At 39.0% G+C, this 54052-nt stretch overlaps 1 protein-coding gene across 2 annotated transcripts; it reads left to right on the forward strand.

Annotated features, from left to right (window-relative positions):
- Positions 1-1834: 1834 nt before the first annotated feature.
- FGL1 (fibrinogen like 1) lies at positions 1835-29508 on the forward strand. Of its 2 annotated transcripts, none has more exons than XM_073902358.1 (8): positions 1835-1962; positions 12339-12418; positions 14705-14930; positions 20714-20873; positions 21125-21222; positions 25080-25168; positions 25584-25771; positions 29082-29508. In XM_073902358.1, exons 2-8 carry the CDS (start codon positions 12356-12358, stop codon positions 29239-29241), a joined length of 984 nt encoding a protein of 327 aa, XP_073758459.1. In that variant the 5' UTR covers positions 1835-1962; positions 12339-12355; the 3' UTR covers positions 29242-29508. The 2 variants fall into 2 exon arrangements, with proteins under 2 accessions (XP_073758459.1, XP_025741949.1); XM_025886164.2 differs by having other exon boundaries at positions 1838-1962; positions 14750-14930.
- The last annotated feature ends 24544 nt before the right edge of the window (positions 29509-54052 follow it).

The following is a 54052-nucleotide window of genomic DNA, read 5'->3' on the forward strand; positions in this document are numbered from 1 at the left end:
TCTGGCATGTACGTGTGCCACATGTGAGAGCCGTCATTATGGCTGTTGCTGTCCCTTCTCTGAGGAAGCGAGCACAGGGCTTATTAAATGCCTGACTGGGGAGAAAGCAAAAGGAATACAAGGAAGAAAAAATAGGTTTGTATTTCAAAATATTTCATTTTACCACCGAGGTAATTATCAAATCAGCCAAATAATCCCATAGTTTTGTTTTTGACATTTAATACCAGCAGCTTGAATTCTCTATAATTGTGAATGTATAATTTCCACTCCCATGTGTGTAAATCACTTTGTCAGGGAGGAAGACGTTTCCCTCCAACCCTTCTATGTTCTTTGACTAGTCTAATAATTAAATTCATAGAAGACACATGAGCAGGAGAGAAACAAATTTTGTGTGTATGAGACCCAAAGACAGAGACCCCAAAGGCAGTTAGGCAGTTGAAGCTTATATGCCATAATGAGCTAAGGAGAAGCAGGTAATGGTTTGGGGCTTCAAAGGGGAGGATGGGAAGTCACAGGAAGATGAGTAGGGCAAACGTTTGATAAACAAATGTTTGCCATGCCATGCAGGTATGTCTTTCTTTTCTTTTAAAAAGATTTTATTTATTTATTTGAGAGAGAGAATGCGTGCACAAGTCGTGGGGGGGGTGGCCGTGGAGGAGGGGCAGAGGGAGGGAGAAGCAGACACCCAGCTGAGCAGGGCGCCTGGGATCATGACCTGAGCTGAAGGCAGATGCTTAATCGACTGAGCTACCGAGGTGCCTCCAGATATGTCTTTCTGACAAAAAGTTGTCTTTGGCATTAGCTCCCTCCTGGTACAGACCCTCCATCTAAATTCTTTTAAGCGGTTAAAGGGAAGGTAAACAGCTCTTATTGAGTCTGTTGAGCCTTGATTGTCTTCAGCTCAAAATAATCCACACATCAAAGTGGCATATTTGGGGGACATGTATTCTGCTTCCCCCTCAACTTCAACCTGTCTTTCTTTCCAGTAAATCATCAGGATTAGCTTTTCCTTCATAAATTTAAAATTTCTGAGTGAATGGCAGGAAAATGTTTAATGGGAAGGTCAAACACTGGCAGTACTTGAGTGCAGAAAAGAGCAAACAACAGAAAGAAAACACAACTTCCGTATTTTACTGGAATCTGAGTTAATAAATAGAGATCACAGAACAAATAGCAAACAAAAGCTTCAATTACATCAGAACGAAAAAAGAAACGATGAACCTGGATTTCCAGTCTGAAACTGTTACTCAACCAATGGAGCTAACAAGTCAAGTGTTACACATCCGAAAATCCTCTAGAGTTTAAAACAAAAGGAACAGCTCGTTCAGGGTGTAATTGATGCGTACAGATAAATTTCGTAATTTTGCACCTCAGGGAATTTTTGTTTTTCTTAAAGATTAACTAAACTGACCATTTCATCTTGGCAATTATTAGCTTGCCACATTTTTTATAACTAAGAAAAATTAGGCTTCTCTCCATATTGTAGTTGAAATGACATTTTAACCCATATCTTTATAGTAAACTTTATTATCATTAGTACTATAAAACAAACCTTCGACTGAGCTTTGGTTTTACTTAGTCTTCAAGTGAGCATTACTAAAGTTCAAGTACAAAAATTCTCCAGATGAGCACGAAAGTAAGAGTTAAAAAAAATCAGAGATGTATTTTCATGAAGATACATTATTAGATATTTCATAAAAATTCATACAAATAGGAGAAAAAAAGAAAAATATCTGAATACTGTGATTTGTCATTCAATCTCCGTTTTTAGCTTTCCTTCCAGTTAAACTGATTTCCTCATTTATTTGTTTCCGGATTAAAGCCAGAATCAACATTGTCCCTCTTTCTAATCAAATAAGAGAAGCAATTACAAATTCTGGATGCAGTTAGAGGATCCTGAGAGGCAGAGTGGCAGGACCTAGTCTGAGCTGTGTCTCTGACTCATTTTTGACTTCAGGCAAGGTATTTAACATCTCTGTACTTTTGACATAATTGTAATAATGCTAATAGATATCATAGGTATGATATTAAGCATAACTCAGGAAACAACCATGAACTCTTAGGAGAAGTCAGGTTAACTAGAGAGAAGACCACCTCTGCAACGTAGAAAATAAACTTAGAATTATATCTCCTTTCCACTCCTAGCACATTTTGAATGAATTGGATGGGAATTTGATGTAAATAATAGGATTTGCACTTTTAATATACAAGATAGAAAATAAAATGGACAATGTTAAAAAATTTCCATTTCAGAAGTAAAATCTTCAGAAATGCTTTTCTTTATTTCTATCTTTTAGGAATCAAATTTATTTAGCTTTTTCAGGCTTTCACTGAGTGTAAACGCTTAAGATAAATAACAAAGATATTGTTATATTCCATTTTCAGAAAAATCATAAAAAATTTGGAAGAAAATGCCTAAAAGGAGTCTCTAAGTCTGTGTTTATGGGTATATTTTTAAGTAACTGTCTTACATTAATGGTGTAGTCCATTCGTGAATGCTAACTTACTAAACGTGCTTCTTTCAATAGCTCTTTCTTCTTATTTCTTTTATATTGTATTCTTTCATGATAGCTTGCTTAAAACACCATTTTTAAAAATTTTTACATTAACATGTATTTTTGTTTTGTAATTGTTTTTCAAAAAGTTATATACCATCTGTACAACTTTTCAGTTTAAAACTTAATATTTTTGCCTTTAAGTTTAATTCTCTATCAACTAACTTAAAAAACTTTTTAGTGGGGAAGAAATTGGACTTAAGAGACTTAGAATAATTTATATCAAGTAATACAGTACACCCAAGTATAGCCATTTGAAAACTATTTTAGTTTTACAAAAATTGAAAGCTTTGAAACAGCCTAAAGCAAAAACATTATAAAAGAAATACAACTGTATGGTAAGAATTAAATAATCTGATACCACTTTATCATAAGCCAGATTTGCAAAATAATAATGGTTTACTATGATGAATAATAGAGACCAGACTTTCAAAGCATTTGAAAAGCCCAATACCTAAACATTTCTTCGACATTATAGAAGATGCTTAGAATTACAGTTGCAGTGGGTGGGTGGTTGCCTGTGGGGTTTAAGCCATGATTTCAGCTCAGGTCATGATCTCAGAGTCCTGGGATGGAGGCCTGTGCCAGGCTCTCGGCTCAGCATGGAGTCTGCTTAAGATTTTCTCTTTCCCTCTCCCTCTTCCTCTGTTCCTCCCCCGCACTCCTCCTTGTGTGTGCACTCTCTCCCCCAACCTCTCGAATACATGAATAAATCTTAAAAAAAAAAAAAGGAATTACAATTGGTCACTGAGGAATTTTAGGTGACTTGAGATATTCTCAGGAATTATTCTGAAGATTATCAAATTAATATAATGACTTTAAAATATATATTTATAATGACATTTTGAAATGCCTTGTTATTGAAGGAGCTGCCAGACTAGAGGCTCCCTCCTTTCTCTGGGAAAGATCAGATTTGATTATTTTAATGGCAATGAGATGGAAATTTCAGGACACCAGGAGACAGAGCCTGCCAAAACATTTCATTGGCCCTTTATTTTCTACCAAGTCTCATGTAAAGCACTATGTATACGTGTTATATAATCTCCCAGCATGTCCCAGAGCTCTTTCTTTTTTTTTTTTTAAAGATTTTATTTATTTATTTGAGAGAGAGAGAATGAGAGAGAGCACGAGAGGGAAGAGGGTCAGAGGGAGAAGCAGACTCCCTGCCGAGCAGGGAGCCTGATGCGGGACTCGATTCCGGGACTCCAGGATCATGACCTGAGCCGAAGGCAGTCGCTTAACCAACTGAGCCACCCAGGCGCCCTCCTAGAGCTCTTTCAACATACGCTGTCTCTTAGACAAGAGCCAGAATCAGACATAGATGTAAGACCATAATTTGTTTTACAGCTCCTTAACGTTTTAAGCTAGTTTATTCATTTCTGAAATAAAGTACTTGACCCCACAAATACAGAAGGGAAATTGATGAACCAAAGAAAATATACTAATTTCAACAGACAGCATAAAAGCAAAGTCGAGAAGGCACAAAAATTTCATGACTTTGAATTCTTGACTCCCAAATATTTCATCTGATAGCTGGAAGTGGATTAAAACCATGAAGATCTGGTTACTATCACATAAGAAAAATGAGATGTTATTTTTACTACTGGAACAAAAAGGGAAAAATCCCAATCAATAATCCAGCAAAATATATTGGTTTTTTTTCAGTCAGAAGAACAATTTGAATCAGAGTCACAAATAAATGGTACTATATCATACTGTTATACTCATCTCCCAGATTAATGTGAATATACTTAGTGAAAGTTTATTTTATTCCTTTAGCTAAATAATTTTCCCCTCTCTGAGCCTTGTTTCCTGAAGTGTTGATGATGTTTGGATGATCTCACTTCCTTTTATTATAGTTTGACCATGTGTACTAGACTCACGGGATAATGCTTCCTACTTCCAAAATCTCTTTATGTGTTTTTAAAAAACATTTTTAATTTTCTATCTCCATTTTCTTTTGCTTGCTTTTAATAAAACAAATATTCTTGCTTCTTATTTCCTGTAACATTAAAAAACTTCACGTTTATGACTCTGCCATTAATTACATGTTAAGAAATTTCCATCATGTGGAGGGGTAATTTTTACTTTGTATGACTTGAACTCTATGACAAATTTAAAAGTTAAATGACAAATAACCATAAAGGTACAAATGAGATTTTTAAAAAGTAGCAGCAGAGCTATTGTAATTCTGCTTGGGAAATATATTTATTACCAACTGAAAAGTATGAGTCAAACTTATAATTTATTATGAGATAGGTATGATAATAGTTGTAGCCCATTAAGATAGCTTAATTTTAAATGTTAGGTTTTAAGTTTTTCATTATTTATTTTCTCTTGGGATTTTATAAATTAAAATATCTCTTTAAAACCAATATAAGCTAGCACACACCACATGTCATATTTGCAAATCAATACAAACTTTACAAAAGCCATAGTTTATTAAATATTCTCAGTCATTGCTGAAGGAGGGGAGATGATGAAGGGAATCTGATAGGGACAATCTAATAAATTCAACAGACAAAAAGAATTTGGTGTTGGGCGCCTGGGTGGCTCAGTTGGTCAAGCATCTGCCTTCAGCTCCGGTCATGATCCCAGGGTCCCAGGGATCATGTCCCACGTCAGGCTCCCTGCTCACCGGGGAGTCTGCTTTTTCCTCTCCTGCTACCCCTCCCCTTGCTTGTGCTCTCTCTGTTGCTCTCTCTCTCTCTCTCAAATAAATAAAATCTTAAAAAAAAAAAGAATTTTATCTCTAATATACAACTGTAAAATTGTAACAGATGCTGGGAAGTTCTAAAATTCTAACTTCGATTCATAAATTTTCTTCTCATCAATTCACCAAATATTTTGTTGAGTACCTGAACCAAGTTGAATTGTGCCCCATAAAGTGATACATTCAATGCTAACTCCCATTACCTGTAAATGTAACCTTATTTGGAAATAGGGTCTTTGTAGATGGAATCAAGTTAAAATAAGGTCATATTGAATTAGGATGAGCCCCAATCCAATGGGTTGGTGTCCTTGTATGAAGAGGGAAATTAGGCACAGGGACACGCAGAGGGAAGACAGCCATGTGAACGTGCAAGCTGAGAGTAGAGTGTTGCAGACGCACGCCAAGGGATGCCAGTGATGGCTGGCAGCCACCAGATGCTAGAAAAGGCAAGGAAGAATTCTTTCTAGAGGCTTATAGAGAAAGCATAGTTATAGTGATTCCTTAATTTCACACTCCTATCCCCCAGAAATGTGACAGGATCAACTTCTGTTGCTTTAAGCCGCCCCCGGTGTGGTAATTTATAACAACAGCTGTATGAAACGGATACAGTACCTAACTATCTACCAAGCACAATGATATAGCAGAAATAAAAAGGATCAAGTCCTTCATTTCATGGCACTTATGTAACATAAACATATATAGGGGCGCCTGGGTGGCTCAGTCATTAAGCATCTGCCTTCAGCTCAGGTCATGATCGCAGGGTCCTGGGATCTAGCCCCACATTGGGCTCCCTGCTCAGCAGGAAGCCTGCTTCTCCCCCTCCCACTGCCCCTGCTTGTGTTCCCTCTCTCGCTGTGTCTCTCTCTGTCAAATAAATAAATAAAATCTTAAAAAATATATATATAAAATATTTCATTATATTTGAATATATTTTTTGATTTCCTTAATAACTAGCTGTTCCTTTCTTAATATATTAGGTTGAACTGTAAGAAACGGCATATGTTTGAATGGTTTTGACCTACCAAAATGGCAATTTCATATACCTCAAATTAATACACATACTACATCTCTAGGCATTTGATTACTCTAGGTACTTTGTATGAGGGGAAACATACAACATTTGTCCTTTTGTGTCTGGCTTGTTTCACTTGGCATAAGGTCTTCAAGGTTAATATTTCATTGTGTGTATATATCTCATTCTGATGATCCATTCATCTGTGGATGGACATTTGGATTGTTGTTCACACACTTTTTGTCTGTTGGTAATAATGCCGCTATAAACATTGGTGTACAAATAACTGTTCCTATCCCTATTTTCAATTATATCTGTTTTTTACAGTGTGGAGTTTTATTTTTCTTTTTAAAATGAGAATTTTAAACAAATATTTATTTATATAAGTAATCTCTACACCCAATGTGGGGCTCGAACTCATGACCCCGAAGTCAAGAGTCACATACTCTTCTGAATGAGCCAGCCGGGCAACCCTCAAATTAGAATTTTTTTTTTTTAAAGATTTTATTTATTTATTTGAGAGAGCGAGAACGAGAGAGAGAGAGCACATGAGATGGGGGAGGGTCAGAGGGAGAAGCAGACTCCCTGCTGAGCAGGGAGCCCGATGTGGGACTCGATCCCGGGACTCCAGGATCATGACCTGAGCCGAAGGCAGTCGCTTAACCAACTGAGCCACCCAGGCGCCCTCAAATTAGAATTTTTTAAATCATAATTTTTTTTAAAGAAACAATAGAAATTTATTTCTGACCGTTGTGGGGTGGGAAGTCAAGATAAGTATGCCAGTATGGTTGGGTTTTGGTGAGAACCCTCTTCCAGGTTGCACACAGCCATTTTCTCCACTTATCTTTATTAATTTTTTTAATTTATTTTTATTATGATGTACTATATGTTGGCTAACTGAATATAATTAAATCATAATTTTATCACAATTTTATATAGTACTGAAAAATATGTTAACTGAGAGAATTAGCAGTAGTGTTAAAGTCTAGGGACAGTTGCCTCTTCTATTTTGCAAAAAGGTAACTCAGAAGATGGGCAATGTAGCAGAAAACACTGCCCTTGAAGTATTTATGATTCAAGTACAGAAATACTACATATATTTTATAAACAACAAAGACAAGCTCAAGTCTTGCAAAGAGAGCTTTTCCTTTTTGATGACCTTGAGAGAGCACCACTCACCATCTCAGCTTTTCTTAGGAAAGATCAGTCTTGTTTCCGATGAATTATTAGGGAGAGAATCTTAAGCAGACTTGACACCCAGTGCGGTGCCATATGGGGCTCAATATCACCACCCTGAGACCATGACCTGACCCGAAATCAAGAGTCGAACACTTAACCAGCTGAGCTATCCAGGCACCCCAATATAAGCTAATATTTTAAATGTAATTCAATATATTTAATATAAGCTATATATAAAAGCATCTAGTGTACATAGCACCTGGCATTAAGCAGGCACCCCATGTTTGAATTTTAAATGGTTACTAAGATCACAGAGTAAAATATCCATTTTCCTAAACTAAGTTGCTATAAATGATATCACATGAATGTATGAAAGGATGACTCACTGAAGAAACTAGATCTCCAAGTGCTTAGGAGAGCTTTTCTGCAATGAGTTATTTAATGTGTTCTTGTATTTTGTCTGACTTCTTTGCCCATTTAGCTGTGTGATTTACACAGCACTCCACTTCTTTTTCTACATTTTGGTTATTTTGTTTACAATGTTAGATGAAAGGATTAAGTTATAACAGGTAAATTATACATCTTCATGGTAAATTGATTGCTATTGTTTCTCTCCGTCTCTGTCTTTTTTTAATTTGAGAGAGAAAATGAACAGGGGGCAGGGAGTGGAGAGGGTAGAGGGAGACAGAATCTTTTTTTTTTAATGTTTAATTTATTTCTCCATTAGAGGCAGAGAGAGAGGCAGAAGCAGGCTCCCCACCTAGCAGGGAGCCCGATGCAGGACTCGATCCCAGGACCCTGGGATCATGACCTGAGCCGAAGGCAGACGCTTAACCATCTGAGCCACCCGAGAGAGACAGAATCTTAAGCAGGCTCCACACTCGGTGCAGAGCTGGATGCAGGGCTTGATCTCATGACCCTGAGATCATGACCTGAGCCGAAATCAAGAGTTGGATGCTTAACTGACTGAGCCACCCAGACACCGCTTTAAGTGTTTCTCTTTAGACTGTTAGGTAAATGCAGATACAGAAAGAAACTTAATATATACCTCCCTTCAGAGACAACTCCTTTGAAAGAAACGCGCAAAATTTAAGCCTATACCTCTCTTGTGTGCACGAATGAGGCTTGCCAACTGGTGGGCTTCTTTGGAGAAGGATCAGGCAAGAACAAGGCGTTTCTGTTGGAGAATCACCCAATGTAAGCCTCTGATGATCTTTTCTGCGAGCCTATTCATTCCTCCAGAGAGGAATCCCATGCTCTCTGGCCTGGAAAGTGGTGGGAGGAGTAGAGAGAGGGCTGCCTGGCTGCCAGGACAGAAGTATCCTAGTGGGATGTGTGTGTGTGTGTGTGTGTGTGTGTGTAGGTGGGTGTGTGTTTCAACTGTAGAACAAAGTACTCTCCCCTGACCTCCCTTGTGCCTGTGGTCATGCTACCCAGAGCCTCTTTGGTTCAACCTTAGTGGAAAGTAAGCCTTGTTGTCTGATGGGGTGAGAGAAACAGTATTCATGGGCTGCTCAAGGTTTCGGTGAGAATCTGAGTGTCAGCCCATTGCCTCCAACCCTGCCTTTGAAGCCAGCTGATGCCTTCAGCCCTGCACCCAGCCGGGGCATTGCAGGGCAACTTAGTCTGCTTCTTGTGATGGTCCCCTTTGCTGCTGCTGGTTCCCCAGTTTTAGCAGCTCTGCCAGCTCCCCAACATGCTTCTTTTACATTCTACAAATATGTTGACATTGCATGCCAGGTGTGTTCTCCCCTCCCTTTCTCTTTGACCTTGTCAATTCATGTCTTCTCCATTTTTCTTTACTCCTTTTCTAGTGGGGTTTTGTGAGAAAGAGAAAATAAATGCACGTGTTCAATCCAAACAAAAGCCTCGACCCCCTTCCTAATGCTTACTTTCAAAAATACACTTAGCCCATTGTTTTCCCCTTGACCAGGATAAACATAGAGAAGGAAGGAGGAAGTATTACCACTGCAAACAGACTAGTTTTATGGCAAGGAAAGGACATTTTCCCCTCTGAGAAAGAATTTTCCTTCCCCGGGGAAAATTTTCTTCAGATACAACTAACCTTTTATCGGCATCGCTGTAACAAATTAGATAGATGCTGGGGATACAACAATTAGCAAGGTGGGACCTTTGCCTTCAAAAATCTTATTCTAAGCAGTTAGAGAAAGACATGCAAAAAACTGACCACTTGATAATTCTATTGCTTGGCCCAGTGCCTGGAACAGAGCAGGCATCCAAACAATGTTTATTGAGTGGATAACTGCTATTTTGGTCTGTAAATATAGTATGGGGGGGGGGTCACAGTGGAGGAAGTAATTAATTTTGTCTTGAGGGGTGGTCTGGGAAAGTTCAGTTTTTATATGTAATTACATATGGTTTCACGTCTACTTAATTTATATTGTCCTTAATTTCCATTTTCATAGTTATTTTCATTTCTTGCTTGAAACGCTGCCTCGCCGAGGCCGCCATGTTGATTCTTCCACAGCGTGTAGCACAGTGCTGAGCAGATAGCTGATAATCAGTAAAGGCTTGCTAACGTGGCCGTTCCCTCGGTTTGCCTCTGCTTCAATGCAGCTGTCTCCTCTCCTGACAGATTCACCTGATGTTCCTTTGGAGAAGTGCATGACTCAGGAACAAATGAGTCACAGCCATGTTCATGAGTGAGGCCGATGTTTACAGGAGAAGGCCAAGCAGGAGGGCCCCCATTTGTCCGTGCAGCCTGTTTCCCTGTGTGTTTCAGTCATATGTGGATCACGAGGCAGGCCGTGTGGAGTTCAGGTTAAGGGCATGGGCTGTCAAGGTGGAAAGCCCTCAGCTCAATTGCTGGGTCTTCCATAAACCAGCTGTGTGATCTTAGGGAAATGACTTAACCTCTCTGATCTATTCATTTGTAGGATGAGGATAATAGTACTTGCCTTAGTTATTTGAGAATTAAAGTAGATGCTTATAAAATACACAGCACAGTTCTAGACTCGTAGTAAACAAATAAAAGTCAGTCAAGTAAAATTATATAGTTATATGTAGCAGACTCTTTATTACTCTCTGTAATGCATAAATTTCACATACTCTAAAAACTCACATTCTATTTCACAGTACTTCCCAAGGTGGCCATGTACGGTATTTGTCACTGAATTTAAGTGTCTTTCCCATTCTGTAACTGTTTTTGTTGGCCTCAGAAGGACTGAGAACTAACTACTTTGTTATAATAGACTTAAAAATTTTTGTATATTAAGTCCTTAAATCATTGCTTCCCAAACTTTGCTGAACATTGGAATCAACAATGTTTTAAAAATTCCATGTACCTGGGCCCCTGGGTGGCTCAGTTGGTTAAGCGACTGCCTTCGGCTCAGGTCATGATCCTGGAGTCCCGGGATCGAGTCCCACATCGGGCTCCCTGCTCGGCGGGGAGTCTGCTTCTCCCTCTGACCCTCTTCCCTCTCGTGCTCTCTATCTCTCATTCTCTCTCTCTCTCTCAAATAAGTAAATAAAATCTTTAAAAAAAACATTTATAAAAATTGAGAAAGAGATACCTGAAAAGACCTAGTGGTCACAGGTTCTATGAGAATAAAAATAGGCTAACAAATAATTCAGTTGATTCCAGTTCTTTTCTGGAAACCATAGGTATAAAATTTGTTTGAAGATTATGCAAATAGTCTGCTCTTCTAGGCCTCTTAGCTTCTAAAATTTATGAAAAATCATCTCTGGCAGCACACAGAAGTTATCTGAGGATGAAAAAAATTTTTCATCAAGACTCATTACTTCAAGAGTGATTTCATTTTATTTTATTTTGAGAGAAAGAGAGCATGTGCACAAGCAGGGCAGGAGGGTAGGGGGGAGCGTTGAGGGGAGGGGAGGGAAAGAGAGACTCTCCAGCAGGCTCCACACTCAGCGCAGAACCCAAACATGGGGCCTGATCTCACGACCCTGAGATCGTGACCTGAGCTGAAATCAAGAGTCAGACTCTTAACCGACTGAGCCACCCAGGCGCCCCTCAGGAGTGATTTTAAAAACAATCTTAAGGGCGCCTGAGTGGCTCAGATGGTTAAGCGTCTGCCTTCCGCTCAGGTCATGATCCCAGGGTCCTGGGATCGAGTCCCGCATCGGGCTCCCTGCTCTGCAGGAGGCCTGCTTCTCCCTCTGCCTCTCTCTCTCTCTCTCTGTCTTTCATGAATAAATAAATAAAATCTTTAAAAATAATAATAAAAAAATAAAAATAATCTTAAGAAGTGGGAAAGTGAGTTTTCCTCTACGACTTTAAACAGAGCTTAAAGATTTATATCACCTTGGTAGCTTGCCTATCCATTAAGACATCAAGAAAAACAATGCATATCACATCCTATAGTTGTCATTTTTTTCTTTCTTCTTTTAAAAATAAAAGCAGTCTTCCATATACAAAATGAGTTATTGTTCTTTAGGCACTTATCCTATGACAGGGTATCTAAAAGCATTAGGTCAAAATTGCCACAGTCCTGTCAAGTAGAAATTATGATTTCCATTTACAAATCAGGAGCATTTTAGTAGGTTGCCTGAGGGCACACAACTGGGAAGTGGCTCAGCCAAAACATGGAGCCAGGTCTTTGTTTTTACAGAGCCTTTGCTTTGTCTGCACAAGCAGCACATTACCATTAGGACACTCAAGGAGAGGCAGAGTTCCTTTATTTCTGCAATTGAACAGGTTCAATCCTACTTAAGGTAACAGAGAGCATCATTCTGTGTGAGGGAAGCATGGGAAAATCCAGGAGAATTTCCTTGAAGACCTTCAGACTAGAGATGGAGCTGCATCCAACATCCTGGATCACGTTGAACCTGAACTCAACACTCATCTCGTGAAAAATTCACAGTAAAGAAGTTTATGAAATTTCTTTTGTTCTTGTAGTTGTTTCAGTGGGAAAAATGGCAAAGATGTTCAGTTTCATACTTGTCACCACCATTCTGGTAATGTGCAGGGAAAGCTGGGTAAGCTCATTTATTTATGTATTTATAATACCTGCTTTGACCTGAATTTTCTTTTATTTTGCAGAAAACCTTTAGTAATTTGTTGCTGAAAAAAATAACTAAGGGAAAAATATGAAAAAGGTTTGTGGAAGCACCTGCCATATAATAGGCACTTACAAGTGATGCAATTTTTCCTTCTCAAAGTAAAAACTAGTCTTCACAATAAATAAGTAAAATCTTTTCGAATTTACTGGGGGCTATTTGGGTAGTTAAATAATGTTAGAAACTTAAAACTATCCATGGTAATTAAAATTGACCTAGGGGCTTTCCCAATATTGAGTTTTCCAGTATTGAACACTGTTAGTGTAAACTGAACAAATAATTTGAAAGTAATTACAATGAACTCATGCCTTCCTCCATTCATAAATAAATAAAAGGGAGAAAGTACTCATTTATTCAAAGTTCTGGGACAGTGGAAACTCCTAAATTTTAAATAAGCTCACTAAAACTGTGCATGTGGTCTCATAATGATTGAAGATACTTGCCCTGTACTTTCAGCTATTTTTAAATCGCACGCTGCAATTTATATTTAACTATATTTAACACTATATTTAACTATATTTAACACTATCACAACCAATTTCCACCTATTAGAAAGGAGCACAGGATTCCAGACACCATGAAATGTTCTTGCTGTTCATTTTTCAGACTGGTGGGAATCAGAGAGCTAAGCAAATAATTCAGAGTAGAAAAACCAAGGAGTGTCGAGGAGAGAGCACCAAGAGCAAATAAGAAATGGTCCTCGAGCAATAGCCAGGGGAGACTCAGTGACTCGGTCTTGGAAATAGGAGAAGACCTGGACCACCACTTCCCCATTCTCTTGCTATGGGACTTCCAGTTTGGTGGCTGAATTTCTGTGTTCACAGTACAGGTCTTCATAGGAAGGGAGTGTAGCTCTTTGTCCCAAATAGGGTGTCTATCTGTGCTGTTCTGACCACCTAGCAGAGGGCCTGGAATGTAGCAGGTCCTCCTATTTATGGAATGAATATAAGGCAGTACATAAAGATAGGAACCGAAAGGCAATTGTAAATTGAGAAATCTGTCTGATGGCTGTTTTAGGAAATGATGTGTATAAAGTAGTAGTGTAAAGCAATCACTCATGAAAATTCAGAATTTCTCAGAAGTGAACATTTACACTTATCATGGGAGATCATGACGTAATTTGCAAATACAGATGTCAAGGTAAAAGTGGAAAAATGGCAAAAATGAGTCTTTTGTCCTTTTTTTCCCCAACTCTACTTCCAGTAACTAGTACTCAAAGCCTTTATTGAAGCTTCTAGTCTCAATACCTCTTCCAGAAGCCCCAACCCTGCAGCTCATCTTCCCAGTTGATTCCCTACCATGTTTCCTTTCTCTTTGAAAGGTTATCAGACGCCAGCTTAGAAAGGAGCTGACAGATTCTCTTGCATCCAATATTCTTGGGTTTTTTGCCCTTTTAGAGAAGATAAATGACCTAACTAGAAAACTCAGCCTCCTCCCATCCCTTTCTGAAGTAATTGAGGGAAAAAGAAAACAATAAGCAAAAAGTTAAAGTGACTTCACTAGAATTTGCACAGGTAAGTGGGTGAGATATTCAGGGATATGAGAGTCTAAACCTGCATCCCTTATAAAGGTGAACACATGTCATCAGATTATAAGTATTCCATTAGATTTTTAAGACATTAATACCAGAAGGTCATTCCAAAGCCTTGTTTATTTTAGGGATTGACACACTAACAATGTGCAATGATGCCATTAAAACTTTACTGTCAGGAAAGCATTTGGTGGTATCACGAAGAGACTGGGAGTAGGGATCTCTAACTGGATTTGAATCCTGACTCCTCCTACTTGCTGGAAAATCCCTGAGCAAGTTGCCTCACTAGAGTTGAGACAATTCCTCCCTCCTGGAGTCATTATGAAGATCGAATGAGACGACTTTAAGGCTCTTAGCTTAGTCATTCAGATTATTTTATATTAATATATAATTTTTTAGTTCAAGCACTTCACCGTAGCCATAATTACTTACTCTTCAAACAACAAATAGTACCAGAGTTTTCAAACCACTTTCTGGTTAGAATAATATTCGGAAATGGGAGTTGGGGACAGATTTTTTTTTTAAAGATTTTATTTATTTGGCAGAGAGAGACACAGCGAGAGAGGGAACACAAGCAGGGGGAGTGGGAGAGGGAGAAGCAGGCTTCCCGCCAAGCAGGGAGCCCGATGCGGGGCAGGGACAAAATTGAATCATTAATTTGTCCAACTTGTCAGGAGCTTTTGTTTCCCAGTGAGAATGAGATGCACATCACTTTGCAGGCTCTTGAGAACTGTCTCCAGGAGCAGGCTCGGCTCAGAGCCCAGGTGCACTTGCTTGAGACGCGGGTCAAGCAGCTACAGGTCAAGATCACACAGCTTTTGCATGAGAAGGAAATCCAGTTCCTTGATAAAGGAGAGGAGAATAATGTCATTGACCTTGGAGGCAAGAGGCAATATGCAGGTCAGAACCTATTTTTCTTATGGGCTTTAGGAACTTATAATATACACCCATGTGCAATGGGAGTGCTCAATATTTGGTACTTCGGATTTTGCTAAAGAGTTTTCCTATTCCAATAACAAGCAACATGAAACATTATACCAAATTTAAATGTCTTCTACCACATTTTATCCTTTTCTCTCTCTAATCTCTGCAGGGGATATTTAATACCAATGCTAAATATCTCAGAGCTTCTATAGTTTAATGAGAGATCAAAGACAATAGCTTGTTTACATACTGGTGTGTAAATAACAGATGATACTTGTGAAATGTTACAGTTGAGTTTTGTTTTTATTTGTATGTCATTTCTTGTTACATTTATACAGTTTTCCCCTCTGAAACCCTTATGTGCTTTAAGGTAGTAAATAAGGTAATAGAATAAAAGGACAGGAAAAGAAAAAGGATCACAGGGCGCCTGGGTGGCTCAGTCGTTAAGCATCTGCCTTCGGCTCAGGTCATGATCCCAGGGTCCTGGGATCGAGCCCCACGTCGGGCTCCCTGCTTCTTGGGAGCCTGCTTCTCTCTCTCTCTTTCTCTCTCTCTCTCTCCCTCTGTCTCTCACGAATAAATAAATAAAACCTTTAGAAAAAAAAGGATCACAATTATTTAGGGAAATACAAGAGTTGTGTTTACATGTATATTTTATGGTTTGGTAATTTTCCTTTTGATTGGGTCAGTGTTTCCACCCGGAAACTAAATGATCTTCGACTGTCAACACATTGCGCTTATCACTGCACATAGCATTATTCCTTATAGAAAACTATTCACTCGCCTTCCTCCAGGCATCTTTTAAAGAAAACAAACCACAGTTGTCAGAAATGAGGATGCCATCTAGAGCACTGTGTTCCTATGTCTGCTCTAGCGTCTCCCATGATGTATTATAATTTCTTTGTCTATGCATCTGTCCTGATCAATTAACCAGGCACTTTGAAAGGTCTGGGATGATGTTTCATCATTCTTTCTTCCCTCTTGCCTATTTGAGTACCTGGAATATAATAGAGCCTCACATTTATGAATGAAAGCAAGGGAGTACATAGAGACAGGAAGCGCTAGATAAGCAAATATAAGTTGCAAAATAGATCTGACTGTAACTGAAAAACTGTAAAGGCTGAAGAGATTCCAGGCTGATAGAATAGAGACATCTTTATTTTGTGTTTCTAAATATACTCATCAGTGTAGGATATAAGGATTGTGAGAATTTTAGAAACTAGGCTGCAACAAAATGCTTCCTTCTTTCTTTACCGAGAACCTAATCTCTTTCTGGTCAGACTATTGTCTAGGGGCTCCTGACACGCTGTTGTCTGACTATGTGATCCCTTACCCTTGATTCTTGGAGTCCAACTGCCCCTCCCCTGTTTAGGGATTGGAAGGAGGCCTGTGGTAGAGGGATTGGAGGTAGCGTGAGGGTGGCCCATGGCTCTGCGGCATGGAACAAAGCGGAACCAAAGCCAGCTCTGGCACAAATAGGCTTGGGAAACAAAGGCACCATCTGAGGCAATCTTGGGGGCAAAGAACCAGGAACTAGAACCTAAGGAGAGAACCACAGTGATGATTAGGCAAGACAGTGAAAGAAGGCTCAGGAAAGCAATCGAACAAAAAGCAAAATCAGTAGAAATTCCTTGAAGACTGTGATTCTGAGCCGGGGCTAGCCGCTGGAATCACCTGGTGACCTTGTAAAATGCCGAAGCCAATAAAAGCGCCATGAAGGGTCTGAGGTTTTACTCTCTTTGCAGCCTAACAAGTTAGCCTGCCACCGTTTCACGGATGCCGTCAGAAGAAGACTCCCGGGTCAGGAGTCTTCATGTTTGTACCGATACCCCTTGCTTGCAAGTACTAAAGGAGCAAAATGGAGTAATCCAGGTGGAGAATGTGCAGGCAGTGGGCTGTGTCACAGCTGAGGAACGCTGAGCTTAGGAAACATCAATCTTTTATTTATTATGGGTTACAAGCAAATTGGCCCAGTTTTTTCTCCTTTGCAAGAGACATTATCGTTATGAAAGTGGACAGAAACTAACCTGTCATCTTCCAAGGCTGTTTACTATACAAACATCCCTGAAAAAATTAGTCCAGAACATGAACTCTGCTTACAAAATGTGCAGAAAGGCAGTGACCCCTGGGAAACTGTCTACATATAGTGCCTAGGTTCCACTCCGATTAAATGAGAATTTAGGCTGCAATTACATGAGAACCCCTACAGGACTGAAAAGGGTTTGTGCTTTTGCTGATGGATGTGGATGAGATTGTTCAAGACCAGAATCAGGTCAGGCTTCTCCCCAAATTTCTTCTCACAGGCTGAGGTCACCTAGTAGAAGGCTTTGCTTCTTTTCAGGTAGGAGGGAGGGTATTGTGGCAATTCAATACCCTTTTCATTCGATGACATTTGGGGCCTAATTATCATGTGGTCAGTTATCCACGTAGCAGGCTTTAGCTACCTATCCTGAGACTGTGGAAAACTTAAGGTACAGATGTCAAAGTAGGATCTCAGTAAGTTCATTAGGCCAATCATTGCTGATAAGAGGGTTGATTCAGAGAAGGGGGTAACCAGAATGGCCAAATGACCATTTGATAGATGACTTTGTCTTTCGGGCTGAGTCATACCCTCCCCATTCATATGTTGAAGCTCTAACCTCTAATGTCTATGAATATGACCATTTGGACATAGAGCCTTAACAGAAGAGATTAAGTTAAAATAAGGCCATTAGGATGGGCCCCACCAATCTGAGTATCCTTATCAGAAGAGACACCAGGGACACTGGTACCAGAGGAAAGACCATATGAGGATACAGCAAGAAGGTAGCTCTCTGTAAGCCAAAGGACAGAGGGTTCAGAAGAAGCCAACCCTGCTGGCACCTTCTGTGATTCCAAAAGGGGTACACAGCTAATCTCAAGGTCAAGGAACTTGTGGAGGTAAGAGAAGTATCATTATTCCAAATTCCAGAGTAAGCTCAAAACCCAGGGTTATCTATTCAGATACGATCTGAGCAGGTTGTGAACACAGATTCACGTGTCCAGTCATGTCAGGAGGCAGGTGACTGGGTGTCTGTTACAAGCACTGTGCAACCAGTCATGGGAAGAATGGGGGTTAGGAGCTAAAACTCCAATCCCTATGGCAGGAGTGCTGGGTGGGGACCCCAGGAAACAAGAAGTCACCAAGGAATAAGGCAGAAACCAGTTCCTAGGAAATGGAAATACCAAGGTCAGAGGAGGACTGACTGTATGAGCAGGAGTTGGATGGCAGAGTCATGTGGACAGGGTCTAGACGAACCATTATAGTGTGTGTATGTGTCTGTCTTATAACATTATAGCACATATAATAGGATAGATGATAGACATTCTCTTGTTTTGGATAGAACATTAAAAAATAAAAACCCAGAAGTTAACAGATCTGTGTCATATTCTTCATATACAGTAGAAGCATTGAAGCCTGGTTTCAAATTCCCACTGCCCATCTTGCTAGCTGTAGCCTTTGGGCAAGTGACTTAACCTTTATGGCCCTCATATTCCTCATCTGTAAAATGGGAATGATAAGAATGTTTCTTTGTTGTAAGAGTTAACACATGTAACATGATTACAATAGCATTTAGGACAAAAGAAGCACTCAGTGAATGTCAGCCATCTATCCACATTATTATATACTCTCCCCCTTGTTTTCACAGGGGAAAACTTAAAAAAAAGAAAACCAAAAACTATTCACCCTACCCCTCAAGAATCCTGCCCTCTCCAAGGGACCAACATCCTTTCTTCTTTTAAGTTTCCTTCTTAATGTTGCCTGGGGGCAGAGAATGACTATAGCTGGGCGAGCTCTTGCATTTCCCAGCATGCCCCTGAGTGGCCGCTGAGCTCCTGCTGGCCTTTCTTTGAGCTTAGAATGACTTTGGTTCTCAGCCTTGAGCTCAGCCACCATTCTGGGACAAGAGGGAAGTCCATTTGGCAGGCTGTCATGTCACTTTGTGAAGCTTAAACATTCAGCCTTCCAACATGGCTTGCTTTCTCCATGATCAGAGAAAGTATTCACCTCATCCAGTTTAGTGCAGTATTTGTCAGAGGGCTGGAAATCTTGGCCTCACTCTAGTATTATATAAGTATCCAAAAATCCCTTTTTGTTTTTTAAACTCCCATGAGCACAGAGCTTTCTAACCTTGCCCTTGCCTGCCTATTCTCCAGAGACTTGAGTGGGTTGAAACATTTTGAAAACATTATAAATACCTAGTTAATGTTTTACACCCTACATTGCTTGAACTTCCTGCTGTCATAGTATAAGTTACATTTGCCCAAGGCAGGCTTCTTATTTCTAACTTATTTTTTATGAACAATTTTGCTACTAGTGCTTTTTGATGTTTTTTTCGTTTGTTTGTTTTTACTTGTTGGGTGTATTTTGCTTTTTTTTTTTTTTAAGTTGAAAGCTTTCCTCTGAATTTAAGTTGTGTTTGGTTTTTTCCTCTGGGAAGAAGGAAAAAATTTTTAAAAACACAAACTTGCAGTTGGCATAAAATAGAAACAAATAGAAAATGTTGGCTGCAAATGCTATATTCACAAAGTTTTCCAGAGGAAAATGTTATAGCTAATCATTTCCATATTTGCTTGGAAAATAGTCTGAATCTTTGGAGTTTTTACTATTCAGTTCTTTGGTAGGAGATTATATGGAAGCAAAGCACTCCTTCCTTAACAAGGTTAAAAATCTGCTTACTTTAATGAAAAGTGTTGTACAACTTACTTGACCACAAAATGTAAGCTTTTGAACAACACTGAACTGATTTTCGGTAATGCTTTTTTTCTTATTTAATTGCCAAAAAAGGATTTCTTTTTAAGAATGAAAGTTAGCTATAATGTTAAGTTATAGGATTTTTACTCAAAAGTCTGTAACTAGGTATTCTTCAGATCATCTCTTTCTTGTGGCCACTACTTCAACCAACCTTTAAACGGCTTCCTAGGCCTCAAAACAAGAGTGAAGTCCATACTTGCCATATTCTCTAAGTGTGTACGTATCAGCCTAGATGAGACCCAGTGGCTATTAATTTATCCTACCCTCAAATAATTTAAGAAATAGATATTACTTTTTGGTGACAAATTGGTGCCTATGTTTGCCCCAATAGTTAAAGAAATATCATGGCAAAGAAGAACATAGAAATAAAAAGAATAGCAGAAGCTTGCAGTTTTTAACAAAAACATCTAAGAATGCATGGACTGTTAGAAATTTCAGTGGGCCAGTAAAAAAATCTGTTGAGACTGGGAGGTTATAAGAATCTAACAAGAAGATTACTATTTTGAATTAATCTCCAGATGTTCAGAATGATTTATAATACTCTAAGTCAAGATAACCCATATTAAATTATTTGTTCGAGGTTATATTTCTACTTTCATTTTAGCTTCCTAGGAGAGATAAGTTCTACTATTCTGTCAGATCAGGTTATAAATTCCAATTAAATATACTGTAATTAACTGAACATATGTGATTTTTAAACTGTTTTCCATAGAGATGAGAAATGAGAAACCAAATACCTCTTTTATTTTCATCATTTCAAGGAGTCAGATGATAATTAAATACTAGGAAAGGAAACAAGACTTTCCTAATATCTACTGGAAGATGTCCAAGGTGCAATTTAAAAAAGCTGATTATCTGCACCATGGGTTTATCGGTCTCCACTAGCTTTGAGTAATCTTATCCAGAGGCTCTCATGTGGGGTGAGGGGTTGGGGGGGAGACAGAAGACATATAACAAATGTTACATTACCTTGTTTTGCAAACAGACTGTTCAGAGATTTTTAATGATGGGCATAAGCGCAGTGGATTTTACAAAATCAAACCTCTCCAGAGCCCAGCAATATTCTCCGTTTACTGTGACATGTCTGATGGTGGAGGATGGACTGTAATTCAGAGACGATCTGATGGCAGTGAGAACTTTAACAGGTGTGCTAATTATGACATAAGGATTTATTTGGAGTAGCATGTGTGAGATTCATAACAAGTTAAGCCTTTTTTTATTATATCCTGAGGTCTATAATTAGAATTTCACTCTCTAAGTAAGACTACTGAAAGTGCATTTACTAATTGAGAAAATGTTGGGGGTGGGGGTGGTAGTTGGGAGGGGTGGGCACCTTGGTTACTACAGAGGTCCTTTTGGGTTTTGCTAAAATCAGCTTTCACTTTGTATTTTATAGAGGCTGGAATGACTATGAAAATGGCTTTGGAAATTTTGTTCAGGAAAATGGTGAATATTGGCTGGGTAATAAAAATCTCCACTTACTGACCATACAAGGTAAGGTTTGCCTGTTATCAAATTCACTTGAAGTACAATTAAAAAAAAAAAACACACTAAAATGTTTTTCACTAGGGCGCCTGGGTGGCTCAGTCGGTTAAGCGTCTGCCTTCGGCTCAGGTCATGATCCCAGGGTCCTGGGATCGAGTCCCGCATCGGGCTCCCTGCTCCTTGGGAGGCTGCTTCTCCCTCTGCTTCTCTCTCTCTCTTTCCCTCTGTCTCTCATGAATAAATAAATAAAGTCTTCAAAAAATAAATAAATAAAATAAAATGAAATGTTTTTCACTAAACCATAGGCAGTGGAACCAATTCAGTAACTGCTGTGTTGTGCAGATGCCAAGGATCCCTTTGGGGCAATAATCCCCTTTATTCAATGTGGCCACTTAAAACTAGGACCAGAGGCAAAGAAACTAGATCTTCCCTGGGGGTGGGAGATTTCTCATATATTTATTTTCTATTTCCGGAAAGGAAATGGAATGTCATCATCCTTCTTTTTTTAATGCCTCGAGTTCCTCGAAATATCTATACTGGGTCAGCCATCTGTTGCCACGATAATAGTATGTAACAAACCACTTCAAGATTTACTGGTTTAAAGTCAGAACCATTTATTATCGCTCACAAATGTACAAGCTGTGCGTGGGGGCAGTTTTGCTCACCAGGGCTGCTGATCTCGGCTGGGCTTGCTCATGGCTCTGTGACCAAATTCCTGGTTTGCGGGAGGCTGGCTGCTGTAGGTTGGCCTCAGATGGAACGACTGGGCTCTGCTCTATACGGTCTCTCGTCTTCCAGGTAGCCAGCCTGGACTTGTTCTTGTAGCTCAGGCAGAGTTCCAAAAAAGACAGGGCAAGTACGAAAGTTGCTTGAGACCTAGTCTTAGAACTGGCACATAGTCATTTTCACTGCCTTCTCCTGGTAAAAAAAAGTCACTGGACCAGCACATTTCAAGGGGAGAGAAATGGACTTAATGGAAGGAGTTACAAAGTCGTATTGCAAAAGTTGAGACAAACAACTGGGGCATTGGGGTTGTTTTTGCAATCAAATACCATAATAAATGTCCCTGTCTCCATCCCCCTCAGCTTTTATTTTGAGAAATTTCAAAGATACAGCGAAACTAAAAGAAGAGTCAACCTACCCCTAGATTCCAGACTAACATTTTACTGTTTTTATTATTTTAACCACGTATCTATCCATCCACTGAGCCATTTTATTGACACATTTCAGATTGAAGCCATCTGTACAATTTCCCCTGTGTCTTATGTACTGCCTGGGTATCTTCTACTAGGGTTCAATAATTGTCTAAAATATCATTAGTTTGATGAATTTTCTAAGCTTCTCTTTCCCATGTTCATTTATTCCAGCTCATTGCCTTCCTTGCCTCAAATGTAAGTCTGAGAATGCAGACAATCCCACTCAGATCTGATTCAGAATGTTTTATAAAAGGCAATTGTATCGCTCAGGAAGGCATGCTATATCCCACTGGCAATGCATTAAACATAAAAGCAAGGTTTTGCTTCTTTCATCCAAGTTAAGGAAAGTGATTGGTGTTTCTATATTCATAATTCATAAGTTGGATTATAACTATAGGGATCTTTGAGACACCAGAATAATAGCTAGAGAGGATAGATAATCCTTTAAGCCTGATACTTTCTTTGCTCGTCCTTCTTGTGATCAATGCTCTCTAAATTTACATAAGATTTCCCTTCCTTCAATGTATTTATTTTCCTACTTGAGAGTGTTTTATGATAGATATATAACACTTATCACACCTGCTTTTTTTGCACATAAATATTTATCTGGTTTCTTATTCAAACTATGAAAACTCTAAGAAGTAACCCTTGGCTCCTTCTAAATACACAAAGTTCAAAATTATTTGTCAGATTATTATTAAATGTTTATTTACGCAGATGCACGTTGCCAACACATCTCCTTCCCCTTCATGTTTTAATTGGTGTTCAGGCTCCTACTGTCATGACAGCTAAAGTGTATTTGTCAGTTCCAGGCTTCACAACCACATATCACATCATCCCAAGGAAAACCCATGCCCTTGCAATTCTGTAATTGTGAGAGCTTAAGGCTAGTGAATTTCCTCTGAAAATAGCCTTGTCCCCATTACACAATTTTTGACTGGAAATTTTGCAATAACGTTACTTTAGAAATGGTCTGTAATTGCATTTTTATTTACTTATTGACCATAAAGATATGAAGATGGTTACCTGAAACATTGAGTCTGACTTCATATCTCTTTGACAATGTAAAGTATTTTTTAGGAGAGTTAACATAGCCTACCTTACTGTTCTCATCCACTTCACAATCTTGGCTCAAATAAACTTTATTGCCTTTCGATAAGATTAGAGGGGTCTCTCCCAGAATCCCACAGTAGAGAGCTCCTTGGGAGGAAGAGGTTGTGGGGCTAGAGCGCCAAAGCCAGCGGAAGCCCATACTCCTCCCCACTCAGTAAGGACCAATCCAGCATTCCCTGTCCAAAGAGCCCTGAGCTTGCTTCCAGGACCTGTTCATGCCTCTTATGCCTCTTTTCATCTGTCCCCCGTAAGAAGATTGTGCCGCTGGTGTGCACACCCCTAGGCCTGAGGGGAGGCAAAGCAACAGCTTTTAGCGTGGGTATAAACAGAGCTTGGATGTACAGCCTGGAATGTGCACAAATGCGGACAAGGCCCCTTTCTGTGCATGACGGAGCTAGAGATAGGGATAGGAAAAGAGGAGGCAGACCATACGTGAGAGCTGTGTGATGGGGTCCAGAGGGTCTCTCTCCCTGGGCCTCCATGTTCCGGCTTGGAACCCCAAGGAGACTAAGATACTAAATTCAAACCCGGTCTTATATGTCATTGTGAAGTTTTATTTATCAAAGTAGGAGGATAGAACATACATTATCTAACAGTTTGATTTATAACTTTCTGGTTCCTGATAATAGTTCTGTTTTTCAAAAAAGAATAGTCTTTGTGATTCACAAGTGATGGGACAATGGAGAAAAGAAGATCACTTGAGGATACCAACTAGTTCAATTATTATTTACTTTTTAAGACCAACATTCTTGGGGCGCCTGGGTGGCTCAGCTGGTTAGGCGGCTGCCTTCGGCTCAGGTCATGGTCCCAGGGTCCTGGGATCGAGTCCCGCATCAGGCTCCCTGCTCCGCGGGAAGCCTGCTTCTCCCTCTCCCTCTGCCCCTGCTTGTGTTCCCTCTCTCTCTATGTCAAATAAATAAATAAAATCTTTAAAAAAAATCAACATTCTTACTGCAAGTAAGAAAAAGAAGATAAATGTTTAAACTTCTTAAAACTTCTATTTATTGTTTCATTGTTAGATTTTTTTTTTCCTAGAGAGAGAGATTGAGACAGAGCATGTGTGTGAGCAGGGGGAGGGACAAGGGAGAGGGAGAGAGAAAATCCCAGGCAGGCTCCATACCCAGTGTGGATCCCAACGCAGGACTTGATCTCATGACCCCGAGATCATGACCTGAGCTGAAATCAAGAGTCAGATGCTTAACCCACTGAGCGACCCAGGCGCCCCTCATTGTTAGATTTCTTAATCTATTAACTAAATAATGACTTATTTTCTGTTGTTCTTTGTCAAGTAAATTGCACTAGCTTTTACCTATGATAGATCTGTAGAAAATTTCCACCTTCAACATTGTGTCTCTAGCTATTTTCAAGTAAAATACACAATAAAATGTTCATGTTGTAAATACAATGGAGTCACTGTTTATTCTTTGAAAACTGACTCATGGCAGAAGGAAATGGTTTAAGTAAAATAGAATCATGAGTTGTTTTTAAACCAATAAATCAACGTCATCTCACACATCAGGAATATCCTATAATTCTTGCTTGTTTTTTTTTTTTCAGGAGACTATACTTTAAAAATCGACCTTGCAGATTTTGAAAAAAATAGCCGTTATGCACAATATAAACTTTTCAAAGTTGGAGATGAAAAGGTACTCAAATTTTCAAATAAGTAACATCATGAATTAGGGCACCTGGGTGGCTCAGTTGGTTAAGCGACTGCCTTCGGCTCAGGTCATAATCCTGGAGTCCCAGGATCGAGTCCCGCATCGGGCTCCCTGCTCAGCGGGGAGTCTGCTTCTCCCTCTGACCCTCCCCCCCTCTCATGCTCTCTCTCTCTCTCTCTCATTCTGTCTCTCAAATAAATAAATAAATAAAATCTTTAAAAAAAATAGTAACATCATGAATTAATGTGTAAAATATAAACCCTAAATTCAGTGGAAATAAAGACAGACAGTAGGACCTGTTCTTTTGTTTATTAAACATATTATTAACATTGCCATTAATCATTAACACTAAACACATTAGAGTGACAAATGATAGTGGAAGTTGCCTCTTTTCCTTTAGAATTCCTATGAGCTAAATATCGGAGAATATTCTGGAACAGCTGGAGACTCCCTTGCAGGGAATCTTCATCCTGAGGTGCAATGGTGGGGTAGTCACCAAAGAATGAAATTCAGCACACGGGACAGAGATAATGACAACTATGAAGGAAACTGTGCAGAAGAAGATCAGTCTGGCTGGTGGTTTAACAGGTTTGCATTTTATAAACATAGTTGTGATGGTGTTGATGATATCTCAGTGGTGGGCATTAATTATAACATGTGAGGTAATGTTGTCTTCTTTGTAGTACTGGTATTATTAAGTAATCATCCTTATTAGAATTCTTCAGGGATGAAGTATTTTTGAGGATTTGTTCATTGTGTGCATTAATAAAGCTTGAAAGGTGTTATAGAAATAAATCAAATTATTACTTATGCAAAGACTGCTTGCAAACTGAATTATGGGTGAGTTATCATAAACAGTTGGCCACAAATTGACGTGAAGCTATAAAGAGCATTTATATAGGAGAACTATTTTCAGCATTCTAATAACCAGTTTGGTCTTTGCCTTCTCCTATCATATGAAATTTGAAATTTCCTCTACAATATTCGTGACACCTAATTCCACCCTCTGGCTGAATACTTCCGTGTTACTTTATCAGCTAGCTCATTCCATTTTTTCAATTGTACTCAGTTTTTCCTTTTATTGTCTTGAAATCTGCCTTCTTATATCTCGCCAGATTTTTTTCTCAGTAGTTAATAGAGCGACTGTAATTCCCTTTCAACAAAACCCTGCAGGCAATGGGTGAGAAGATATTTATTGTATTCCTCAATATTTTCTCTTCTCCGGGCCAGATAGTCTTGACTCATTTAACTGTTCTCCACCCAAGATGGTTTCCAGATAGCTCCCTTTGTTGTAATTACAAAGTTTAGGCAAGAATGGAAACTTCATACAGTCTTCCTTAAAAATAACCTGATGGGTCTGCTATGTCTGCAAAGCAGATGTGCTCCAACTGCTCGGCAGTGCACAGGTTTTGAATGGCTTTTCTCTTTAGAAAACAAGGACCACCTCAAAATGTCTGGACATTTAGATTTTCCATTAGGGAATCTTTAGTAAGTGAGTGTTTCTGGAGTGTCTGATTTTCCATATTATTGAAGATTATCCATTAAGTTCCACAATCCAAATTTTAACTTTATTTTTGTGATGTAAGTACTTTCAAGGTATTTTGCAATCCTCTATCTTATTAAATGGAGGTAGACAAGGCATATGTTAATTTTCCCTAAAAGCATGAGAGTTCTCCCTAGGAACATCAGCTATTGTGATGTGCTGATTTTAGAGCTGTAGATTTTATGGAGACAGCTAGTTGTAGGTAGTGTGGTGTGTCAAGTTGAAACTAAGTGGTTGTAAAAAGAGGCCATCTTCATCACTTTCTCTTCCTCCTCCTGTCCTTCTAAGTTAGCATTATGTAAAAATTATCAGCATTATGTAAAACTTATCCGTAATTCACTAAGTTTCAGGATCCCTTAATGTTTGATTTTGAACAGAAGGCCATATATAGAAATAACATCGCTTCTCGGTGTTTTGGCTGAGATCAGGTGTAGAAATAACAATCATTATCAGTTAACATTACCATGAACCTACCTTGCTGACTGGTTGCTACTGAGTCTAAAGGACAATCAGCAACATATTAACATGGGCAAATAAATGATTTACTTGACTTTAGATATAGCGGTTCAGAGATGACAGAGAAAGGCAATTCAGTAGCTGGGGCTGCCAAAGAACCCTTCATTATGCTTGAAGCCAAAGGAGATGATAAGTCTGGACAGGTGGAAAATCAGTAACGCTGGAGAAAAAGTCAATTGTTCCAGAAGCTTGGTGCTATTTCTACCATGCCTCCTGTTCCTCTTGTTTAAACCTATCACCCTCTTCCTCCTTACACTATTTTTTTTCATCCTAAAGCTCTAACACGAAATGTTGGCACTTCAATTATCCCTCACCTGTAAGACGTTCTTTCTCCACGTAGCAAACCAGTCGCTGAGTGCGGCTGTCTTCTCTGCTTTTCTCATGCAAATGCTCACAGCTACTTCTTCACCGACAGAATCCCAGCCATCTCCCTCCCCATCTAGTTACAAGTTCAGGCTGTTTCTGAAACTGAAAGGTGCTGGAGAATTGGTCTCAGAATAGCTAAGATTTTTTTATGCTGACCATGCAGTTTTCTTAATGGGATTCAAATCACAGACCCGATAAAAATTGTGTATGTAGTAGATGCCTCTAAGAAATCAGAGATAGGGCCAAAATATATATTCCAGAGGCTCAGTGGGGAGTGTTTTTTTTCTAACATTACTTTCCATGCAGTTTTAAAACCACAGCAGGTTTTTGATACTTGTTGAGTTAGCCTACATTGTTTCAGTTACGTACAGTTAAATTAGGAAACTGTCGGGATGGTGAGCAAGAGCAAATCACTAAGCTGGTTAAGTGATCCACGCCAAAACTCAGCATCTATGGATAAATTTTATGCTTTTTTGATTCAATAATCTGGGTACTTTCCATAGATTTTTCAGAACTATCCCTTGTGAATGTTCTTCTTATATCCTATTATCTGCCATCTGTTCATTTCAATCAAGAAATCTGTAGCAACTCGGGGCACCTGGGTGGCTCAGTTGGTTAAGCGACTGCCTTCGGCTCAGGTCATGATCCTGGAGTCCCGGAATCGAGTCCCACATCGGGCTCCCTGCTCGGCAGGGAGTCTGCTTCTCCCTCTGACCCTCCCCCCTCTCATGCTCTCTCTCTAATAAATAAATAAAACCTTTAAAAAAAAAAGAAATCTGTAGCAACTCATTCTTAACATACACAGTAAATTATCACATAAGCTTAGTTATCCACATCAGGGGCAAAATTTATGGATTTTAAAGGAGGAAGTGGGACATTTTAAAATTTATGATAAGCTAACCAACTTATCTAGATTGGAATGATATGTGTTAAAAAAAATAACTCGGCAACTCGGACAAACGATTATTGGTTAATAGCTGGGAAAACTTTAAATGGCGGTTTAGGTTTTGTTTTCCTACCCTTGAGGTTAAAATAATGAACATGCTGGCAATTTTTAAAAAGGGGAGGAAGGGAGTTTGCAGTGCAAAAGCTAAGTCTTGGCAGCAGATGGATGAACACATACGAGCAAATGATCCAGGGAAGATGGCAAGAGGGCACGTTGCCACACCTGGTTTTGTTGACCCTGCTTGCAAAGGCCCACGGCGACGAGGTCATGTTTTTGTTTGCTTGTTTTTCCTTTTTCTGTGTAAAAGCGATTAAGAGCAGAAATGCTTTTTTTACAGGACACTACAGGTGACCTGGGTTGTATCCTGAGACTGGGTAAATTAATCAATATTCTCTTGTCTGAAAAATGGCAGGATTCATAGTCAAAATGTTTTTTGTTTTTATCATCTGCGAGCCAATAAAAAAGGGTTTTATAGGAAGGCGATTTTTCTAGTCTGACTGTTTTGTGTTTATTTTTCTTCCCACTAGGTGTCACTCCGCAAACCTGAATGGCTTATACTACCGCGGCCCCTACGTGGCTAAAACGGACAATGGGATTGTCTGGCATACCTGGCATGGATGGTGGTATTCGCTGCAATCTGTGGTTATGAAAATTAGGCCAAATGATTTTATTCCAAATATTATTTAAATTTTCCCTGGTGGGCTTTCTTGCTGTAATTCATCTAGGTTTAACGTGATTTGAAAAATAGCACCTCTGCACATACACGGGCTTATAGATGATGGTAATTGTTATGTGTACTACTTTTCATTCCTACTTACCTTGATTACGCAATGCACTGTCAGTGCAGCAAATATGTGTATTCTTCAAATAAATATAGATTATTGAATTCCTATGTGCAGAACGTTATGAGAAGCGCTTATGTTGAACAAAAAATAAAAAGCACAGAATATATAACATGTCTTGGGTAAATACGTGTTAAATTAAGTACACATGCAGTTGAAAACACACATGAAAAAATCCGGTAAATAACAGATTGCCAAAGCAACTGCATAGACAACAAATATGAGTTAGGATTTGAACTTAGATCTCTGACTACGGAGCTGGAACTCATAAACACAATTTAGGGTCTTAATTACTATAAAACATTACCCTGTATTTTTAGGATGTTTGTGTAGGTTCACACTTCTTTCGAAAGCCTCATTTTAATCCGTACACCAGTCTTGTGAGGTATTGTTACCCCCCACCCCGATAACAGAGCTGAACATTTGTTGATCTGAGATTCTGTGACTGCTTAAAGTTACAAAGCTAGTAAGCCAGGGAACAGGATTCAACTCCAATTTCAGACTCAAATTCTGATCCCAAATCCAATGTTTTGCTACCGTGCTATAGCTTCTTATGGATAGGACTTGGATAGGTGTGGTGGAGGGAGAGAACCTTTCAAGTGAGAGCAAAAGTATGAATAAAGGCAAGAGAGTCTAAATATTTGGATGCCAACTGTTCAAGCCCAAGTGAAGCTCGTTTTTTAAATCAAGACATGAACTAATCAGAAAAATATAAATAATTTTAAAAGCTGGTAAGTATAAAGGAAAAATATGGTCCTGGGGAAGGTATAGCAGGGGACCTGACCTGGCTTGGTGGGAGGGGATCAAAAACTCTTCCTGGAAGAACTAAATTTTTGACTGAGATTTTTAAACCGGGTGCATGTGGAAGATCATTGCAGGCTAAGGGAAACCTTGTATAAAGTACACAAAGTAGGAAAGTATGGGAAAAACAAACAGGTTAGAGAGGCAATGGAGTTTAGTGATCTTTAAGTCCTTAAACCAAGGATTCTGCCACCTGATAGCTATGTGACCTTGGGTGAGCTACTTAACTTCTCTGAGCCTCGGCTATTTCATCTGTAAGATGAAGATTATGATAGTATCTGCCTCACAGGGTTAGGTTGGGGATTATACAAGTATTTCAAATAATGCCTTGCGCAAAGTAAGCAGTGAATGAGAACTATGTGATTATTAAGTGAAGCAGGCATTCAGGGACAATAATAACAGATATCTTGAATAATAGGTCACATAAAAAAAGTTTAGTTGTACTTTATCCTCTAACCAGTGTTTCCTGAAGCAGTGCTTCTCAACCTTTAATGTCACACATATTACCTGGAGTCTTATGAAAATGTAGACTTTGATTTGGGGCTGGGGCCTAAGGTTCTGGTTTTTAAACAAGTTTTCAGATGGTGCAGATGTGGCTGGTCTAGGGATCACACTTTGAAGCAACGGTGTAGGAAACTGAGTTCTGTGGGATTGTAATAATACAGGAAGCAAAGGGCTCCTTGATCAAATGAGTTTAGGAGATGATCTATTGAACAAAATTAAATAGATTTCTTCTTTTTAATATTCTACTCTGCCTTCTGAAGTTCTAAGAGGAACATATCGTAGTTTGCAATTTTATATCTAGTTCTAGTATGGTCAGCTGCTAGGTATAAATCACCTGATTATGGCAGTCCAAACAAATAGGGATTCGTTCATCTTACTTAACAAGAATTCAGAAGGTAGAACATTCAGTGCTCTGCAATGTAGAAGCTGGCATCTCTGCAAATCACTTTGCTTTTCCCTCAAAATCACAGGTTGTCCACTGCAGTTCCTGCTTCAAGTCTATGTCAAAAACAGGAGGAAGGGTGAAGGGTCAACAGACTTTAATTTATGCCTTATTGGCCAGACTTGTGTTACATGGTCACTCCATCTGGAAGTAAGATCATGAAAGAGAATATTTAATTTTATAGCCTTTAGAACACACAGGCAAGAAGAGCATCTATCGTGCCTCCTGGGTGTTCATTTCTTTAACGCCGTCTTGTGGGAACACTGTTTCATACATCAAACTTTGGGAAGGTATAAATAATGGGGCACCAGTGGCAATTTTAAATATGGGTACTATTTGCTCAAGTAGTAGCCTGAAGAATTCACACTATTAGGAGATCAAAAGAAGAAAAGCTTTTAAAGGAGGAAAAAAAATGATTCCACAGAGAAGTGGGAGGGTAGCTAAGCAAGTATAGTGTTGCATAAATCTCAGTAGAATAGTTTTTCAGTGCAAAAGGAATGATAAAAAAATTTAATGCCATAAAAAGATGAAAGAGAAAGCATTCGAATGAAAGACCACTGGATTTAGTGATCATGTTTTTTGTGTTTTTAATTTCAGTGGACTAGGGGAAGAATAGCCAGAAGCCAGAAAATAAAAGCAGTTAGAATAAAATAGGTGATTTGAGGAGTTGAGATATAAAAGAAGGAAATTGGACAGACTGGTTTACCTGAAGCCAAGATATGAGGAAGACCCCAGTCTAAAATAATGTCCTCTGAAATTTCACCACTAAGGAGTCACTTACTAGGCTTTATGACTTTTTAAGATGCAAATATGCTTCTAATTTATAGCAGCTGATTACACATTAGGGCCAATGAACTCATGAGTGCTTTTTGTGCTTTTTGTTTTTGTTTTTAATAGAGCAAAGTATAGAGAAAATGTGAGAAGGCTGATTGCCTGACATGGGCAGAAGGGGTTTCTACCAAGAAACAAAAAAAAAAAGTATTTTTTTTTTTTAAGAGAGGGGCTATGTTCCTGAAACCTGAAAAGTACCAACTTCACAAATTTGCCCAATACCTAGAGCTTCAGAAAGGCTGTGGATCATAAAATCAAGATCCATCCACAAAGCCCATAATCTATCCTTTGGCCAGCACAAAATTAGTTGGGGAGAAAGACAAGTCAACCTCTAGGAATTACACCCACCGATAAACAAGATGGTTTAGCCTTTGGCTATTGCCCAAGGAGATTACAGTCAGACCGTCAGGAACTTAAATTTCACCTTTGCCTTTTTTCAGGTGGCAAATTACATCTCTGTGCTGAGTATTCTCATCTCTAAAATGTGAATAATAATATAGCTATCTCACAATAAAATAGCTATCTATTCTCATGTCTAAAATGTGAATAATAATATAGCTGTCGTGTTGCAAGGATTAAATGAGCTAATACTACACTGGGCACATACAATAGTCCCCCTTCTCCACGGTTTCCATGGCTTCAATTACCTGCGGTCAACCACCGTCCGCAAGCAGATGGTCCTCCTCCTGAAGTATCGTCAGGTCACTAGCTGCCTAACAGACATCACAACACCTAATCTCATCATGTAGACATTTTATCATCTGACAGCATCTCAGGAAGAAGGCTGAGTACAGTGCAACAAGCTATGTTGAGAGACCACAGAACTTGTATTAAACTCTATTGTTATAATTGTTCCATGTTATTAATAATTGTTGTTAAGCTCCTACTTTGCCTAATTTACAAATTAACCTTTATCCTAGGTATGTACGTATCGGGAAAAAAAATAGTCTGCATAAGGCTGGGTACTGTCCACAGTTTCAGGCATCCAGTGGGGGTCTTGGAACTCACGTATACCCCATGGATTAGGGGGAAACAACTCTACTAGGTGCTCTGTAAATATTTACTATGATGATGATGATGATGATGATGGTAATGCTAATAAAGAAGAGGAAGGTAAAAAGGAATATGGCGATTGTGAATTGGAGTGTTCTGTGACCTTCAATGAGGGTTGTAGGTATAAGAAGAGAGGAGATGGTCAGAGGTTTTCCAGATAACATAGATAAGATAAGAGAGCATATAAAATGAATTACGACTCTGGGTAAATTCCTCTTTACAAGCTCAGCAGTTCAGGTTCTTAATATTACTGGGATTTAGAATCCTCAAACAACAACAACAAACAAACCAAAAACCAGGTGCCTGGATGGCTCACTCAGTCGAGTAAGCATCCGACTCTTGATTTCAGCTCAGGTCATGATCTCAGGGTCCTGAGATGGAGCCCTGTGTCAAGCTCCGTGCTCAGCAGGGAGTCTGCTTGAGATTCTCTCTCTCCCTTGGCTTCTGCCCCTCCCCTGTGCTCTCTCTCTCTCTCAAGTAAATAAATAAATCTTTAAAATCCTCATAAATTAGGGGTGCCTGGGTGGCTCAGTCATTAAGCGCCTGCCTTTGGCTCAGGTCGTGATCCCAGGGTCCTGGAATCGAGCCCCACATCGGGCTCCCTGCTCAGCAGGAAGCCTGCTTCTCCCTCTCCCACTCCCTCTGCTTGTGTTCCCTCTCTCTCTCTCTCTGTCAAATAAATAAATAAAATCTTTAAAAAAATCCTCATAAATTAGAGGTTGACACCCGCTGTAGAAATTGTCTGGTCCCATGGCCTCTAGAATGAGCCCAGGGGAGCCTTAGATTTTGACAACATGCCTTAAGTTCCTTGCAGGGACCAGGAAAGTCTCCCCTTTTCTCCTTTCATTTGATGTGGCTCAGTTTTTATCTATTGTATATATTTGTGTTCCACGTAATACTCTGTGATTTTTTGTTTGTTTGTTTGAAAAAAAGAAAGCTTTCATCTCTAAAAAAGGGTTTGGACTTCTCCCTTCATTTTATAGAACAAGAAATTTCCTGCATTTTTCAATGACAGGTTATTTCTGGGAAGGACTCTGTTACTCCCCTGATTCAGATGAATTAACAAGCATTGTAAACCCAAGGCTGTACTCTGTGTTCTCACGAATGTTGGCGCTTCATTTAGAATACTGCCTTAAAAAGCATATACACCCAGTAAAAACTATGCTCTATGGTGGGCAAGCCCAAGACAAGCTGCAACTTTTCAAAGAGGATAAAAGAGAGAATTAAGCCTTCAGTCATAACAAGCCAACCTCCCGGAGAAAATGACATAGGGTATTGTCTCCTTAACTCCTGGGGTGTTGGCAGCGTTTGCAGTTTCTAGGCCTTTCTAATTATAGATGTGCCGTGTAACATTGCCTCCACCTGTACCTATAACACTAACAATGTTCAGCACTTAACATTATCAAAGACTTTTCCAGCTTGAACTAATTAATTCATACAATTCCAACCATCTGAGACAGATAGTGTTATTGCCCAGCTTTAAAGACACAGAAAATTCCAAAAGAGGTTTCTCCAAGGTCACATAGCAATTGGAACAGGACCAGGAGTGTATTTTATTTTATTTATTTTTTTTTAAAGATTTTATTTATTTATTTGAGAGGGAGAGAATGAGAGATAGAGAGCATGAGAGGGAAGAGGGTCAGAGGGAGAAGCAGACTCCCCGCTGAGCAGAGAGCCCGATGTGGGACTCGATCCCAGGACTCCAGGATCATGACCCGAGCCGAAGGCAGTCGCCCAACCAACTGAGCCACCCAGGCGCCCCAGGAGTGTATTTTAGAAGTACGAGCTTTTTATGTTCATTAGAAGGCGACAACATTACACAGTTTAGATTCAGGGGTAATTTGATTTTTTTTCTTCAGGGTGCTAAACAGATACTGCTTTGTTCAATACTAGCTCACTCTTTGGTTTCTTTTGCAGCTTGCCTCCCGAATGGAATGATTATACCCTTAGGAATTACCATGCACGTCAAAATTCTTTGGAATACCAGGTAGTTTTGGAGCAATTAAAGGTAGCTAACGTGAACCAGCTGTTCAACTCTCTTCCTTTCTTCCTCCATTACACCTGTTGTATCTCTATTCGGTTGAGTGATATTAGAACACAGCTCTTGAAACGTAAAATGAAGCTTCTGAAAAGTCAGTTATAAAGGCTTCTCTGTCCTCTTCTGGGAGCCAACCAACTAATTCAGATTCTTGGGAAATCGCATATTCCTCAAAGAAGGTCCTTTAGAGATAATACCAGCTTTTTCATCGCTGCTTTTAGAAAGATTAAAAATAGCCCATGTTTCCCTAATTATGTGAAAGTTAAATTTGAAACAAAGCACTAGGTAACTCATGGGTGGAAAATCACCACCATTCCCTTGCAGCTTTTCTGCTGGTCTAATAGTTGTGATTTGAAAGCGTATTGTATCCTCATGTATTTATACTCATGGTGAAGAGGCAGGAAATCACATACATGGAAAAAAATATATATGTATACCTTCCAAAAGGTCACAAGCCGTTAAACTTTTATATAGGCAATGATTATGCAAAGTAAGCAATGTCAAGTGAAAATTGTATCTTAACAAGAGTTCCATGTTGACTCAGACCAGTAGGACCAGCAAAGAAATTATTCTGAAAGTGTCCAGACCAGCATAGAAATTATTCTGAAAGTTTTCAGAATATGTAAGGAATTTGGTGAATATGATTAAGATCTTTTTCTAAATAGGGATCTTTTGAAACCCAAGTTCAAAGAACATCTGCATATTGTTTGTATGTGAGTCAGCATGTAGTAGGATGTGTAACTCAGAGGAACTTGGAGTTTGGAAGGATAATATGTTTTACTCTCAAGGCTGTTTTCAATATCAAGTTGTAGGTCTGACCCACTTAATTTTTAACAAGTTCCATAAATAAGTTTATGTGAAAAGTTCAGATCTATATTCTCATACAGTTTTCTGAAACAGAGCAAGAAAACAGCTATGCCGTGGTGATCACAGTTTGCAGATGGCTCTCAGGTGTGCTACCCAAATTCTTGAGCAACTCCTGAGGATCAGAGGGCGTGAGGCAAGATGCTGAGACTGCCGGGAAGCTCTCCGTGCTCATTCCTTCGGTCAGCGCGCCTGGATCGGTCGGCCTTGCCGAGGGGCACGATGCCAGCTATCCCTCTCCTTGTTTCATAATTTAACAAAATACTCACTCCTGGAGCTCACTGATGACTTTATTTTTTCATAAGAAAACATTTATCAAAGCTGAAACAGGGGTGACACACCACTTTTCTTTATACTGTCTTCTCCATCATCCAAAACTTCCTGAAAGAGCCTATTTAGAGACTCAAACTTTTCCATGCTGGATGCAGGCCCAGAGGGATTTTTTCTTTTTTTTTTTGTTAAGTGTGGGGCAGTCTATTTGGCCATTTTCAGTTACGCTTTTTCCCCCCTTATATCCGTAAATAAAACCTGTCCAAAACACATGCTTCTATGCCAAGATGTGACAAGTCCTCAATAAATAATTCTTCCTGGGCCAGACAGGGCTTTAAAAGATAAATATTTAAATATTTAAAAATAAATATTTGTTCATTTTACCTAAAAATTATTTTGTTCAAATTTCCTAAAGTAACAGAAAGAAAACATAAGGAGCCTTCTTACATATTAGGAGGGGATTTTACACAGTGGTTGATGGAGAAAGTTTCCAGAGGTGGCAGGATATTAGGACACTCTCGTTGGCTTTTTTTTTAAAGATTTTATTTATTTATTTGACAGAGACACAGTGAGAGAGGGAACACGAAGAGGGGGAGTGGGAGAGGGAGAAGCAGGCTTCCCACGGAGCAGGGAGCCCGATGAGGGGCTCCATCCCAAGACCCCAGGATCGTGACCTGAGCCAAAGGCAGACGCTTAACTGACTGAGCCACCCAGGTGCCCCTTGTTTGCTTTTTTTTTTTTACCACTGGTTTTTATTGGCAGGAAAGGGGGTACCAGACCTGAGGTCCTTCCTAGTGTGGCTGTGAGCTGGGTTCTGTCATCTTGGTAAGACACCGCAGCCACTGTTTCCAGAATCGAGTACAGTTTAGGCCTCTTCTCCCTGCCTGCACAACGTGGGTTCTAGCAGGGTGATTGGCCCTAATGGCCCAAGGACAGCTTTGTGGGTCTGCTCCTGCTACCTCCTGGATGGGAAGTTATAGTGGCAAAGGACACCATCCATAGTCAAATTTCTTCACAGATCACATCCTACGAGAATCCAAGCTTTTTCCTCTACTTTGTCCCTTCCTCGGTAGGGGGCCAGCCTGGTGAGCTCCCTAGACATCAGCTGAGGGGGCCTTCATGTTCCACCATTGCTTGACATTCTCTGCCACAGCTGCTCAGTCTTCAGAAAGGCTCCACGTGTGGGCCTGGGGACAAGTTCTGTCACTAGGAGCTGGTCTTGGGCCTTAGTTCTTCAGGCAGATTCCTCTTCTACCTTCTCACATGTTGATTCACCAATGTCTCATAAGGTAATAATAAGGAAGGGCTGGAACGTCCTTCCTTCCTTCTCCGGTAATGAAAATGCCCTTCAAGCAACAGCTTTACTTATTTTGGGTCTAACTTTACTGCCGGGAATTTCTGGACAGAAAGGAAGGGAGCTTTGACTAGATGCACCCTGTAAATCATATCAAAGACACGGATGCCTCCTTTTTCAGTGTTCCATGTCACTTCAGTGCACACGAGAGCTCATTGTCAGAACTTGTTTCAATGTTTTCTATTAATTATCACTTGAAAGTATTGCTCTCAAAGCTAAGCCGGAAGTTGAACATCAACTTTGCAAAATTGAATAGAATTTAAGGTCTTGAGTAGCTGTCCCTCTGTGTTCAGTATAACAGTTGTTACCAAAGAATATTTATTGACCGGGACGCCTGGGTGGCTCAGTCAGTTAAGCGTCTGCCTTCGGCTCAGGTCATGATCACGGGGTCCTGGAATCGAGCCCCGCATCGGGCTCCCTGATCGGCGGGGAGTCTGCTTCTCCCTCTCCGGCTCTCTCTGGTTGTCTCTCTCTCTCTGACAAATAAATAAATAAAATCTTTTTTTTTAAATATGTATTGACGGGGCACCTGGGTGGCTCAGTTGGTTAAGCGACTGCCTTTGGCTCAGGTCATGATCCTGGCGTCCTGGGATCGAGTCCCACATTGGGCTCCCTGCTCAGCGGGGAGTCTGCTTCTCCCTCTGACCCTCTTCCCTCTCGTGCTCTCTATCTCTCATTCTCTCTTTCTCTCAAATAAATAAATAAAATCTTTAAAAAAATAAAATAAAATATGTATTGACCAAATAGAATAAAATAACTAAGAAAAAGTACGAGGTACCAAAAAAAAAACACACAAACAACATAAATAGAAATAGAAATAATCTTCTAGGCCCCCAGTGTTTAGTTTAAGGTCAGATTCATTGCAATCTCCTGAAAGGCATGCTTGTTCTCTAAATAAGTTTTCTTGGTCCAGACTGTTGGATGACATGTAACTGCCAGGGCAGCAGAATTCCCTGAAAGTTTCCAGCATCAGGTTTTCTTGGAACGGGCCCATACATGACTCAGTCTTCTAAAGCTGATGACTTTGCCGTGGTGGTTGCTGACCATCCACTGTAAGCCATTCACACTCTTACATAATGTTTCTAATGGTTGTACAGTTGGAAATATATATAGGGCATACCCTTGACAAACGTTTGGGTTTAATAATCCCTTATCTTGATGTTGATTAGATCTAAGTTATACAACCTTCCAGCTGGATGGTTTGGTATAAGCAGAACTCTAAGAAAGAAGATAGGCATATTCATCTCTGTGCACCTCTTCTATCAAAATTTTCATGTGACGTTATGTGACAGTGATCTTTGTTAACTACAGTTACCTTTTTTTTTTAGTATGGCTCAATTATCTTTTTCCTTTATTAATTTGTTTAAAACATATAAAAATGAAACTCTATGTCACTACAGAGATGAAAAACTAGTATTACTGACTTTGTAAACCACCAGGAGTCTGTGGACCCTACTGGAACATTAGCTTGGAGTGTTTGTTGCAAAGAAACTGAGGCTTGCACAGTTGTTGGGTAAAAGGCCCCTGAGTTCTGGGCCCAAAACTTCTATTATGCTCAGATCTACTTCTAAGAGCCCAGTCCATCCTGGATTCCAGGGAAGCCATATTTCTAAACCATGACCAGTCCACGAGCCAGATCTGGAACCTCGGAGAGCAAGATGGCTTAGGGGACTACATCAAACTTCATGGGTCTCCAGGCGGAGGTGACTTCACTGGTCTTCCTCAAGGTCACATGGTGTTCCAATGTCATTAATAGAATAAAGGAGACAAGTAGGGCAATCGCCGACCGATATGCATCTGATAGGAAAGGCCATCCTTTCGGGGGTTGAGGCCAATCTCCTCCATGGATGGGATGTTCACCATCACTTCAGTCATCTCGGCAGATCGCAAATAGTCGGGGCAGTGAATGGGGAAATACAGACATGAAGTCCGAGGGGAGGCTGACCCACGCCCTTGTGATTTAAAAACGGCCACCGCGTCCCGAATAAGGATGTCAGGGGCGCAGACTGGCGCGGCAGGCGGTGGAGTGCGGGCACTAGGCGTTCGCCGGTCCGCCTTCCGGAGACAGCCCCGCTGCCAGCTGCGTCGGCAGAGCACACGGAGCTCTCGGTTCCCCACCGAGCCCGCGCGTTAACTACAGTTACCTTTAAAAAGCAGTTTATAAAAGGATTGATTCAACATTTATTTGGCAAATGTGTTTTGAGTAACAAATATGTTATTAGTCACTACAACAAAATAATGAAAAATTAACCCATGCAGAGTTCATAGTCGAACGCAATAACACAATAAAATAATTAGAATAAAGTAGAATCAAAACACAATAAAATAATTAGAATGCTTTTGTACTTTGTCTTACAACAGTAGTCTGCACAAAATGCTAGGGAACTTCCAAAGAATGAGCTACTAATTAGACCTGAATTGGGACAGTGAGTTGGATAGAATCAATATATGTTAACAAAGATGATGTAGCTACCAAAAATAAGCAAATATGATCTTGGTGTGCATAATAGAAGTATAATATTTAGAATTAGAATAGTATATATAGGTAGTGACTACTCTGGACTTATCCAACTATTTATGGAATATTGTGTTCAATTGGGGGCCAAAATTAAAGGATATTAATAAGCCATAAGCTGATTCAGAAGAAATCATCCACAGTGAATAAGATGAGTAATATTTAGCTCAACTGGTATATCCAGAGAAGACTTTAGGAGAAACATGCTAGCAGTCAGCAAATATGTAAAGGATTTTTATGAAAAGATGTGTTATGTTTATTGCATAAGACCTCAAGGGTAAAATAAATAAATTGATTAAAATATATGATGGATGGAAACTGAAAATATGCCAATTTTGGCTAAAGTTAAAAGAATATCTCAGAATCAGAGCTATATAAAAGATAAAATAATCTGTCTCTTGAGTTCATAATATTACCATCATCATGGGGTTTACTTAATTGAGGCTAGACCTTTTGTCGACATTATTGCAAATGCACCCAAGTATTAGTTGGGTAGTTAAACCAAGGGACCTTTTTTGTCTCTCCCAAATCTTAGATTTTATGATTTGGAGTTGTGGTTTTAATATTACACATTATTTCCAAGGCATAACAAAGTAGATGAGTGTTCTTTTAATCTCTGCCTTTTGATTGTCTTATGACCAATGCATGACAGTAGTGGGTGATAAATGAATCACTTAGCAAGTGACAGTCTTTTTTTTTTTTTCTTTTCTGTGTATGGCTTCTTTCTTTTTTTCTAATTTTATTTTATTATGTTATGTTAGTCACCATACATCATTAGTTTTTGATGTAGTGATCCACGATTCATTGTTTTCGTATAATACCCAGTGCTCCATGCAGTACGTGCCCTCCTAAATACCCATCACTGAGCAAGTGACAGTCTTAACAAACTATGCTAAGGTCTTGGTGGTTAATAATAAGGTCATTCTCTACCACCCAGAGTATCTTATGATTCAAAACTATTGGGGGAAAATGTACACCAAGAAACAAACAAATGAAGTCAGCATGTTGATGTTAAGCAAAGGCTGAGAGAGAAACAGTACTAAGAGGGGCAAATCATGGAGCAAAAAGTATAAGAATCCTTCAGTAAGAACAGGAATACAGCTGACACTTAGCACGGTGTTTACTAAGTTCCAGATGCTGTTCCTGGAGCTTCATTTCTGCTTACACATCAATCCTCCAAACAACCCTATGAACTAGGTTTTATAATCATCATCCCCTTTTGATGAATGAAGAAACATAGGCACATAGACATTAAGTAATAATGCCTAAGATCACATAGCTAGTAGTTGATGAACTGGGAATTGAACCCAAGCATCCCAGCTCTAAAATTCACACACTTAACACCTATATAAAGAATCTCTAAGCTGAGGAGGAAGAAACAAATCATAGAGGAAGAAAGAAGTATGGGCAAGCGTAAGAAAAAACACTAAGAAATGAACTAGCAATTCCAGTTTTTTTAAATTCCACTTAAAAGAGGTAAATAACCATTATACATGAATGTTTTATTTAAAATCGGGGAAAATGGGAAAATTTTCATAATGAAATCCTAATTCTCCTCTGTTGGAATCATTTTAACAAATTCGCTTTTGAATGTCTTTTGGGCACTTGCCAATTGCGACTCATGGATCTGACCTAACGCCCCAATGATACAATCCTAAAAGGATTCTCTGCGATTATCTACAGGAACAAAGGAAAGAAAGCACCTCTTTTAATCACCATCTGTATACCAAAGCCCAAACTCAGTCAGGATGAATGAGAATTCAGGCACACTCGGATGCAGAGCAATTAAAAAAGATTACATCTTTCACACGGCTGGTGGTAGGGAACAGCGGAAGAAATGTGCAATATCCAAATGCTATTCCACCCTGTAAGCATTAATCTGCACCTGCTGCTATGGGCCAAGAGAATATAATGTTCAGTCCTGTCTCTGGATCCTAGATATTTTTCTCCCATGAATTTGGTACAGGCAGTGTTGAGTGAGGGAAGAGCTCACAAAAATTCTTTACTATTTTTATTTTTTAAATTTTTTAAAAATTTATTTGACAGAGAGAGACACAGCAAGAGAAGGAACATAAGCAGGGGGAGAGGGAGAGGGAGAAACAGGCTTCCTGCAGAGCAGGGAGCCTGATGTGGGGCTGGATCCCAGGACCCTGGGATCATGACCTGAGTCGAAGCAGACGCTTAATGACTGAGCCACCCAGACGCCCTCTTTACTATTTTTAATGTGCTGGCCTTGCAAAAAGTTTAAGCCATGATGCTCTGCAGAAATTTTAGCTTCTCCCTCCTACCTACATGGCAGAATGTATCCTTGAACCTGAGGGTGGGAGTTGACTGAATCCTACCTTTACCAGTTACATTTGGTGTGTTCCACATTAGTTTTACAGAACGCGGTATGAAACATCAACGCGTTAACATTTGTAGAGACATCTCAAAATTTTTACTTTGGTAAATGTAACCTTCCAAGCAATTTCTAAAAGTTTGTTAATTGAAATCTTGTGGGATGTACCTTAATCAAACCCACCTAGAGTCACTTCAACAATAAGCAAATGAAAATCCAAAGTAAAAACCCAATTGTTACCTCTAATTCAAGTCCAAACGTCCAATCTGTCTTACTTTATGAGCGAAGAGGGCAGAAGGATGGGAAGGGAGAAAAGTGGCCCACAGAGAAGTCTAGGAAACATCTAAAGGCATCTGCGGGTCTTAAGCATGTGTCATTTATTTATACAACTTGTATTTTAGAATGTGGAAAACCATAAAATCTGACAGAAAACCCCTAATAAGAGTCAAAGCTAAGAATTTGTGGTCAGTAGGGGCGCCATGTGGGAGGAGAGGGTAGGAATGATTCCATTCCCTCCTCCTCCAGATTCTGACTCGCAAATATAAAACAATTAGAAACAAACATACTCAACAGAAAGAATATTGACTGCATATTGGTTATTCAATATTCTCCTTCAAATGTTCCAGTGATGCAAAATGCTGTGGGTAAAGTGTAACATTGCCATGTCAATTCCGTATTTTGCAAAGTCAGCTCTGGATCTTTCTGACTAGATTAATATTCGATACTTTTTCAGTCTTTTACTCTTTCCAGAGCTAGAAATTATTTAGCGTGGCAATATATATTTTGTAATATTAATCAGAGAGATTGGTTTTGTTTTCCTTTTTATTGAAGTGTAACATATATCCTGTAAGTGCATAAACCTTAATTGTGCATCTTGATGAATTTTCATTTGTATTCACCTGTGTAACAACCACCTAAATCAAGATACAGCATATTCTAGCACCCCAAAACTCTGTTGTGCCCCTTCCAGGCAATTATCACTCCCCATCTTCCAACATTCAGCACAATCACTATCTTAATTTCTATCACCATAGTTTTGCTTGTTCATGAACATTTAAAGTTATATATGTGTATGTATCTGTGTATTGTGTGTATGTGTATATATACATATATAAACATGTGTGTATGCGTGTACATACAAATACATAGACATACTTATATAGAGAGAACCCAGTAGAGTACTTTTATGCCTGGCTTCTTTTACTCAACATTTTGTCAGTGAGATTCACCCAATTTATTGCATGCAAAGGTAGCTCATTCCATTTTATTGCTTGTAGGATATTCCATTGTATGAAGATACCACAACTTACTTACCTGTTTTATTGGTGAGCATTTGGTTTGTGTCCAACTGGATTTCTTATGACTATATCTACTATAAACGTTCTTGAGACATTGCTAGGTATGCCTTCCAGTGGGCAAAAACATGAATTTCTCTCATGTATGTACCCGGTTCATAAGATAGGCGTATGTTTAGTTTTAGTAAATCCTGACAATTTTCCAGAGTGGTGTTTCAATTTAAATCTCCACTAGCAATGTACGAGAGTTCTACTTGATCCATATAGTCACCAACAGTTGGTATCATCAGATGTTTTGTTTCGTTTTTGTTTCTTTTAATGTTAGCCATTCTGATGGGTATATAGAGGTGTCTCAATCTGGTTTTAACAGGCATTTTTCTGGTGACTAAGAGGCTGAACATCTTTCATATACCTACACCATTATAATTAGTTGGATATCCACTTTCAGAATGTGCCTGTTTCAGTCTTTTTCCCATTTTAAATTCAGATGTTTATCATTTTCCTAAAGACTTTCTTTATGTATTCTAGCTAGAAGATCTTTGTTGGATGTAAGGTCAGCAGGTATTTTCTCCCAATTTATAACTTGCCTTTTCACTCTCTTAGTGGTATTTTTTGATGAATAATTCTTAAAGTTAACAAGTGCAACGTATCAATCTTATTTTTGTGGTTAGTGTTTCTTGTGACTATTTAAGAAATCTTGGCCTATAGCCAGAGGATGATGAATTTCTGATTAAGTACAAAATATAAAAAGGATTATCCTATCATTCTGAATTTATAGTGCTTGATTGTTTAGTGGTTATATTCTAAAAGATAATAATTTCTATAGAAAAACAAATGAGCTAATGAAGTATTCCTTTTGATTTTAGCTAGCTAAATGTTTAGAAACTATCTGACATTCTTGAAGTCACTTCCATGTCTCTGTCAAAAGATAAGAGATAACAAGTGTTGGCAAGGATTTGGAGAAGAGGGAACCCTTATGCACTGTTGGTGGGAGTATAAGTCAGAGGTTCTGTGGAAAGCACTATGGATATTCCTCAAAAATTAAAAAATAGAACTACCATACAATTTAGCAATTCTACTTCTGGGTGTTTATCTAAAGAAAACAAAAACACTAATTTGAAAAGATATGTATATCTCTGTGTTAATTGCAGCATTATTTATAGTCAAGATATGGAAACAACCTGTGTCCAATGATGGATGAATGGATAAAGAAAATGTGGTGTGTATATACAGTGGAATATTATTCAGCCATAAAAATGAAGGAAATTTTGCCATTTGCAACAGCATGGATGGAACTTGAAGGGATCATACTAAGTGAAATAAGTCAGATGGGGAAAGACAAATACTATTTGATTTCACTTACATGTGGAATCTATAAAACAGCAAAACAAAAACCTGAGCTCATAGGCACAGAGAACAGGTTGGTAGTTGCCAGAGGCAGAGGGTGGTGGGTAGAGGGTGGGAGGAAGAAATGGGTTAAGGAGGTCAGGAGGTACAAACTTTCAGTTATAAAATACATAAGTCATGGGGATGTGATGTACAGTATGGTCACTGTACTTAATAATACTGTATTGCAGGTTTGAAAGTTGCTAAGAGAGTAAATCTTAAAATTTCTTATCATAAGAAAAAAATTTTGTAACTATTTCCAGTGATAGATGTAAACTAGACTTATTATTGCAATCATTTTGTAATTTATACAAATATTGAATCATTAAGGTTGTTGTACACCTAAAGCTAATATAATGTTATATTTCAATTATGCCTCAATTAAAAAATGTTCAGAAAAAAATTTACTAGGAGCTAGGAAAGAATGCAATGCCCAACATAGAAATGTTGCCTAGATTTAAGAGCCTTCTATTCAATGATGTTATGGTACAGTACTACATTGTGCACGCACACACTCACACTCACATATTGTGCAATCACCTATGCATATGTGTTTTCCTTACATTTGCAATAACATATCGCGGCAAAATATTTAAAAATTAAAAAAAAACAGAAGGCCATTTTTACGTTGGACTTGGAGAAGCTCCTTAACCTCTCTGGGCTTCAGTTCACTGTCTGGAAATGAGGATGATGCTAATAGCACATATCTCATAAGGTTGTTGTGGAGAGTAAATAAATGAATGCATGTAAAGTACTTAGTAAGAGTCCAACAAATATTAGACGTAGTTGTTACCATCATGGAACACCAAACTTGGGCTAGTTATAATGATGCCCAGTTTTACTTTTATTTTTTTTTAAGGTTTATTTATTTATTTGGGGAGGGGCAGAAGGAGAGGGAGAGAGAATCTCAAGCAGACTCCGCACTGAGGGTGGAGCTGGAAAGAGGACTCGATCTCATGACCCTGAAATCACGACCTGAACCACAACCAAGAGTCAGATGCTTAACCAATTCAGCCACCCAGGCACCCCTGTACCCAGTTTTAGATGAGGACACACTCTGAGAGAAGTTAAGCTTATATGACCTTAGCAGTAAAGCTTGCCTTTAAGCCCACATCTGTATTTCATGGGCTTTCGATTCACCATGTGAAAATTGTAAATTGTTGACTGGACACTGAGCCTTGACAGATCTGAATTTGGGCAAAAATTAATGAGAAATAAATACAAGGGGTACCATAACTCCTTGAGTTATGCTTTCTATGTCATTTCCTGCTAGGAGAAACATTTAAATAAATCATCTTAAAGGGACTCTCATTTGTTTAAACTTGATGCAAAGCTTCTTGCTAGCAGAACAGCATCTTATCTGTTATTGCGTGATTCATAATAAATAGCTCAGTGCTGGGCATGGTGTTGATTTATGGATCACTGAGAAGACCTTAGAGAAGCTAGTTGCCTAGACATGTTATCTCTAGATCCTGTTACATTTTGGACTTCTAAAGTTTTGCTTATGTTTTCTATAGTCTGATTTCTAACTCATCACACGTTTTTATTTCTGCTTTGGAGCTTGAAGAGGTTTTCTACAGCACTAGCGATCATCGCTGATGTAACTGATAGGACAGTGATTCTCAAACTGTGTTCCCCAGACCAGCTGCAGCATCACCTAGAAACTGGTTTGAAATGCAGATTCCTTGGCCCCACCCCAGAACCTATGAATCAGAAACTCTAAGGTGTAAGGCCACGCGTTGTTTTTTAACAAGCCCCCCTGATGATTCTGATGAATGCTAAAGTTTGGGCAGAATGTGCTGGAGAAGGATTACTCGCTTACCCAATTAACTATGTGATGTAAGTTGACTTATCTATTAATAAATTGAATATCAAATCTCCAGAAGCCATGTCAAGGATAATCATTTTATTTGCAGTCATTTGATTTAATTTGTTTATCCACTTTTTGGACTATATAGCTAACATGAATCAAATTTTAAGCAATACAAAAGAGCATACAAAGAATTCTCTCCCTTATACTCTTGTGTCCTAGAGGTGGACCATGATGAAGTTTCTTTTGTATCTTTCCAAGGTTATTTTATACATATTCTAGCAAATAGGTGTGTTCCTTCCTTGATTTCTTTTTTATGTAAAGTGTACTGCACTCTATACACTGTCCAAATGTAGCATCTTTAATAGCACTCAACGTATATAGTTTCAACATTAAGTTTTGTGGTCTTTTCCATGTTTTATAAAAAGGGGTATGCTTTATAGAAACTTCTTAAAATAAGGATTTGTTTTACATTTATTGTATTTTTTATTTACATTTATTTACATTTGTTGTATTTTTACAATTATCATCATCACCATGTATTATTTCTCCTATATCATCTCCAAAAGGCTCCACCTTCTACAAATGTCAAGGCTTCATTGTATATAACTGATTTAGTTTTCAGATTTAGATTTGAACCATGTGTTACTCATTCAATAATGCTGGAATTTATTCCAAAATAATGTTGGAGACCACTTGCTTTTAGCTTCCTATTAAGAATTATATTGAAACTCCTTTTTGAATTTTCTTTCCTGTTCTCCCATACCTGGCATAATGCCAATTCATTTTTTACTTAAAAAATGCAACCATATTCTCCTTCTTTATTCTTTTCTCAGTATTGCAATCCTGACACTTGATCTCTGCAAACAATTATCTGGTTTCTTCAATTCTCCTTCTAATATTCTTTAAAGGAGTTGAAATATTTAAAATAGCCCTCTGGTCTGCGCAAAAACGTTCCCAGCTGTCTCAAAATATGAACCAAATTATACCAAGGGACTTATCTCTTGAAAATAAAGCCCACAGGAATGGTTCTAAATTCTCTAACTTTTAATTCAAGGCCTGTAATATTCTGCCTTTTCAGAGATATCTCCCCTCAGTCTTTCAGCTCAATAAAGATTGTGTTATTTTTAGTTTCTTGAGTTTTGGTGGTGTATTTCTCTTTCCATGGCCTCGTGAAGGCCATTCACCATGCTAGCCTGTCAACTTGTTTGCTACCCATATTTCAAGGTTCCACCATGTGACTGAGATGCCCCTGAACCCCTAAATACAATACTACGCTTGTTTGTAAGTGGGCATATTTTATCTTACTGGCTTTATAACCACCTTCTGAGTTAAAAGTTGTGAGCATCCTTACCCCATGTTACCAATAAGGAAATGGAGGCCTACAGGGCTTAATCATTCTTCTGGACTCTTCTGTGTTGACAAGCTGCTCCACACACTTGGCACTCACTCTACACAACTTTATAATGTTATCTTTCTATGCACGTATGACTTGTCATCACAGCTCAATTTCCTTAAAAGCACACAAATTACCAGGCTGTCTTTGGGTTCTCCCCCTGTGACTTGAACAGGAAAGGAACACATTAAATATGAGTGTTTGACTTATTAGAATCAAAGAATCATAAAACTTGGAGCAAAAAGGGATCCTTGCAAATCACTTAATGAATATTTGTATGTCTCAACAGGTTTGAGGTTTGCCTAGCCCTGGAGGTAAGAGATACAATGCCCCTCATTTAAAAGATTTGAGATTAAAATTACTTCAGTTTTAAATAAATGCTGACATAGAATGGTATGAAATGTGAAATTTAAATAAGTTTTAAGATGAAACTTCAAAGAGACTCCAGAGAAATATCAGAACTATAATTGGCTGCCTCAGGCTACCCAGACTTCTAGGGGATAAATCTTTTTTTCTCCTCTGCAGTTGGTGCTATTTCTATTGAAAAAGTTGAGAAGCATAGACTGCAATATTAACTGAGGCCTGAAGAGGGTAAGCAAATTGCCCCAACTCACACATTAACTCATCCAATATTGATTCAGCATCTGCAGCTCAGTGTGCAAACACCAGGGCCAAGATAAGGAGCAAAACAGACAAGGACACCCACCTTGTAAAGTTTGTATCTAAGTGGGGGTGAAGGGAAGAGAGAGTCATTAAATTAATATTCAGTGTGGGTAAACCACATACCAGCCACTCTCTTCGTTAGTGCAGCAGAACATATTAAGTAAAAACAACTCAAATCTTTTTTGCAGACTTTCCAGAAAATACCCAAGGGAGAGTCCATTCATATTGCACAACAAAACCTCTTTAGCGGGGCGCCTGGGTGGCTCAGTCGTTAGGCGTCTGCCTTCGGCTCGGGTCATGATCCCAGGGTCCTGGGATCGAGCCCCGCGTCGGGCTCCCTGCTCGGCGGGGAACCTGCTTCTCCCTCTCCCACTCCCCCTGCTTGTGTTCCCTCTCTCGCTGTGTCTCTCTCTGTCAAATAAATAAATAAAATCTTTAAAAATAAATAAATAAATAAATAAATAAAACCTCTTTAGCATCTTTTCCTGTATCTTACATTCTCAATATGGCTTTCAGCAGCTGGCCACTGACAAAAAATTAACTTTCCCAATGTTCTTCCTGATCTTCAGCTTTAACAGCTCCTAGCACTCATCTCCCTTCCCATCTATTCTTCTTTTTTTTAATTAATTTTTAAAAAATATTTAAATTCAATTTAATTAACATAGTATATCATTATTTTCAGAGATGGAATTTAGTGGTTCATCAGATGCATATAACACCCAGTGGTCATTCCGTCACGTGCCCTCCTTAATGCCCACCACCCAGTTACCCTGTCCCCCCACCCACCTCCCCTCCAGCAGCCCTCAGTTTGTTTCCTATAGTTAAGAGTCTCTTATGGTTTGTCTCTCTCTCGGTTTTCATCTAATTTTTCCTTTCATTCCCCTATATTCATCTGTTTTGTTTCTTAAATTCCACATATGAGTGAAATCATGTGATGTTTGTCTTAGTCTGACTGACTTATTTCACTTAGCATAATGCCCTCTAGTTCCATCCACATCACTGCAAATGGCAAGATTTCATTCTTTTTGATGTCTGAGTAGTATTCCATTGTACATATGGAATATATATATATATATCTCACACCTTTACCCATTCCTCTGTTGATGGACATCTTCTTCCCCTCTATTCTATCCTCAAAAATGAAGCTACCTTCTTTTTTTTTTTAATGAGAGAGATGAATTTTTTTTTTTTAAGATTTTTTATTTATTTATTTGACAGAGAGAGACAGCGAGAGAGGGAACACAAGCAGGGGGAGTGGGAGAGGGAGAAGCAGGCTTCCCGCGGAGCAGGGAGCCCGATGCGGGGCTCGATCCCAGGACCCTGGGATCATGACCTGAGCCGAAGGCAGTCGCTTAACCAACTGAGCCACCCAGGCGCCCCATGAAGCTACCTTCTTATAAGAGATTTCAGTGGTTGTGGTAGTGGGAAAAAAATGTAAGATCTCATGAATTGATTTTTTGTACCTGTCACTTTTTTAATCCGCACATCATGGTAAATGTAAAAATGCAAACTTGACGTAGGCTGAGGAATTAGTGCAGACTTCTTTGAGAAAAGGACCCATTAAGCTGAGCTCAGACTGTTAAAGAAGTATTAGCCAAGAAAAGGGGTAAGAACATTCCAGGCTTAGGGATCACAGCCAATTAAATTTCTTGGGGGGAAAAGCATGGAAATAACAAAAGGCCATTGTGGCTAGAATACAAGGTAAGCGGGTGAGGGGAAGAAGCTGGAGAGCGAGGCAAGGTCCAGTTTTGCAGGGCCTTGTGGACCATGCTTAGGGTTTGGTCCCTTTCTCTGAGAGCAGGGAGAAGTTATCAAAAGGAAGAAGGGCGGTAATGGGATCAGATTTTTATTCTGATGCAAAGAATTGATGGAAACTAGAGATTTGGGAGATTTGCAGGTAATTCTAAGTAGACGTCTGGTGAATTTAAGTCATGCCAGAGTTGATGAAAAGAAGAGTAAAAATTCAGAAGCTTGGAGCACCAGGGTGGCTCCGTCGGTTAAGCATCCAACTCTTGATTTAGGCTCAGGTCATGATCTCAGGGTTGTGAGATCAAGCCTCGCATCAGGCTCCATGCTGCGTGTGGAACCTGCTTAGGATTCTCTCTCTCCTCCTCTGCCTCTCCTTCTCTTTCTTTTTCTCTCTTTCTAAAAAAATAAAAAATAAATAAAAAATAAAAATAATTCATAAGTTCAGACTTAGTGCTTGATTGGAAATGGGTGCTGGAGGAGAGAGATATCAGGGATAATGTCCAAGTTTCTGGCTTGGGCAACTAGATGGATAATAATCGATGTTGAAATAGGAAATTCTAGAAGATGACCAGCTTTTGTGGAGAAATTTTAGAGGTTAAAATGGCTTGATGAGACGGAAAAAAAATAGTGATTTTGCTCCAGCAGTCATGAAGCTTCAGAATTTTTTACTTAATCTTGCTTGTTTTGCTTTATCGTTTTATCTCATCAATAACCACTTGAGAAACACATACAAAGCATGAGTTTACTTGGCTATTTTTTTTTCATCGCTTTCAAAGAATGATATATACGTCATATCATTTAGTAAGATTGATAAGAAGCAGGTTTTGTTCTAAATTTCATATGTTGTACTGGGAAATGTAAGCATAAATATTATCTATGTTCTACATAAGAGATGTTGGGCTGTCTATCACTGTATAACAAATCACACCAAAACTTAGTGGCTTAAAACAACTATATTATTTTATTACTATCTTTCATGATCCTGGTGGTTGACTGGATGAATGTAGCTAATTCTTTAAAGTTTCCTTGGTCATATGTCTGGCTGGAAGTATTTGGGCCTTTGACTGGAATACTCACATAAGACAACGTGTTGGCCTCTCCACGTGGCTAAGCTTCTGCACAGTGTGGGAGTTGGATTCCAAGAGAACTACCAGAAACATCGTCCATCGTGGGAAATACAGTCTGCCACGAGAGATAAATGCAGTTGGAAATAACCTCTTCTCTACTGGCCAATGTCTACAAGAGAACTTGGCACTGAATAAGTATTTGCTCTGTGAATGAATAGGTAATTAGAATAAGATATATGATCTTCCCAAACTGATTCATGTTTATTATTTTTCACAATAAGCTACTTTTTTCTAGAATCTTTCTTTGGTATAGAGAGAAGTAAATTAATGGGAAAAAAACCTTAAAATTGAATAATACTATAAAATTATTAGTTTAGCTTTGACATTTTTCTTCAAGATTCTAATTTCTATGAAATAATTCCTTAATTGTTATAATTTCAAATATTTCATTTCGTTTTGTGGACAGAGATCGAGTAGTCAAAATAGTCAGTGTTTTAGGCTTAGTAATGGCACTCCATGTCTTAATGCTCCGAGGCTGTGAATTTACCTTCTATGGCAAAAGAGACTTTGCAGATGTGATTAAGGTAAGGATTTGGGGAGGAGGAGATCGGCTGGAAGATCCCAGTGAGCCCTAACGCAATTCAAGTGTCCTTACAAAAGGGAAGCAGAGGGGTATTGGACCACAGTGGAGGAAAAGCCAAGGCCACTGAGTTTGGATGAATGCAGCCAGGAGAACAGGAGAGTCTGCAGCCCCTAGAAGTAGAAGAGGCTTGCAAGAGAATCTCCCCACGGCTCCCCACTGATACCTTGACTCCAGACCCTTAAGACTTACTTCGCACTTTCGACCTCCAGACTATTGGAGAACAAAGTTGTGCTGTTGTAAGCCATGAAGTTCGTGGCAATTTGTTACAGCAATAACAGAAAACTAATACTGTCAATAAACTAGGGAAATGGAAGAAAAATAGTTTGCATTTCAAATAATTCAAACCTATATGTTCTTCTGCTGACATAAATAGGAGATTGATATGGTAAATTAAAATGCTGAATGAAGATTATGCACATTAAAATGAGTATATGTGGTTGTAAACATTTTTCTTTTGAGATGGGTAATATAGTAATTAATCTTCATCTTTTTCAGGTTGTAAGTTCCTGCCTTTAAAATCTTAGTTATAGTTTTAGTGACGTCTTTCCTATGTTCCAGCTCTAAGACTAGGACACATGGGCCAAGAGTTACATAAATGTAGATGGCCACATTTTGCATAATATTTTATTTTAAAATAATTTCAAACTTGCAGAACAGCTGCAAGAATAATACAAGAAGAAAAGAAAAAGAATAATATAAGAAACTTCTGTAACCCTTCACCATATCCACTATCTCCATTTTGTCCCATCTGCATGCACACACTCTATGTGCGCGTGCACGCGCGCGCGCACACACACACACACACCATTGTTTGAACTATTTGAGAATTGGAGACATTTTTCTCCTTTACCCTCAAATACTCATGTATATTTCCTAAGAATACAGACACTCCCTTTCATAACCACACTCAAAATTTCAAAATAAAGAAATTAAACTTTGATAAAATGCTATTATCTAAACCAAAACCCATATTCAAGTTTTGCCAGTTGCCCCCAGAGTATCCTTTCATAGCTACTGGTTCTTCCATTCAAGCATCCAATCCAGTAACTCTCACTGCATTCAGATGTCATAGCTTTGAGACTTCTTCCCTATGCAACACTTCCTCAGCCTTTCTTGGTCTTCCCTCACCATGGCACTCTTGACAAGCGCAGGCTAATTATTATATACAATTATCCCTCGGTTTGGGTTTGTCTGGGGTTTCTTCCTAGTTCAGGTTTGACGCACAATACCAAGTGCCTCAAAAAGTGTATCTCAGGGCATCAAATCAGGAGTCACTTGATGTCAGGTGGTCTCAGTGTTGATGGTGATCATTTTGATTACCTGGTTAGGGTGATACATAGGAGGTTTCTCCATGATCCAGTCACTACTGTTTTTCCTCTTAAGTGAATTAAAGAAATTTGTGAGGAGAAACTCGGAGACTCTGTAAACATACTTTCCTCTCCGTACTTCCACTCATGGAATGATTTCTAATTCCATCATCCCCTCAGTGTTTGTTAGTTGGCAGAGTAGAAAGCAGCACCTCTTTCTCTTTTTTCTTTCTTTCTTTCTTTCTTTTTCTTTCTTTCTTTTTCTTTCTTTCTTTCTTTCTTCCTTTCTTTCTTTCTTTCTTTCTTTCTTTCTTTCTTTCTTTCTTTCTT

The sequence above is a fragment of the Callorhinus ursinus genome, unplaced genomic scaffold, assembly GCF_003265705.2.
Source record: "Callorhinus ursinus isolate GAN/ISIS: 27379988/994484 unplaced genomic scaffold, GSC_fseal_2.0 scaffold17, whole genome shotgun sequence".
NCBI classification, from domain to species: domain Eukaryota; kingdom Metazoa; phylum Chordata; class Mammalia; order Carnivora; family Otariidae; genus Callorhinus; species Callorhinus ursinus.

What these genes read in the sequence shown, in the direction of transcription:
- FGL1 (XM_073902358.1), top strand. Translation starts at nt 12,356, where the DNA reads ATGGCAAAGATGTTCAGTTTCATACTTGTCACCACCATTCTGGTAATG. An exon ending in TCAAAGTTGGAGATGAAAAG is followed by an intron (nt 25,169 to 25,583) that starts GTACTCAAATTT and finishes CTTTTCCTTTAG; the next exon opens with AATTCCTATGAGCTAAATAT. An exon ending in TCTGGCTGGTGGTTTAACAG is followed by an intron (nt 25,772 to 29,081) that starts GTTTGCATTTTA and finishes TCTTCCCACTAG; the next exon opens with GTGTCACTCCGCAAACCTGA.